General features: G+C 46.7%; 2 protein-coding genes and 1 long non-coding RNA gene across 3 annotated transcripts; 1 reads left to right on the top strand and 2 right to left on the bottom strand.

The window, feature by feature from the left end:
- The first annotated feature begins 9,630 nt into the window (after positions 1 to 9,630).
- On the top strand, positions 9,631 to 18,136 carry LOC119440014 (cuticle protein 16.8). Its single transcript, XM_037704964.1, has 5 exons — positions 9,631 to 9,642; positions 11,311 to 11,454; positions 13,030 to 13,294; positions 13,404 to 13,574; positions 18,069 to 18,136. Exons 1-5 carry the CDS (start codon positions 9,631 to 9,633, stop codon positions 18,134 to 18,136), a joined length of 660 nt encoding a protein of 219 aa, XP_037560892.1.
- Positions 18,137 to 47,648: 29,512 nt separating this feature from the next.
- LOC119440012 (adult-specific rigid cuticular protein 15.7) lies at positions 47,649 to 51,733 on the bottom strand. The gene is made up of 3 exons (XM_049662711.1): positions 51,722 to 51,733; positions 49,858 to 50,001; positions 47,649 to 48,230 (listed from the first exon to the last, which is right to left on the bottom strand). The coding sequence occupies exons 1-3, from the start codon at positions 51,731 to 51,733 to the stop codon at positions 47,649 to 47,651; spliced, it is 738 nt and encodes a 245-aa protein (XP_049518668.1).
- A 3,055-nt stretch (positions 51,734 to 54,788) lies between these two features.
- On the bottom strand, positions 54,789 to 68,521 carry LOC125942999 (uncharacterized). The gene is made up of 3 exons (XR_007465475.1): positions 68,411 to 68,521; positions 58,858 to 58,983; positions 54,789 to 54,813 (listed from the first exon to the last, which is right to left on the bottom strand). It is a non-coding gene; the product is annotated as an uncharacterized LOC125942999 (long non-coding RNA).
- Between the last annotated feature and the right edge of the window lie 3,568 nt (positions 68,522 to 72,089).

Raw genomic sequence — 72,089 nt, 5'->3', positions numbered from 1 at the left:
CGACATCGCTATGTCAAATTTTCTTCACTGAAGATTCGTTTTAGCTGCATTGTTACGTTTGCGTTGCACGCCGGCGTGATTTTCTAGCAGACACCGAAAGCTAAGTAAGAAGAAGCAGGGCAAACACAGACGCCGGCAACACCCTCCTCATCAGGTTATTTACTTTCACTGCGCTAGCCCGGCCCCACCTTACTGCCTACAGTTCTGCGGGCTCCTCGCCCTTGGTCAGCCAATCAGGTAAGAAGTATATGTCAAGTTAGGCAATGCTATTCCTTTTGAAAGCAAACGACAGTGACCTCCTATAAAATAGGAGAGCGTTTCAATAGCCTTCTCAAACAATGCTGTGAGTCACCGCCCGATGCTTGCGTTGGCGGTTACGTAAATTGGACATCAGGAGATTGGAAGGAAAACAGATTGGAATAGCTTTACGTTATAGGGTCCCAGCCATCGGCCTGTTTAGACTTTGTACACAGCGCAGATCGCTTTCTAGATCGGGGCCGCGCGGCCGCGCTCAGCCGCGTCATACGTAGCCGCCATGGGAGTAAAACGTCCCCCACTTTCCCTGCGGCCTTGTGCGCGATGGAAGACGGAGCGCTTTTCCCCCGCCTTCCTCCCTTGCGCACGCGAGACTGAGCAACCATTCTCTGCTCACCCTCTCAAGCTTTCACTTTACCCACAGCATACGGCGCGTGGCCACGATGTTATCGCACTTGGACATTATACGAAACATCACGTCGACGACGACGGCGGAAATGTGCCTGGAGTGTCCATATATTTGCAATCGCAATAAAATTATGTGGATCCGAGTCAGTGTGGGAAGCAGATTAAGTGAAGCTTTCTCTGCTGTTTGCTTTGACTGACGATAGTACGCGGTGATCTTAACAGTGAATGTTTAATTTCTTCAGCATTTATTGCAATCCGAGAGTGGTGAGTTGATGTTAAACGTTACCCTGCGTGCACCTGTTTGTCCGTGTAATACCCACAATACACAGCGGCGTTTTTCATAACCTTCGAGATTGAGCCTCCAGGCTTCTCAGATGAATCTGGCACGCTTCCACTCGCATCGGCAACATACGGCATCCGGCCGCGATGTTATCGCACTCGGACTTCACACGGAACATCGCGGCGACAGCGAAGGCGACGCGGATGACGTCGGCGTAAATGCGCCTGGAGTGTACATATAATTGCTTTCACAATTTAAAAAAAGTTGTGTACGGGAAATACCACTGCCATAAACTAGAAGCTTGTTTCCCCACAGTATGACTGACTTTGTGGAGAAACAAACGCATTGTATGTTTTCTTCGTATTTCCAAGCGATTTGGTGCGACAGCATTTAAAAGCCCGGAATCAGGTTAGTCATGTCCGCACGACTGTCATACGAGTGTTTTGTTGTGCTACGAGGACATTGTAAGAGTCATCTTACGAGAGGAAATATTCCCGACAAGGCTGGGCTCCGAGAAGCATTGTCAAGCGATTACCTATTTGCGCAGCTAAGCAATCGTGTGGCTCACAACAGGCCCTACAACAATTGACCTGGTGAAGTTCAGCGGTTGCGGTTCCACTTTCTCAAACCTTCACAACCTTACCTTCCCGTATAACGTGCGAGATTTGCGTAAACTTAACAGGCACGCATGATTTTAGTTATACTTCCGAACTGAAAAAAAGAAATCACGCAGAAACTCCTCTGGAAGTTGCCTAAGTATGCACAAGCATTGTGCCGCTTGTTAATCGCCACGCAGCCCGGTGTCATTATCAATGTTATGAAATTTGATTCGACCAGCATAAACCCTTATTAACCCTTATCGATCGTTGTCATCCCTTATTGTTAACCCTTATCGATCCGACCCTTATCAACTATTATCGGTCCTTATCAACCTGGATATCCAGCTAAGCTGTTGCAAACCTGCCATTACAATTGCTGAGGGGGGCATGCAATGTTTTATTCCTGGTTCGGATGCTTGTTTTCAACTTGTTCTTTATTGAAATATGTGCTGTTCGGTGTATTGTATGTGTGACCTCAATGAATGTATGCGCTGTTCGCTTCACTTCGCTGAGCGCTTGTAGCCTCTGCCTTGCGTGGTTATGAGCCATTGCATTCGTCTTACGTGACGGACGGCCAAATTTCTCATTTGGTAGGCATAGAAATGCTTATGCATTTAAAACTAAAATGGCATCGTTTATTAAACGACACAAAGCTGCTGATTTTCTCTGTAACACGGGGACTCTCTTTTCCTCTTTATTTCGTTCCGTCACGCGTTCTATAGATCATAAGTTTTCCCTTTCAATTTTTTTTACACTGATAATATTCAAGCCTTCGCATTGTTGGCACATTGAACTGTCAAGTAAACACAAGTAACAAGTGCTCTATTTGGCGATGCCCTTTTGTGTCAAAAATTTGCGTAATGGTAAATCTTTCTAAATACTTTATCTTTTTAAATACCAAATGAAACACTTTACCATGCACCGAAACTTGAGAAAAAGGGCCACGCGCAGCCGTTCTTAGTGCTTCGATGGCAATCCATAGAGCCATTTGGCCCGCTCCTTCTTGCAGAATCTGACACCATCATCTTTCCTTATACGCCAGGGCGCAAATATGCATCACAGCTGCACATTCGTGCTCATTTTTAGCATGGTCCACAAGCTCTTTGCCATCAATTCAACGGCGGACGAATCTTTTGCCCCTGTAAAGATGCTTTTCCGCATAGTAGCCAAACAAAAGCGCCCCAGGAAAAAAATCCAGCCAGCGGAATAAAACCAAACTGGACTTACATATACAGAGAGACCTACAGTATGTGCCACTAGAGTGCAATTAGCGGATTAGGTTTTACTGTGCTGCAAATGACGTTTTAAAAATCACCCGATGCATTTTAAATGGGTCTACAAAAGTGCCCCAGGAAAAAAATCCAGCCGGCGGAATTAAACTACACTCGACATATAGCTTGAGAACGTTGTCGGGATTGAGTGCCTAAAGTGCAAATTGCGAAAAACGAGCCATTGCTCAGCAATCAATTTTTAAAAAATGCTGCCCATAGAGTTACGCCGACCGCATCGCCCCAGGGTCGGCTTCACCGCAGTAGTCGATGTCCCAGATTGCTGGACTTGTGCCAGGCTATTGAACATTATCTTTGTATTCTGCTTATTAATCTTCAACACCACTGTTACACTTTCTCGGTTGAGATAAAGAGGGTTTATCTTTCATCGGTGAGCCCGTGAAAGATAAAAAAGTACACGTGTCAATATGATTGATTATGAGATGCGCGGACTTCCTAGTTTATCAACGTACGTTGCCGCCAGTCCCTCGCCGATTTTAACGTAGACATCTCAACAAGTGAAACAACTCAGTGGTTGACCCACTTCCTGGAAGAGTTTGGGCCCGTTTACTTACTTCAACGATCAGAGTCAACCAACTACCGTACACGGGTCATGCATCGATTTATCTTTGGCCAAAACATTTCTCAAATAAATACGGAAAACATCAGTTAGTATCATAGCAACCTCAAAGCAGTTTAGCAGTCATTTCAAAGTAATACATAAAATAAAGGTTTTGTAAACACCGTTCAAACGTGTTTTTCTGTCATATATCACTTTGAAGAGCAATGTGCGAAATCGGGGCACACCATGGATTTTTTTTTTCGGCTCTGACTTGAATTCTCAAAGTCTGACTTCCGCTGTTAAGTCCGCAAAGCTTTCTGAAGTTGACAGATTTTTCTATTAGGATACATAAACTAGATGCGCCCTTCAGGGCAATTGTATAAGCAAGGAGAACCTGTCAAAACGTTGCCTCGAGGTATCTCCAAAAAATGTCACAGTTTCGCCCTAAGGGCGAAGCAATGAATGCGATAGCAACACAGCAATGTCATACGAAGTAAGGTGAGCGGCTTTGGTAGCACTATGAATTGTAGTAAACATGAGCTGATTAAGTAAGCAGGTGTGCTGCGGCGTAAGTAGACCGACAGGAAGAGAGACTCGATGACCACGAGAAGGCGCGTGTGAAACGGTGGTGTTGATGAGAAGCGCTTCCCGTGGGCATCACGTGCAAAGGGACACACCTGTAGCTCTGCACTGCCGATCCGGGCAGCATTGCATGTGTAGTGTGCGTTGGAAAATGTGGCCCGACTATGACTAACTAAATGAACAAGCGTGGTGTGAGCGCGCACAAACAAACATGAATAGATCACACTTCATGACTGCAGAAAACGACTGTCAAAACGCTGGCAGCAAGCGCGTACGCCGCAGCGGCGAAGGTACGTGCGGTCTATCGCTTCAACGGAAACTGAGCGGCGAATGCACGGCGCATAAAGGTCAGAGCCGTGGGGAGATAAGAGACGGTGCGGGGCGAGCGACGAGCGCGGTTGTTGGCAGAGTAGAAACGCCCCCCCCCCCCCCCCCCACTCCCTCCGGCGCTGGCTTCCCGCTTCCTTGCTTGCGCGTGGGAGATTGAGTGCGTTCGCTCTCCGTGATAGCGCGCGTCCCCGAGCGCTTCCGCTCGGGCATACGGCGCACGTTGAAGATTTTATCTATAGGGAACCTCACGGCGACGGCGACACCGACGGCAGAAATCCGGTTGAAGTGTCCATATAATTGCTATCACAATAAAAACTTGGAGTGTCTAACTACCCTTGATCCCAATCGCGTCAGCAGTTCCGAAGCGGTGGTTAAGTTTAAAAAAAAAGTTGTCGCAGTTTCACCTGAAAGGCGAAGCATCAATTGCGATAGAAAATTTGTATAGAGCTATACGGAGAAATGACAGTAGCTTTATCAGCTGTATAAATTTCGACATGCAGCAGCACCGGCAACACGCAGAAGTGTTGTCGACGCCGTCGGCGTTTTGCCCGCGTACGCACAAAATGCGTGCGGCGTTGGTGACTGTTGCCGGAGCCTCTCATATAAATAGGCACTTGGTGCCGCAGCTAAACGTCGCCTTCCTTCCCTCCCCCTCCCCCCACAAGGCCTTTCGCTCGTCGGAAGAAGGCGCGTTTGCTCTACATATATGGTGATTGTAAAGGAGGAAAGAGACGCCTACTTCTACAGCCCTTAAGCGAGCACGGCGCAGAACGCGCGTTTGTTCTTCGCCGTGCGTTCACTCCCCGTGAAAGCGCGCGTCCCTCGCGCCCTTTCACTCGCACATACAGCGTTCGGCGCGTGGCGACGATTTCATCTCCATTGACGTCATACGGAACCCCACGGCGACGGCGACGGCGACACCGACGGCAGAAATCTGCTTTGGAGTGTGCATATAATTGCTATCGCAATAAAACAGATAATACTATAGGATGTAGCGCGCTTAGCGTCGGTATAGAAGATTCATACTATTCTATACCTCAGGGTGACATAATGGCTTGCGTGAAATTATGTATCACGGCCGATAATAACGTACTTTCTTTTATCCTGAATAGTGCATTGCAAGCTTTCTTGAGTTACTAAGTTTTTACTTAAAATCGACGTTTTTGTTCAGGCAGACATTTACGTGCAGCGTGGTGGAATTTGCTTAGGATCGCCAGGTGCTCAATTTAAAACGTTTTGTTTTCTTTATTTCTTTCCTTTCAATATAAAGGTTTCATTTGTGAGTACGCGCCTTGTCCTGTCTTCTCTTCGTTTGCGGCTTTCGTGCGCCAAAAGTAGTCAAGATACGCCTTCACGCAAAAGATTATTTTCTTAAAGCAAATAGCTGTCTTGATGCGCTCGGTCATTCGCTTATATTGACAACCAGTGTCGACGATTCTTGCACAATATTTCACCAAACTCCGCTGTAGATTTTCGGAACTTGTGACATTGTTTCTTCTTGTCTTGCAACGTTTTTAATGTTATCGTTACTGTTGACACATGTACAGCTCGGTCCATTCTTAGAGGGAACACGCGAGCGCGTGGCCGGCGGCCCGCGCGGCGCTAGCTGGCGGCGAGATTTGTAATCGCGGCGCATGCGCATAGAGTCGTAAGGACGGCGCGTGCCCCGCTTCGTCTGCTACTTCTCCGCCTCTGCGATCGACAAGCGCCGGAGAACGCATCCGTTTTTCCGCGGTGGGATTTATCTAGCCGTCACACTGCCTGCTGCTCATCGGGTAATCAGCAAGCAGAAAAAAAAAAGAAAGTTTTGTTTGTCGCTGCAGTCTCTCGACTCGGTTCTTAATTGTTCGTTGAAGCAACGTCCACAGAAGCTCCATAGTTAGGATATTTGTGATATTGATTGGACATGCAGTTTTATTAAAATTATTCTGTTGCACCCACACCTGCGTGCAATGACGTAAGGTGGGCCTATATAGAACGACACATGAATGTAAACGCGGAGAAAATTTATTGAGTATATTTTTGCGACAGAGGGTATATGGGAACAGAACTAGTCACACGACTTTAAAAGGATGCAAAGCTGGTATTGTGTTCGCAAAAGTCCATGCTCCCTAAACGCTAAAAAAAGTCCACGTGTGCAAGGGTAATAGGACCAAGCGCTGCTCACAGCTGAGAAAATTTGCCCGAATAATGGTTGTGGAGCAACCCGTAACTAAGGAATTATGCAAAAGTGATAACGAAGCCTGTCCCTTCCGCTGCCTTGTGTCAATGCTAACCCATAAGCTAGTCGTATGTTTCTCCCACTGCTCGCAGCAACTGGCCATTTTTCATAAGAGACAAAACAATTGAAGCCCGATGCAGCGAGCATACCAAGTTCGCCCATCCAACCATATCAAGTCCGCCTATTCAGCAAGCGGCAGGCAGAGTTGGTATCAGTGCTTCAGAGTGCCAAAAAAAAAGCCGGATGGGCGAGCGCTTGATAGCGCTGGGGCGGAGAAGTAGCAGACGACGCAGGGCACGCACCGCCCGAATGGATCTATGCGCGTGCTCCGTGTTTCGAAATCTCGCCAGCAGTTAGCGCTCTGCGGACCACTGGCCACACGCTCGCGTGTTCCCTCTAAGAATTGACCGAGCTGTACTTGTTCATCTTCCACCGGTGACTGCTTTTCACCGGCTAACAAATTTCAAACGTTATCGCTCGGCGCCGGACGCGCCTGCATGTATCGGAAGCTTCTCGAACGTTATCGATGCTTCTATCCGTCGTCTGTGGTCACCGACACTTATGTAATCTGTATCAGGAGGAAGAGGAGGAGGAGAAAAGAGAAGCCAGGGATGTTAGCCAGAAATGCGTCTGGTTGGCTACCCTACCCTGGGTGACGGGAAAGAGGGAATATAAAGAAGCAACGTGAATTGTCTAGTACCTTCTGGAAGACACGCGGGCACCAGGGATTATTCTGGAACCTTCGATGACTCATGTATAAAAGCCGACGCGTTTCACCGCTGATCAGATTTCGACGATCGCCGACTGTGCTCGCCACTATCGTTGTGCTTCAAGTGTAACTTGCTTTTGTGGGCACAGGTTCGCCCAACAAAGAATCAGTTTCGTCATTCACAGTTTTATGAGTTTGCTTCATCGTCACTGCTACGCGACACCACTATGTAAAAATGGGTAGCTGTCACCATTGCAGGTGACAACATTTGTTTCTTTCATTTCCATTTCAGTTAACATCATGCAGATTGAACGCGGGTATATGACATTTTACACCACCTGGGGTTCTTTAACATGCACCTAAATCTAATATGACATTCTAGTAGAGGCTAAATGGAAGAACTATCGTCAGGCAAATCGTGCACCGTGTGGAAGAGACAACCGGTGATCCATTCCAGCAAAAGATCGTCTGCCATTAAAATAGAAATGGGGTGTACGGAGGCACCGGGCTAATTGGAATAATTACCTTGGAAAGTTTGGAACCTTACATGCATTAGGTTCATGCACTGTGGAAGCTAAGTTTCTCTTTCGATGGGTCGTAGGAAGTGAAGAGGCCGCAGATGTTAATTAGGATATTTTGACAGTCGTCTCGGGAGGAAAAGGTACGAGTAGCATTGGTGGATAAGCTGAACTAGAGCACAGGCAGATAAGCTTTTATAGCTGAAAGATGGGCGAGATTGTTCTGCATTAGGAGCATTATACAGCGTCATTCTGTCCACTTGCTTCCTTTCCCAGTGTTTTTGTTGTCGCTGGAAATTCTTAAAATGCAGATAAGCTTAATTATTCACAACTGCGACAACCACTTGTGGTAGCAAGGATCACATTGTACGCCAAGAAAACATCAAGACTAGCGGATTAAACGTAATCACCGTCAACGACAGAAGTCGAGAGCGTCAAGCGAACATGTATGTAGCGTACTGGGGGAGCAATTGCGCTATTCGGCGCGAAGTTGAGTAAACGCACTCGAGTTGGGGTAGAAAGCAGCAGTCTCAGGTGCAAAACGGAGTTTCAGCTGAAGGACACTAGTGCCACATGTGTGGAAAGGAAGTAAATATCCAGGATCACTTCGTATGGGCACTGCTCAAGCTCAAGAAACAGAGCAGTTGGCGAATGGCCAGAGATAGTGACGCAGGCAGCGAACGTTCCAAATACGGTATAGGCGTGTTCCTGTCAGTGACTCGTACTGCAGGTTACATAGCAACGCCCTTATTCACAAAGTAATGTTTTCACGCTAAAACTCTTCATAAATGCAGGTACAACCCAATCCTGATGCTGGACATGTCATTATGAAAAGCAACCCACCATTGGCAAACAGCACTTCAGAAAAAGAAAAAAAATGCATTGTGATTTCGGCCCCAGACATCTAGATAAATTTTCACTCACTCATTTCGGTTGATAATGTTTTTCGCATTCAGCGTTACATTTATTCCCTAGGTGATACCTTGATCCCTAATGTTGTCGGAACTGAAACATGCTGTACGAGTGCACATCATGCTCTTCAGCAGTGTAGCTGGCATGCAAGACATAGAACATCAACGCTTTCGAGAAGACGTTTATAGCAAGGGCACAACGCCATACAGCAATGTATATTGCACAATCGCGTACCCCGCCCTCTTCCTTCCCCACTTTCTTTTTTCTTCTAATTGCATCGACGCGTAAAATTAATCTCCTACGACAAGAGGAATTATTTAGTAGGCGGCATGTGATTTAGACCCCATCCACGCTTCTTGCATCGGAGATCATTTGGCTCGAATTGCGAACCGATCGCTCTCTGGCAAATTTCTTAAACTCCTGAAGGTTTAGATGTAACCATCATGTGCCCTAAATGCGTCGCATGATGATCTCAGTAATTAAGAGTACAACCTTAATGGTCCCCAAATTGCAGACCTATTTTCTACCGTTGCAGCCACTACTAGCAAATGATGTGCTTTAACACGTTGATTTGCTATTCTCGAATGATTTTTTACAATGTATTCTACTTCGAAGAATTACAGACAATAAAAACGTTCGAACCATCAACACGTGTATTTTTTACGCCGTTCACGCATATACCGATGCACGTTTGGCCTAGACGCTGTGGTGTGTCAGAGCAGAACCTCCGAGGGAAATCGCACTTGAGCCACTGTGACGCACGACATTGCAGTTTTGCAAGATGGAAAGGCAAAGCGAACACTGCACAACAGCAAAGAGCTCTGCAACGGCGTGTCACAAAAGGTAGACAGGTGTCGCTGTGTCCAGTATAAAAGCCCACTCCGCGCCGCCAGAGACACACAGAAGACATTCTATTCCCCTCCTGCGTCACTTTGTGGATAGTAGCTGCATCGACTACTTGAGGGAGCTTCGCTGAAACAGCCGAAATGTTTCTAAAGGTGAGGCTAGTTATGATAGCCTTTTCGGAGAAACGCATGAATCAGTTGCCATATGTACCCGTTCCATTGTTCATATCAAGGTTTGGCCTAAAAGTCGCCAGATTTTGTGCAAATGTACTTGAGAACAAACTTGGGCTGTTCAGGAAATTTAATGTATTCGCCTCCATCATTCTTCGGCGACTACTGAGTATATCATAGCCTTGTCATTTATAAACACGCATCTTTGATAGAGAACCTAAATACAGGACGGAACACACCGCACTTTCTCGCTCCATGAGGCGTGTCTTATGCCCCATTTTAAAGTTGTTCTGCAAGACAGCGCGTTTATCTAAAATGCATAGCCAATCAATCCGATTGAGAAGTAGTCCCATTGCATCCCTACTTAGGCACAATGTGGTCCGCTGTTAAAGACGACTTTTAATGTGCGTCTCTCACTTTGCTGGCGCCCTAGCTACAGGTGGCGGCGGAAGCATTGTCAGTGCACTGCACTGACATTGTCAGTGCACTGCAGTAGTCGTCGGAGCTACCAACCACAATTATTCTGCTACTAACCTAGGCGATATTACGTATGAAATGCTTTTCACTTCCTTTGTCGGTGACTTTCGAGTGACCTTAAACCAAAATCCAGAGCCGTTGTCCGGGCCCTCAAAACAGCAACATACCGGCAAGTTGCGAGTAAAAACGAGATCATCCGGGCAACCAGTCAAAACTTAGTGAAATGCGCTCTCTGGCCCCCATCCTTTTGTAGAGGACCGAATTAAATGCGCTAGTTACTCTCCAAACAAGTTGCAAAAAATATTGCTTCCGAGTTCTTCGTAATGTTTCTTCACAATATCCCTCATGCACTGTAACTTCTAGTAGGCTGAAGTTTTATTTGTCATTTCCAATAGCGACGTTCAAAACGCAAATAAAGGGGACCTAAGGCCGCACACTTGCAGCCGACTACTTCGATGCAACAAGAAGAAAAAGTAGCGACAGACGCTGAGCGCGTTGGACTGTTGCGACAAGAAATGCGGTTGAAAGTGGCGGCACCACTGGCAGCAAAAGACGCCATATATATGATAGCCATTTAATGATTACATCTACTCTCGATTACGGGAGAGCCAGCCATATTTTTCTTTTGCGAGTGAGGAAAATTAGGACATGCTCTGCTCTCAAGTGTTCCCTTTCACATTGGACCTCTCTGTACATTAGACACGAACAATCACAAAGCAGCGTTGAGAGTTGTCCGTAGATGTACGCACCTAAACAAAATATGCGGATCCTTGTTCGGCAAGAACAGCTTCGAACTACTTCGACGTTTATTCATGCTGCCTGGAAATGAGAACTGCAGCTGGTTACGAGAACACTGCACTGCACTTGCTTTTTATGCTGCCCTTGCAGAAATAGTCTACGTTTTCGCAAAAAGCATCCTTGATGTACTTTTGTTTACCGGTGTACATTTGTAGATATCCATTGCAAGGCGCAAAATGCTGTAACCCATGCCTCTCTGGGTGCATTTGAAATTTCCAACTGACAACAGCAATCCCTCGCTAGGGGCGATAGCCATTCGCCTTCCGGAGCTTTCTGTAACGACCATAATACTAACGTGAGCAGTCTGTGTGAGTTATAAGCTGATGCATACGAAATGGCCCACAGAAAATCCACTGCGTTTTCTCATAATCCCAGCTGCAAGTCCTGCTCGTCTGCGTCGTCGTTGAAGCCTACGCCCTAGACCACCAGCAGCCAAACCAGGCTGGATACGCGCATCTAGGCTTCGCAGGTTATGCGGCTGCACCGGCGCCCTACCGAAGATACGACGCCTATGCCTTTGTAAGTGTCAAGAGTGCTTTTAATATCATCACGCTTCATTGAACTTCAAGCCACTGAGATAAGGAGCCAAAATTGCGCATGTCACAAGTACCTGCAGATAGAACTCTTTATTGATCAACGCACCCTTCAACATTGAGCGATGTGCCTCTAAGCGTTGGAAGATTGCATGCAAACACGAGTGCCGTGCGTCACGCACTGTCCAACGAGCGGAGGAAAATTCCATTTCGTGCTGCAACATCGTGTCACACATCAAGCTTCGGCTCAAACTTAGCATGAGCTTGAACGCTCATAAACACCTTAAAGCAAAGCTGCGCAGCTTCTGTGAAAGATGCATGTGAATGCGGCACATAGCGGGCACTGGCTTCCTCGCATGCGCTGAATGGAATTGAATTTCGGGGTTTTACTTGCCAAAACAACCATTTGATAAGGAGGCATGCGATCCCCAAGTTGATTGTCATCATGAACCGGGCACATCGCGTTAAAACGAGCACTAACCTGGGCGCAGTACAGGGGCGCGTGTGCAATGGGGATCATCCGACGGTCCCTTAAACGTTGCGAGTTTGAAAACCTGCCATAGCGCATAAAGTTCTTAAACAAATGGAAGGTAATGTTCAGGTGTTCGACGACCAGAAAAGCATTATGAGTTGCTTCTAAATGCGCAACTTTCTTTCGTCACCCTTTGGATAGGGAACTTATTGACACACTAAGGCTAGACTGATCTAACATGTCGTTTGAGGAGGCTTGGTGTTCAGTGTGCGCTTATATATGGTTGGTGTGAATATAAATACTGCACAATAAGGCTAAGATGTCTAATGTGCTAGGCAAACCATACAGTACGCGTGAACCGTCGAGTGACATGTGACACGTATGACGTCACGCACCACTACCTGTGAAGGAAATGTAGAAACTAGTAAGACCTATCTACTCACGTTTGGTCAGCATAAATCTACGCTATAGTAACGACCTTAGATGTTACGTCGATTTTACACGTTTATTTTTCGGCCGACAATATATTCCAAAACCTTTGTTTTGGAGGCTGGTGCAAATGGTGGCGGCCCATTTTAGCTGCACACGGGAACAATCACAATACCTCCTGTCCATCGCTAGATCACCACTGGCAGTGTGCGTACCCGTAGCGTTACCGAAAACAACCAGTGTATCAGCATCATAGCAACAACAATATCTCATTTATATAAGTGTTGTGTTGTGTTATAAGTCTTCTATAAGTGAATAAGTCTTGGTGGCACATTTCTTTCGTTTTCTGATGCCAGCGTCAACAAAGCCGCAAATTGTGTAAATTGGTTTTTGTGCTGAGTAAAGAGCAACTTAACTTGGTGATATCATTCCTCTCTGTTCTACTCTAGTTTCTATTTTTAGCCTTAACATAGTAATATGACTTTGTTTTGCACAGTGACACTCATACAAAACCGCAAAATGTATATTGGATGTTAATTGATGGCTTTGATGACACTGCCAAGGTTTTTTTTTTCACCCACAACCTTTCTAGAGTTATTTATTTACACTATACACCGTTGTGCAAAAACGAAACTATATTGTTCTCGCTATTTCATGCAGCCACCTCAGCCGTACAGCTTCGGCTACGACAATGTGGATGAGTACGGCAACCAGCAGTTCCGCAGCGAGCAAGGCGATTCCAATAACGCCAAGACCGGCTCCTACGGTTATCGAGACGCGAACGGTCTCTACCGCCGCGTTAACTACGTGGCCGACGGGAACGGCTTCCGGGCCACCGTGGACACCAACGAGCCGGGCACCGCACCTGGTACCAGCGCCGACGCGGTCTTCAACGCTGCACCAGTCGTTCCTCCGGTCCCCTCAGGTGCTGCGCAGATTGGTGCACTCCGCATCCTTTGCTGCTAGGGCGGTAGCACCTTACAATGCGGGTGGCTACAGTGGGTACGGCAGATACGGTGACAACCCCAACGCAGGCGTTGCTGGAGCCTACGCTTACACCCCGTACGGAGGTCAGGGTTATGTGGCCAGTGGTCCAGCACTTGGCGGCTACGCTTACGAAGGCAATGCTCCCTACGGCTACGGTGCTGTCGGCTACGCAGCGGGTTACGCGTCGGGTGTCTATGGTACCCCAGCTGCATACGAAGGTTGGCCTTCCGCTCACCATGGATACCGTCGTCGCTAATGGAATATGTTTCGGTGTGCATGGAAGTAAGTGTATAGAGCACTGCACGGGCCGATTTTCTTACGTTGGGCTGCCCGCCCGAGCCCGACCAAAAGTTTTATTGCGATAGCAATTATATGGACACTCAAAAGCAGATTTCTGCCGTCGGCGTCGCCGTCGCCGTGAGGTTCCGTATGACGTCAATGAAGATGAAATCGTCGCCGCGCGCCGAACGCTGTATGTGCGAGTGAAAGGGCGAGAGGGGCGCGCGCTTTCACGGGGAGTGAACGCACGGCGGAGAACAAACGCGCGTTCTGCGCCGTGCTCGCTTAAGGGCTGCACAAGTAGGCGTCTCTTTCCTCCTTTACAATCACCATATATGCAGAGCAAACGCGCCTTCTTCTAACGCGCGAGAGGCCGTGGGGGAGGGGGGGGGGGTGAGGCGACGTTTAGCTGCGGCACCAAGTGCCTATTTATATCAGAGGCTCCGGCAACAGTCACCAACGCCGCACGCATTTTAAAAGAACGCGGGCAAAACGCCGACGGCGTCGACAACAGTTCTGCGTGTTGCCGGTGCTGCTGCATGTCCAAGTTTATACAGCTGATAAAGCTAATATCATTACTCCGTATAGCTCTCTACAAATTTGCTATCGCAATTGATGCTTCGCCTTTCAGGTGAAACTGCGACAACTTTTTTTAGTGATACCCGGGCCCGGCCCGGGCCCGAAAATAATCTACGTTACCCGCCCGGCCCGGCCCGCCACCCCTTTACCTTAGGCCCGAGCCCGGCCCGAGACCGACAAAGATAACCGAGAGGCATTTAAAAAAAATGAAAGAAGGGAATGATAGGAATTTATTCTTACGGCATAAATACATGTCAGATGCAATTATGAACTCCATTTGAGTGATCTGAACGCAAATACCAGTGCGCGAAGTAGTACGAATGACCCTGCCGAGCAGTAGCGCCAGCAATTTCCAACGGCGCGACCTTGATGCGGCCCAATCCACTTCTATCGCAGTGCCACCTAAGTATTTTTCTACGTCGGGCGCCTCACTGCAAAGAATGCGCCGCCCCAACCACTCGTCCCACTTAACTGTATCCTAGTACACTCTATCTGAAGCGCAGCCACTACCGGTCGTGAGCGCAGCGCAGGATGGAGGAAGTGGAGAAAGAAAGCTTCTCGTTCCTCCATGGTGCATCGTAACGCGCTGCTGCTAGGCGGCCGGTTGAGAACATGCCTGCAATCATGGATGGACGCAGTGCCATATTTCAGCCGCGTGACGAATTATCTTACCCGTCATCGTTTTACCAATTCGCCTTTGAAGAATCAGCAAGTCGCGAACGCGCTTACATCGCGCTGAAAACAATAATTAAATTGATTTAGGTAAGGAATACAATCACATCTTTTGATTTGAGGCGACTTTGGTCTTTCTGGACTTCTACATTTAGTTCAACCAGCGCAAAATACGACGGCAGAAGAAAAGGGTATTACACAGGAGTAGCACTGCTATCTTCCAGCTGCGCCGGGGCGACAGGTTTTTAAGAGTCGAGACGCGCGATGATAACTCGCTGCACGTTACATGCACACCACCAGAAAGCCTGAGCCCGGCCCGGGGCCGCGTCAAAATACCCGAGCCCGGCTCGGGCCTGGGTCAAAAAGCACATGCCATGCCCGAGCCCGCCCCGAGCCCGTAAAAAAACTGCTCTACCCGGCCCGGCCCGGCCAGCGGGGCAGGCCGGGCCCGGGCTTTCGGGTAGGCCCCAGCCCATGCAGTGCTCTATAAATGTGTCTCAGAAGTTCGACTTGCAGCCATTGTTCGGTATGTATCATACTGACAGACGCCTGTTTGAGGAAAAGAATAAAAAATAATATTTTTATGTGATACGCAAAAGGAAGTCATTCTTCATATTTGTCAGTCTGATGGGTGTTATTGGCAGATATGCGATTTCAGACACGCCTGGCCATCGTTAAAACATTCTACGCTACCATACAACAAAAAAGTACTTGCACACTTCTTGCCGCGTTCTTAAATTCCACCATCAGGTGAACACTGCCGCCGTGACTGGGATCAAACCAGCGACCTGGTGTTCCATAGCGCCCCGTCATGGAAACTGAGCTACCGCGGTGATTGGGGCCAGATGTAATAACAATTATAGAACATGTGCCTTATAACACTCAGTAAGTAAAGAAACTAGCAATCTAAGCCGCATCGCTGCGGTAGAATCAACATCTGCCTCGCCCAAAAGCTGAATCACTGAAAAAAATGTGACCAACACTTTATACATCGATTCCGCTTGTTGTTCAAAAATAATGAAACACAAGGCTCTATAGACAAGACATAATGTTTCGACAGCAACCATCACGTCCTCAAATAATACAGGATATAAGAATCAATATAGTAATAATGGCTCAGCAGAATTTACGGCAATTAGAGACGCATGACATTATGAAATATACGGAATAACTTCCTTAACGTAATTCAAAAACATAACTTGATATCTTTAGCGCATACTGCATGCTGCAATTCAGCAACGATGGCAGTGCTCCAGCGATATGTTCTAATCATCAATCCCGAGTTATAGTAACCAGCTTCACTATATTGAGATACGCGTCGTCAAAATCAGCAGTGACTTGTGTACCACCCACTTTTGTCATGCACTGCTTAAGAACAGCTCATTTAGATGTGACTGTCACACACCCCGTCAACGAGGCGCAAACGGCGGGCCAAAATTCCAAATCCGACTGTTCAGCTTCCGAAAATAACCGCACGAAAGCACGGACAATTCATAAGAGGCCTTCTAGTGCGCCAGCGGACGCCGGTTGTGGTCCAAAGACCGAGTCAGAGCCCAGAGTTGTCATAAAACAACAAAATATATTTTTAAAATAAGGCAGTTACATACACACATGTACCCTTCGGCTAGGCACATCACAATGCATTTCAGACGGGTATTGACCAAACTCTCGAAAAGAATTAACGACACGCACTGAGAGTTCAACACGTGCAGTAGAGAATGAATAGGAACACAAAGTGTCCAGTCGTATTCACCCGTGCTCGTCTTCAGCCGGACGACCTTGGCGTAGCTTGAAGCAAATCTCAAAGAGGAACTTCTTCCGGAAATGCAGACGTTCGAGGAACTCGTCGACTGGCTTGTCTGGGAATCCCCTTCTTCTGCAGACGGTCAGTCTAACGTCACATCTCTTCACCGGATCGGTCAGATCACCCTACTGATTCCCGGACGACGCTATTATGGCCTCCACCGGCGTTTCTCGAACTTTATGACGGATTCGTGCTACCATAGCATGAACAAAGCCTGGGAACCTTCTGGTCATGTCTCGAGTTTTCGGCCGCGGCCGCCGAAGTGTCTTAGAGGAGGGTGGTGACTCATCCGTTAGTGCACGCTTGGGCTGGTGTACCCTGTCACTCTCTCTGCTCGCCGTTTGTCTGGGTCTGAGAGGGTGTTCGTAGTCTTCTGAGAGGGTGTTCGTAGCCTGTAGCCTTCGCGTATCTTGTCGATGCTCCTAGTCTCCGTTGATCGCTCGTGCTGTTTGTGGCGTATGCGCTCTCTCTCCCTCTGTCGAAGCTTGCTTCCTTGCAGCAAGGGCTGACTTGCTTCCTTGCTGGCGCTGCGCGCGCGTTGATTGTGCGCATTTTTGTGACACTGCCCCACACTCTATAGGAATATTATGCAATAATATTTCAAGAAAACACAAAAGTAGCGCACTCCAAAGTCTGCTACGCACGAGTCCTAGGCCCATAAATCAGTCCACCACAAATCACACGTCACTTCAGTCGCCATATATCATGTACAAACACTAGTCACAGAAGCACACCTGTACTACACAAAAACACATCTCTCGCGTAACAAGGCAAAAATATGAAATGCAGCATGTACAACAAGCATACCGAACAGCGGCAGGGTAGTTTACATAGCACAAACAAATCACAATCGGGCACGCTCCGCATGCTCCAGACGGGGTCCTACCCCTCTATAGGGGCTTTCTGAACAAGCTTCACCCCGACATTGATCTATTCTGCCCAGATTGTGGCACTGAATTTTGCTCATTAAATCACATGCTGTGGCAGTGCCCTGTGTTACAGGATTTTCACAATGAAGAAGACATGACGTAGGCCATCACAGATTCCAGACAAGACGCTGGCTGTCCAGACAGCCCGTGAACGAGCGGAGAGGCACGGCCTCTCTGTTCCGACATGGGAGTAGCCAACGGCTAGCAGGCCCCCCTGCTTAGCTTCTCAGGACCTCAATAAAGTTGTTTACTACTACTCTGTTCATAATGCATGAATAAACACTCGTTTCACTCATCAAAACACTTTGCACTACACATTATCGTCAGCGTTTTTTTGAAAATCCGGCTAAGGCAATAGGATCGTCTGGGGCTCGAACTCCCTCGATGTTTCCTAGAATTGGGTCGTAAGTGGGCTTTGCATACAAAAATCAGTGACACTCCTGCTGTAGTAGGGGGTCTCGACCTCAATCTTGGCTTCAGGAAGCTTCTGAGCCCTACCATCGACCAGGTGAACTAAACTGGTTTCGCCCGTGAGCTCATCGGCGCTGACCAGGTCCCTTCGCACGATTACTGTGCTGCTGCCGGTATCTCTTAACACCGTGGTTTGTCTTCCTGCCATTTTCCTGGCAAGTTCAGGCATTCCTTTAACGAGAAATTCTGGGCGTAGTGTCATCACAGCATTAGCGACGGGAATTCTTTTTCTGCTTCGGAGTTCTACAATGCCGGTATTTATGTCTTCTACTTGGTGTTTTGGACGAGCCATACACACCTGATGCCTGGGGAGCTTCTTTCCCTCCGTTGCGACATGTCTCGGCTTTGTGACCAGTTCGCCCACATTGAAAATATTTGGAATCATTGGTGCGCGTGAAATTGCTCGGACAATTGCTACCATAGTGGCCCAGTCCGTTGCAAAGGTAACACCTTGGAACAAGCTACTCAGGATTTCTCCTTTCATCGGATGTCGGTTTCTTTGCGTTCTCTGGCCCCTCTTTTTTTGATCTTGGAGAGATTGGTGCCTCCCTGTGCTTCCGAAAAATGGTCTGCCAATTCCAGTATATCTTGAAGCAACTTAGCTTTCCTTTCTTTCAGATAGTCTCATGCTCGGGTGGCAGCTGATCAGGAATTGCTCCTACATGAGAAGCTCTCTAAGCGCACCGTACTACTGTGCCGTTCCCGAAAGTTCCGTCCACCTATCAAAATAGTGGCTGAGCCGCGCTGCCAATTGCGTGGCAGTCTCGCCATCGGCTGGCTTTGTGGTCCTAAATTTATTTCAGAAGCCCTCTACGGTGAACCTAAATCGCTTTAATAGAGCGGCTTACACCCTTCGAAAATTAAAGGCATCCGTTCGCGTGATCCTACCGTACGCACTAAGTGCTTCGCCACTCAAACATGTGCTCAACGCTCTGGTGTATTGATCCTCTGGCCAATTCTGGCTTTTAGCAACTGTCTCAAACCTGTGCAAGTAACACAAGCAGCTTGCTTGGGTTCAGACGGAAGCTGGTTTCTTCCCTTTCAGTGCTATCGAATCTTGCTTGAGCGGGAGCGTCGGTGCGCTGCTGCAAACGAAGTCGTACGAGTCCTAACTCATGCTGTCTTTCTCTCGCAACTATTTCTGCTTCTCTTTGTTCTTATATCTACCGCTACTTCACCTCTCTTTCCTCTTTTATCTGTCACTCCCTTGGTTCTCTTTCTTCTTTGGCCCTTTCGACCCATAGCTTCTCTCTCTCTCTCTCTCTCTCTCTCTCATTCTACAGCTCCATTTTCCTTCTGGCTAACCCACTGCCGTAGTTGAGCTCCGCAAAGACCCATCTTCTCACCGAGGGCAGCCAATTTCTTGATATCCATGACGCGCTTCCAAAATCTAGCCGCATGCCAAAAAGAATGTCTGCCGAGATTTGAACTATCCGAACTGCTCTCTACACACAAGTTAACGATACGTGGTGCAACACCCAAAATTGTTTGCGATGGCAATTTTAACGATCCTATGCTCTTTCTCCATCTATGATCACTCACAATTTGTACCGCAAAGGTCCTATCGCGAACTCCAGAAGTATTGTCACACACCCCGTGAACAAGGCGCCGACGCCTGGCCAAATTCCAAAGTCGACTTATCAGCTTCCGTAAATAACCCCACGAAATAATGTACAATTATTAGGAGGCCTTCTGGTGTGCCAGCGAACGCCGGTTGTGGTCCCAAGACCGAGTCAGAACGCGGACTTGTCAAAACACAACAAAATATATTCTTCGAACAAGGCAGTTACCTACACACATGTACACTTCGGCTAGGCACATCATAATGCAGTTCAGATGGGCATTAACAAAACTCTCTAAACTTATTAGCGACATGCGTTAAGAGTTCAACCCGTACACTACAGAGTGAATAGGAACAAAAAAATATTGACCGCATATTTGCTTGCTTCGCTGTAAATGACGTCAAAAGACGTTAGTCTTCTGCCGCCCCTGATATGTAACACCCTCTTTTCCCCCCTTCCACCCCTCACGCTCTTCCCCTCCCCTCTTAGTCCTCCCATGATGGATGCAGTGGTGGTTTTGCTGAATTCAATTCAAATTTACCGTGTTCGCCCTGCTCTCGGGCCATCTGTTGGTACCTTTTATTACTGTTGGCATAAAGCCGGCTACAGAGCCGCGGCTTCAGTCAGCTTGTTTGTAACGCGTAGCGTCTCTTCCACACCATTTCTAACGCGTTGATTTTTCATTTATTAACGTAAAAACCAGTCCAATGTGTATTCCTAATTAAATGAACGCTGTGGATCGTGGTTATGCACAAATATTTTGCCTCAAATAGGCCTGAGGTTTCTTTTGCCCCGTATAATGTGGCGTGTATGACCCCGTGCCACATGTGCTAGCAGCTTGGTTGGTTTTGGCCGGGCGGTTTAATCGAGTGACAGAGAGACATGCAACGTTTTTCGCGTTTACATAGCCCAAGGAAGGCTATCGTCTTTTAAGGTGTCCACTCATATTCACCCGTGCTGGTCATGAGCCGGACGACCACGGCGTAGCTTGAGGCAAATTTCGAAGAAGGAACTGCCTGGAAATGCAGACGCTCGAGGAACTCGTCAGTTAGCTTGTCACGGAATCCCCTTCTTCAACAGACGGTTGGCCTTCACGTCACATCTCTTCACCGGCGCGATTAGATCCCCATAATTATTCCCGCATGGCACTTCAATCGCCTTCGCCAGCGTTTCTCGAGCTTTCTGACGGAGTCCTGCTCCCATAGCAGTAATAAAGCCTGGGAATCTTCACATTTCTCGCGTTTTCGGCCAGGCGTTTTCGCGTTTTCGGTTACTCATCCGCTGTCGCACTCCTTCTTGCTCTCTCGCCGCGTGTCCGTGTCTGAGAGGGTGTCTCGGCGCACGCCCTCTCTCTCCTCTATCTCTCTCGATGCCGTAGCCTTCGCGTCGAAGCTTCTAGTTGTTCGCGTCGGCTGTTTGTGGCGTATGTGCTCTCTCCCTCTGTCGAAGCTCCTGAGGGGCCGACTTACGGGCAAGATATAGTCCGGCGTAACGCGCGCGCGCGGCCACGCGCGGTGCGGTTAAGCAACGCCGGTGAAAAGTGCACAATCTACAGTCCGGCGTCACGGCGTAGCCGGCGTGCCCAGCTGCGTTTGGCGCGCTCAGCGCTGCCGGCGCGGAGATAGAACATGTTCTATTTCACGCGGCTGCCGCTAGACCAGAATGCACTGCGCGCGGTAGGGGCATTCGGCAGAAAGCAAAATGGCGGCTTGCGGCGCTCGTAGTGAAAGCGCGGCTGTGGCAACGTCCGTGGACAATGACAACGCAAGTGAGGATGTATGCACATGTTTCGCTTCCGCTTTTGACGTAGCCGACGCACTAGCACTAGGACTGCGATCTTCTCTGGCTGTCAGGACAAGTTAACGCCATGCCGTGAAGGCAGTCAAACAGCACACGGAGCGAGACCTATGTATAAGGTATCTTTTTTTTGTGTTTGCGTATGTAAAAAATCACGATGTGGTTTCTTGTCGAACTTATGTTTATATTTTATGCATGACTGGCCCCTAGGCAACTATGTATGTTGGTTGTCTGAAATAAAATGTCTTGTCAAAAAAAAAAAAAAAAAGCGCGCAGCTCGGACGGCGCAGGCACATTCTGTCAGAAAGTGAGAATGCGCATGCGCCATGGATCGCGCGGCCGTGAAGTTGCGCTAGAGTGACCTAGAATATGGGGGAGTGTCCAAAGCGCCGCGCGAATACATGGGAGGAGCGAGGACCTTTTTGTGTGAACTCCCGCGCCGCGGCGCTGCTGTACCGGACCCGTGGGCTTTCTCCGCTGTGGAAGCCGCGCCAAGGCGGCGGGCGTCTGCTACGAGCCTGATATTTTGGTTGCTATTAGCCAACATCGCGATAATTTGGGATATATTAAGTACCACGTCACCGCAAGGTAATACCCCAGTGACTCGCCGCACAGAGAACGCGTTTGCCGGCTGTGAATACGGGTATTTTGTCTATTTCCTTCTAGCTCGCTTGATCCGCGCTTACGCGGCTGTTTGAGTAACGCATTCCGCGCGCTTACTTCATTTAGTTATGCGTGGAATGAGCAACATGAACGTGCTGCAGAAGAAAATAAGCTGGAGACCGCGATAATAACCAAGAGAACGTAGCAGATATGGCTAGCTCATGCTAACGCTTTTACACCCTATCGTTTCCTTTCTTTTATTTCATGCATTCGATTTGATTTACAAGACTGCATCCCGCGCTTTGTTGTTTCTTTATTAAGGCGAAATCCTTAACTTGGCTCTTGGGAAGCGGAATGTGTCTGTTGGCCGATGCCGCGGTATCAAAAATAAATACAAGCCGCGTAACTCTCGCGGCTCGTTCACTTAATTGGTATATATGCCAAAGTATAGTGTGGAAAGGCACAAATGTGTGACTAAGATGACTGATGGGTCATGGCATTAGTAACTTGACACGCTTGCACTCACGTCACGATTAACGATAACAATATGACGTGTGCTCATATGACGACGGCCGGAAATCCCTCTGATGCTGTGGTTGTGACGAGAAAAACGTGTTGAATGCCAATCTTGATCTCAACGTGTCGAACTTACCCGTATATCATGAAGAACTGAGAGCACAGGTAAAGGGTAATAATAGTAATGATAATTTCTGGGGTTTTACACCCAAAAATCACAATATGGCTATGAGAGACGCCGCAGTGGAGGGCTCCGTTAATTTCGACCACCTGGGGTTCTTTAACGTGCACCTAAATCTATGTGCACGGGTGTTTTATGCATTTCGCCTCCATCGAAATGTAAGCCGCCGTGGCCGGGAATCGAACCCGCGTCCTCGAGCTTAGCAGTACAACCTACCAAAGCCACTAAGCTATAGTACGGCGTGTACGTATAGGTAAAGGGTACGCGAGAAATATACGCGGCAAAAAACAAGACAAGCCAAAATAAATGAAACGCTAACAGTGCAACATTGTATACGTATGCCTCATTTCATAATTACGAGCAAGCGTCGGAAAACGAACATAATGGATTACGTATGTGCAACTCGTCTTTCGCCTTCTTGTGTTGCAGGAGCGCAAACACTAAGCGAATTTTAACATGAAAGTAATTTTAGGAATATTTATTGCGTATGCTCGCTGGTTCGTACACAGCAAACATACTTACTGATCAATAACTGCGTACTTTTAGTTACGTAATGACAGAGGCAACAAATCACCAGAACATAAACTTTAAATTTTTTTGCTGTTATTGAAGATAACTATTTTAGGGATGTGTAGAATCAATAGCGATATTTGTAGTGCATCAAAGACAGTAATTTTCAAGACGATTTTCCACTCAGTATAATCCAAGCACAAACATCGTCACGCGCCGTGAATGCTTGTTAGTTTACGTAAAAAAATCACACGTTAAGCATTAACTCTGGTATCATGAGAAGTTAAATATATGTTGGTAATTTCAGAGAGGATTCACGGATTATTAAAACAAGGCTATTGCAGTAATAATGTTTACATACCAAATTAGTAAATTGCTAGGCCAGTACTAGCTATCTATTCATTTCAATGTAGAAAAAAACATATATTTGTTTAGCTATATTGGTTGGATCGAATGGCTTCTCTTTCGAATGTATGAATTTGAAGAAAGCTTCGCTCACGGTGAATCTTAAGGTACATCATGCGCGAAGTTTGTATTGAAGAGATAGCGTACAGCAAGAATTGTTCGTGTACGCAATCTCTGAAGCGAAATAAGCCAACAATATTGCGGCGTTAGGGCCGTCATTGCTCTTTCTCCATGCTTCCCTTACACCTTCTCACTCTGCTCTGTTGATAATAAAATATTGTCGTGGCTAAAAAATATTCGAATAAATACATATGCACATAGCTGTATATCACTACTAACGGTGAGCGAAAAGCGCGTAATGGTGAGCGAAGCGGTCACTGCACGCACGTATGTATTTCACTTGACTTCGCGAGTAATTTACCTTTTTCGTTACTCTTATTCTTGCAAGCATGGTGCTATTGCCCGCGTACCCATGCGAATAACGTTTCTTTTTTACGTTCTTTCCTTGCGCGGCCTTATTTAGCGCGTTTCTACGCACGCGCAGTTACCGTAATACCGTTCCCGAACTCTAGCACCGGAGCTAGGCCGCGCTGATGAGTTTGATACGGTAGTTTTTGCATTATCTTGCTGCCCAAGCACAAAGAAACGCTCAAAGATGGGTAAGCTCCATGCAGCACCACACTGTTGAAGGCAAATAGAGTTTAAGTGCTTTGCGTGGAAAATGAACGCAAAAAACTACAGCGCGTAGCAGACGACCCTCGCTTCCCGCGCGCTTCGCGAGCCCGAAAAGCCCACGGGTCCGGAGCAGCAGCGGCGCGGCGCGGCAGTTCACAGAAAAAGGCCCTCGCCGGAGCCGGCGCTTTGGACACTCTCCCATATTCTAGGTCACTCTAGTTGCGCTCCCACACACAGAGATGGCGCTAGCCTCGCGCGGCGTGCGCGCCGAACTGTAGAGGAGGCAAATTTTTTCCCCAGGCTGGCCTGGCTGGCGTAGCGTATCCGACTTCGCCTGTCGCGGCTAGCGCGCCGAAAACGCTGGGCTATATCTTGGCCTTTAGTCCTTTTATGGCGCGGCGCGCGCGTTGATTATGCGTACTTTTGTGACAGTGATACTGTCGTGTTGTAGTGACGGTGAAGAATACCGTAGCAAAACTGTGGGTCACGAAACAAACGCTTTATTGAAGGAACATGTGCAAAAAGAAAACAAGGCAAGTGACACTGAAAGTACAACGATAGCAGCTAGACAGTCAGCGATGATCAAAGTTTATTTATTGCAGACAGAAATCGCTAGAAAGCTGGCACAGATGCCGACCCGAGTGAACATTCCTCGCTATCCTGAAGCGACCCTGCAGGCGTCCATCTCAACATGCAAATATATATTTTCTGACAGCGTACTGTAATACAACAGCCGTTGAATGAGATCAAACACTAGGTCACATTGTTACAATGTCAATGTGTTGACAAAAATAAAGCAAGTGATGCAGCATGTTCTTCGAAGTCAAATTTTTGCTTCATAAGCAAAGGTGGTTCTTCCAGTCAACAAGATTACTTCTTGCCAATATTTCCTGTTAAGTTATAAGTCAAAACTGTAGCACTCATTCTTTGATCACTGAACGGCTAGCATGACGCTTAGCTCTAAAGATCGTTTTCGTGTATGATGATGATGATGAATAAACATTTATTGGGCCCAAAATATATTGGTGGTGCCCACAGGGACCAGACGGGGTGGTTCCCTACTTACGGGACCCATATGTTCCCAGTAGCTCCTGGCCCCTGTCCGTCAGTGCGATCTGAATCGGTAGGGCGGGGCTGGATAACAAGGTCTCCCATCGCTCAAGGGGTTGGGGATTGGGCGTGTCGGCGGGAAGGCGAAGAGGGGGGGTCTTGAGTTCTGTGCACTCGGCCAAGATGTGTGGCAGGGTGCCCTTTTCCCTTTTGCAAAAAGGACAGAGCGTATCATGTTCCGCGGGGTACATGCGCTTCATCAGTACGGGATGCGCAAGCGATCCCGCAAGCGACGCAGGATGGTCTGTTGTTGCCTGGTGAGTTTGGGGTGCGGTTCTGGCAGTTTGCACCTTTCCTCTCCGTACATCCGGGTAATGTCCCGAAAGCTGGTAACCGGGTGCGGTAGCTCTTCCGGCTCGTGCTCTGCCCGGATTGACATTTCTCGGGCATGGTAGTCGGCGATGGTGTTGCCTGCTACCTGCGAGTGAGCCGGGACCCACACGAGCTCTACGGCTCTTCCCGGAGGCTTGCACTTGGATAGAATGGCTCGGGCCGCGGAGGAGATTACCCGCCTGCGGAACCTTCCGTAGGCTGTCTTTGAGTCGGTGACTACGGTGTCCACGCTCGGCTGTGCGAGTGCGAGGGCCACGGCCGCTTCTTCGGCAACTGCGGGGTCTGTTGTCTTCAGGGACGCGCTGATGATCAGCCTGTCTTTTGACGTAACCACCACCGCTGCTCGGTCACTGTGTTTTCGGAGCGAGGCGTCCGCGTAGAGAACCCTGGGGTTCTCTTCCAGCTTCCGGGCCATGGCTTTAGCCCACGCGGTGCGCCTCTCGTCGTCCGTGCCTGGCGTCATGTTCCGAGAAAGACGTTTCGTGTGAATGGTCTGAATGGTTTGAATGTATGAAGCACAGCTAACCAAGGCATGCAGATTTCTCGAATCCTGCTTAGAAATTGTTCTTTTCCTATAATTTTATTGCTTGCAATTACTTCGAGCTAACATTAATTTTATAGATAAATCTCACGCTAATAATGCATAATAATTGCCACAAGCTAACGAAACCCTTACTGGTAACATAAAATTATATTGACGAGCCTCATTGTTGCGTTCCGATTGTTTATTTGCTTATTGCCATTATTGCGCTGGTAATTTTCGGAGTTACTGAAAACCAAGTTAACGCTACCCATTTGTAATGTTTTCAGTCCTTAAGTAGGAAATGAATGAAACGGAATTTCCGTCACCGGCGCTAGCAAAGATTATCATAAGCACTTATTAGCAAGAAGCACTCACACAGGACCACTGAGTAACATAAGAGGAGCGCTGACTCGCCTAAGAAGGCGTTCCAAATTGAGTCCCCACGAGCCAGCTGCTTGGTGGCGCCAATCATAGATGGCGCTGAAACTCGTTACTGGCACCCAGAGGTGCATCGCCTGCAGCGGCCAAAGCACGACGCGTAGGTGTAGCGAGACCATACGAGGCATAGTGAGCTTTTCGTTTGCTAATTCGTTTTTTGTAGAGCTATGCGCGCATTTCCGTTGTTCCTCGCGTGATGTTGTATGTGTGCGCGCACTAGTGAGTTCTGCTTGCCGCCTGACGAAGTTCGGGGCATATTTCGTTGCCTATAACTTTTCGTTACCGCTGGAAATGTGAAAAATTTTGATGGTTTGATGGTTTAACGTTTTATTTAAAGATGTAGTAGTCACAACGTATGACATATAAAATTAGAGCCATACCACTGATGTTTAGAATGTATGTAAAACAGTAATAATTGCTCAGAACATTTTTCAGAATTCTTATGTGATACTACAAAGAAGCACCTCAAGGAACAGGAAGGAAAGTAATAATTAGCTACTTCTTGTAAAATTACTGAGAGTAAAAAACATGGAATTTAGAAAATATGTACCATGCTGCTGGTTCCCAGCTTTTGTAAGTCATACCACTCAAAAAAGTACTGTGAGGAGTTGCTGGCGTCAATAGTAGCCATATCGATGCCCATGCCTGGCCGGAGAGCAGTACCTTCGCAAATGTGAAAACGGGAAAAGTCCTATTAATATTATTTATTTAAAGATACCTTACAGGCCCCTAGAGGCATTGTGTAAGGGGGGAGAGTACAATAAAAAAATATTACTGATACAATAGTTAGAATACATATGTGAATACATATACAAAAAATATAGGGTAAGAAATGTGCTAATATAGTAATATAGTGTTACAATATGACCTAGGAAACAAACCGAACGCTCTGGACGCGACAGCTCATTTAACAACAAAATGTCACACAGTATAACATAGTCAACAGAATTACAGTGCAAGGAAGACATAATTAGGCTATAACAACACAGTATTTAAGGCGTAGTTGCACATTAATAACGGGAAAGGCAATGACAAAGAATAATATTGTCGCGTAAACCCTGTGGTAGAATACACGCTGAAATGAGGATCCAGGCAAGCGTAAGCGTCGACGTGCGATGCCGAGACGAACCTTGTTCTCTTCTTCTCCAGTCCCCTTGCTGTGCCACACCATGTGGCATTACCCCCTCTTCAAAAAAAAGAAGGAAAACACACACAGGCTTGACGTGAGAGCGCTGAGATGGCCTAGGACGAACACATAGGCTGCAGTCACAATCACTTTGGTGTGCGATATAGTCAGAAGGCACTGAGGGACGACAAACAATCAAATCTAACCTAAGTGGCTGAAAACGTCGGACATTAGGGGCTATAGTACGGTTTCAACCGCACGACGTGCACAATCTCAGATTGTGGTTGTCGACGTCGGGGAGGCTGGCGTCCGTCAGGAAGGACTTCGTAATTCACGTCACTAATTCGCTGCAACACTCTGTAAGGTCCGAAGTAGCAACTCAAAAGCTTCTCAGATAGTCCTTTTTGGCGCACGGGAGTCCAGACCAAGACTTGATCACCAGGTTGGAACTCGACTTGTCGATGACGGAGATTGTAACGGTGCGCATCGATGCTCTGTTGTTTTTTTATGTGCACTCGGGCAAGTTGACGGGCTTCTTCAGCACGTTGCACGAAAAGTTCGGCATCTCAGGCAAGATTGAGATGATCGATGTTGTAGCACAGCAGCATTGCTTCTAACATAGTCTGCACTTCACGGCCGTAAACGAGGTAAAACGGCGTGAAGCTTGTTGTTTCTTGCGTAGCAGTGTTATAGGCAAACGTTACGTAAGGGAGTATCTCGTCCCACGTCTTGTGCTGTACGTCTGCGTACATAGACAGCATGTCAGTCATCGTTTTGTTCAGTCGTTCGGTCAAGCCGTTTGTCTGCGGATGATAGGCAGTTGTCCTTCGGTGGGTCGTGCAGCTGAGTTTAAAAACGTCTTCAATGAGCTGGGCTGTAAAGGCTTTGCATCGGTCTGTGATGACATGCGATGGGGCGCCATGGCGTAGGACGATTCTCTGTATGAAAAACTGGGCAACCTCGGAAGCTGTGCCTCGAGGCAGGGCCTTTGTCTCAGCATACCGCGTTAAATAATCTGTGGCGACAATTATCCACCTGTTGCCAGAAGATGACAGTGGAAACGGGCCCAGAAGATCCATGCCGACCTGGTCGAAAGGTTTGCCAGGTGGGTCAATCGGATTCAGCAATCCCGCAGGCTTCACCGTCTTGTAGCTCATCGGAGTTGACCGGAACCATAACACTCGAACGCGGCGGTATCGTGATGCTGTCGTCCGAAACACGAAATGCGGATCTACGTCCAATGGCGTCGGTCTGGGTTGTTGCCTTTGTGTCCAGAAAGGAGGTCAATAATGGCGCCATATGCCCGGAGAAAGTCCATCCCAAGAATTACACCGCGGGAACACTCGCGTAGAACCAGACAGCTCGCGAGAAAAGCAGCACCGCGAATTTCTACTCTGGCGGTGCACAAGCCAAGCGGTGTGACGACGTGGCCACCTGCCGTACGAACTGGTGCCCCATTCCAGGGCAAGGTAACTTTATTCAGAACGCTCGCCAGTTTTTCACTAATAATACAGTAATCGGCGCCGGTATCTACAAGTGCACTCATCTTTCTGCCGTCGATCAACACAGGTATGTCCAGTGAAATATTGTTCGCGGGAACTGGTTCTGGCGTCATCGTGTCTTCGTTGTTCTGCGTTCGTCGGGACGATACGAGGTCTTCAGCGAGTCGAGTATCAGCGGCCCCGCCTCGCAAGGTCGCTGACGTCAGTTTGCATGGCGTGGACTTGGTGATCTCTTTTGCGTCGTCCTCGAGGTGGTATCTCGAGCAGGGAAATATCGCCGAGGTGAGGGTGAGCGTAACTGCCACTGCGATGTGTCCGGCCTGCGCTGCTGGTCGAGGAATTCTGCGATGTCGGGAGGCGTTTTGCCGAACCTAGGTCGAGGCGAATCCATAGAAAAAACCCCCAGTCCGAGTCGTCGGTTGGGGCACTCCCGCTACAGATGACCCGCTTCGCCGCAGTGTTAGCACAGCGGTCGTCGATCGGGTGCTCGCCAAACCTCTGATTTCTTCGCGGGTATTCGGCGGTCGTCGAAGTACGGTAGCGGGGTTGTCGGAGCGGCTTGCGCTGCCTGCAACGCGACTGGCGACGCAACATAAGAAGGTGCGAAAGCTTGGGAGGGGCTCAGGAATGTTTCTGCGTAAGTCTTGCGCCGGGACTCGCTTGGCAGACGTGATACCTCACTGCTGGAAATAGATGCCTGCAGTGCCTGCTGCACTTCGTTGCGTACGACGCTGGCGAGGCAGCTGACTGGAGGTGGTGACCCACCGTGGTGCTTCTGCAGCTCGTCGCGAACCACGGAGTGAATCAGCCCGCAAAGCAAGGCGATGTCGCACCCGAAGCCTGCCGGCGTATCCGGAGTGCAGGCGACATTGACTTGCCGGTTGTACACGGCCGACCGTTGCTGAAGCGTCTTCTCCATCACGGTGGCTTCGGTGAGGAACTCCGCAACAGTCTTGGGCGTATTCCGGACAAGACCACCAAAGAGCTGCTCCCTTACGCCTCTCATCATATGACGCAGCTTCCTCTCTTCGGACATGCTCGGGTCGGCACGCTGAAAGAGACGCGTCATGTCCTCCACGTACATCGTGACGCTCTCGTTGGGCTTTTGAACGCGTGATTGAAGGGCTCGCTCCGCTTTTTCCCGGCGATCGGGGCTGGAGTAAGTCTCCAGTAGCCTGCGCTGGAACTCGGGCCAGGATGACAGGGCACTTTCGCGGCTCATAAACCATGTGCGAGCACCACCCTGGAGGCTGAAGTAGACGTGCCTGAGTTTGGCGTTGTTGTCCCACTCCTTACACGCAGCCACGCGCTCGAACTCCGCCAGTCAGTCTTCCACGTCCTCAAATGTGTCGCCATGAAAAGCCGTCGGAACTTGGGGGTTCAGCACCGTTGGGTAAGTCGGTGTCACCCTTTCCGTAGAACTCGCAGTGGTCGCAGTCATCACTTATTCCTGGAGGTTTCGAAATTCTGGGGCAAGGCCTCGGATTCGCCGGCTTGTGCGGTGAACTGGAGTCAGCTGCAATTGTGGGGCGAGGTTCTTGCTGCCCAGTGGGGTCTCTTGCATAAATTGAGCGTACCCAGCAAGCTCCACCAAATTGTCGTGTAAACCCTGTGGTAGAATACACGCGGAAATGAGGGTCCAGGCAAGCGTAAGCGTCGACGCCCGATGCCGAGACGAACCTCGTTCTCTTCTTCTCCAGTCCCCTTGCTGTGCCAAACCATGTGGCAATATGTCAGGTTATGTAGAGTTGTTTGAAAAATACGTTGTTAGAAAAAGCCGGAAATTTTCTTGGTCACTTTTATAAACTATGGTGTTAGGAAGTTCGTTCCAAAGACGAATGGCTCTTGGAAGAGCAAAGTAGTTAAATGAATTAGTATTTCCGTTAATGCCCATGAAATTTAACCGATTGTACAACCGCTGTGACCTGTAATGAGGAGTTTCAAGAGGCAGAACTGCGGTGCTGTGTTATGGACGTATTTATGAAATAAGGATAGCAGGGCTATGTCACGACGAGCATGCAAGGGCTGTAGTGAGAGGTCGAGCTTAATTTGTTAAATGCTTTTAGTATAGTCATAACAACGTGAGATAAAAGGCGCTGCCCTGTTCTGAATAGATTCGAGTTTTTCGATCAAATATTTTTGATGTGGAGACCAGACGGATGCAGCGTATTCAAGCTGAGGTCGGACAAATGTTAGGTAAGCTAGTTTACGAATATCTTTATTAGAATTATGTAACTTTCGGCATATGCACCCTAATGATCTCGAGGAATTAGCGCATATGCATGTAATGTGCGTTGACCAGTAAAGAGTCGAAGTTAGGTTAACACCAAGATATTTATATTGAGTATCCTGCAAAATAGTGATGTAATCTATGTGATAACAAAACGAACAGTTAGTATGCTTGCGGCTAAAAGAAATAATTTTACATTTAGAAACGTTAAGCTTCATTAGCCAAGTGTTACACCAAAGAGAAATAAGTTCAATATCTTTTCGGAGAATTGTATGATCATCGGCAGGATAACGAATGCAGTCGTCCGCGAAAATGCGCACGTGAGAGGAAATGTTATTCGGTAAGTCAATAATGTATATTAGAAATAGTAACGGACGAAGAACGCTGCCTTGTGGTACACCTGAAGTAACGTGTGAAAGAGAAAAAAAATTAACTGCTGTGAATTGGAGACGATTAGAAAGGAAATTGCGAATCCATGTTACTGTAAGATAATCTAGTTTAAGAGCGGATAATTTCAAAATCAAACGGCAATGTGCTGCAAGGTCAAACGCTTTCAAAAAGTTTAGAAATGCAGGATCAGTTTGTAGATCCTCTTCCATGTTAGTATGCAAATCAGTTGTTAATTCGGAGAATTGCGTCTCACATGAGAAACTTCTCCGAAATCCGTATTGATTAGTAAAGAAAAATTTGTTGGCTTCTAAGTGGCTGTAGACATTTGTTGCAATTACATGTTTTAGCATTTTGCAGCATGGAGATGTGAATAATATTGGACGGTAGTTTTCCGGTGCGTATTTATTACCTGACTTGCACATAAGCTTTGCTTTGCTATCTTCCAGCCCGAGGGCAGCAGACCAGTCTCTAATGATTGCATGAAGTTGTGAGAAAGAATTTTACTAGACACTATGGCGGTGTTTTTGAGAATTTTAGAATTAATATCATTAACGCCACAGGATGTGGTTAGCTTGAGGTTATTTTTCAGGCATGCGACTCCTTCTATTGTTATTTCTATTGGTGACATGTATTGGTAGTTTAGTTCAGATACATCCGGCAGATCAGACAGATAATCTGTGGCGAATATAGAAGAAAATTAAGTATTGAAAGTAGAAGCGCATCGAGTATCTGGAAGGGGAGTGTTATAATTGTTGTATAAAGAAATGTTATTGTGGTCCTGATCTGGGCTTATTATGCGCCAGAACTTCCTGAGATTAGTTTTTATAAGAGAAGGCAAGTCACGAGTTAAGTATTTATTCTTAGCAGTAGAAGACAGGGCAGAACAGTAAATTTTTAAGCTTGCCTTGTATTTGTCCCAAGCTGCTTGCGTGTAGAAGCGCTTAGCACTGTCGTAGTGGCGTTTCTTCTTGTTTTGCAGTAAGCGTAAGGATTTGGTGAACCATATCTTAGATTTATCATTGGTTGCCTTAATGAGAGGGACGTACTGGTTAACTAAGGCAGACATATTATTTCTGAAGAGCATCCAATTCTCAATGCAGCAGGCACCTGCACTTAATGCAGCGGGCACCTGCTCCGTAATTTACTGCATTATTAAGGCTCGCGAAACCATAGTTGTGAAGTCAGGGCAGCATGCAGAAGCCTCCTCATAATTGATTATTGCGTTTGATCAGCTTTTGTATGCAAGTAAAGTGATACTATGTGCGTTAAGCTGGCACTGGAACCTCCCCATGTTCAGTTCCTGCACAGTGCTTAGTAGTAATGTGCAATGTTGCACAATATTGTACAGAATGAACAAGGACGCATGTACAGGGGATGTTCAAAATATTGGAGATTAGACTGCTAGTGAAGCCTCGGTCGAAACTCGGACTGAAGTTAACTGCGTGCAATAGGGTGAGTGAAAACCCCATAATTGTCTTCCACTTATATCAAGTATGAGTTTTCTTTTCCCACCGTGCGTCGCTTTAACACATCAGGGTTTCGAAACCGTATGTACAAATTGCCACGAACAATCCTTGCCTTCGTGTGGGGTTTTCACTCACCCTAGTGCACGCAGTCAAGTTCAGAGAGAGAGGAAGTGCTCCGAAACACCCTCTCAGACACTGAAACATGGCGAGAAAGCAAGAAGGGGTGCGTCAGCGGATGAGTAACCGAAAACGCGAAAACGCATGGCCGAAAACATGAGAAATGTGTAGAAGGTTCCCAGGTTTCATTAATGCTATGGGAGCAGGACTCCATTAGGAAGTTTGAGAAACGCCCTCGAAGGTGATTAAAGTGCCGTGCGGGAATCAGTAGGGGGAGGTGAGGTGCGCCGGTGAGGTGTGACAAGGTCGGATGTGACGTGTAGACCGACTGTCTGCAGACGAAGAGGATTCCGCGACAAGCTAACCGACGAGTTGCTCGAGCGTCTGCCTTTCTGGAAGTTGCTTCTTCGAAATTTGCCTCAAGCTACGCCGAGGGGGTCTGGCTCAATACAAGCACGGCTGAATACGAGTGGATACCTTAAAAGACGATAGCCTTTCTTGGGCTGCGTAAACGCGAAAAACTTTGTCTGTCTGTAGCTCGATTCAACCGCCCGGCCAAAACCAACCAAGCTAGTAGCACTGGTGGCACGGGGTCACACACGCAACATTATATAGGGCAAAGGAAACCTCAGGCCTATTTGAGGCAAAAGCTGACTAGCCCGGACCCTCGTCACCAGCAACAACTGGTGCGGCGGGCCCGGGAGACAGCAAGAGCCGCGGGAGCCCTGGACTGAGGGCACCTCCCAACACAAGCAGGAAGACGCCTGCTTGTTTTTTTTTTCTCTTAATAAATGTTTTTCCTCCTCCTCCTTATGTGCATAACCACGATCCACAGCGTTCATTTAATTAGGAATACACATTGGACTGGTTTTTACGTTAATAAATGAAAAATCAACGCGTTAGAAATGGTGTGGAAGAGACGCTACGCGTTACAAACAAGCTGACTGAAGCCGCGGCTCTGTAGCCGGCTTTATGCCAACAGTAATAAAAGGTACCAACAGATGGCCCGAGAGCAGGGCGAACACGGTAAATTTGAATTGAATTCAGCAAAACCACACTGCATCCATCATGGGAGGACTAAGAGGGGAGGGGAAGAGCGTGAGGGGTGGAAGGGGGGAAAAGAGGGTGTTACATATCAGGGGTGGCAGAAGACTATCGTCTTTCGACGCCATTTGCAGCGAAGCAAGCAGATATGTGGCCAATATTTTTTGTTCCTATTTATTCTGTAGTGTACGTGTTGAACTGTTAATGCATGTCGTTAATTAGTATCTATAGTTTTGTTAATACCTATCTGAACTGCATTGTGATGTGTCTAGCCGAATTGTACATGTGTGTATATAGCTGCCTTGTTTGAAGAATATATTTTGGTGTGTTTTGACAACTGCGCAGTCCGACTCGGTCTTTGGACTACAACCGGCGTTCTCTGGCACACCAGAAGGCCTCTTAATAATTGTCCATGCTTTCGTGGGGTTATTTTCGTAAGCCGATAAGTCGACTTTGGAACTTGGCCAGGCGTCGGCGCCTTGTTTAAGGGGTGTGTGACAATACTTCTGGCGTTTGCGACATGACCTTTGTGGTGCAAATTGTGTGTGATCATAGATGGAGAAAGAGCATAGGATCGTTAACATTGCCATCGCAAACAATTTTGGGTGTTGCATCACGTATCGCTAACTTGTGTGTAGAGAGCAGTTCAGATAGTTCAAATCTCGGCAGCAATTTTTTTTGCATTCGACTAGATTTTGGAAGGGCGTCATGGATATCAAGAAATTGGCTGCCCTCAGTGAGAAGATGGGTCTTTGCGGAGCTCAACTACGATAGTGGGTTAGCCAGAAGGAAAATGGAGCTGTAGAATGAGAGAGAGAGAGAGACAAGCTAGGGGCCGAAAGGCCCAAAGAAAGATAACCAAGGGAGTGACAGATAAAAGAAGGAACAGAGGTGAAGGAGCGGCAGAAAAAATAACAAAGAGAAACTGAAATAGTTGAGAGAGAAAGACAGCATGAGTTAGGACTCGTACGACTTCGTTTGCAGCAGCGCACCGACACTCCCGCTGAAGCAAGATTCTATAGCACTGAAAGGGAAGAAACTAGCTTCCGTCTGAACCCAAGCAAGGAAGGAAGGAAGAAAAATAAGAGGCGAAAGGCAGAGAGGTTAACCCAGTTAAGTGTCCGGTTGGCTACTCTGCCCAGGGGGATGGGGTAAGGGCAGAAAACATTAGAAAACAAGGGAAGATTAAAAACAAGAAAACAAAAACAAAAAACACATCAGTCCGCACAATTCTATAGTTTTTCACGAAGCCCTGTTTCTCTTAAAAAGCGTACTAGCGCTTTTAAAGCAGTTCTTTCTGACGTCGGCTGGGACCAGGAACCAAGAATTCTGACTCCCGTATGGGGACGGCTGTCTATCTTGTCGAGCGTTGTTCTATGTAATTTCCTTTGTGCACTAAAACGACGACAATCACACATGAGATGTGCTATCGTCTCTTTGCACCTGCAAGTTTCACAAACTGGACTTGTGGCCATTTCGAAAAGGTCGCGTCGTTGTACGCGTCGGTAAAAGCTACTCCAAGTCTTAGGCGACAAATGAGAGTTACCTCCCGTCGTGGGAAGCCATGTGGAAGGCGTAGCTTCAGATTTGGATCCTGGAAACACAGGCGCTGGTTTTTAAAGTCTGTTGAATTCCAGTGGGCTAAGGTAAGCTCCCGAGCAAGCGCACGGAGCTTTCGTGCTGCGTCTGTTCTGAACATAGGGATAGCGACGCAATCGGTACTGGCATAGGTCGGCAGTGTGGGAGAATACTCACTCACACTCAGTCACCATAATTTATTCCAGGCCCCGCACTCATGTTCACACTCACAGCACTCTCTCGCACTCTCACTCACTCCCACTCTCACTCACTGGCACTCACTCGCACTCGCACTCACCTGCACTCACACTCACTGGTACTCACTCGCACTCGCACTCACTTCCACTCACACTCACTGACACTCACTCGCACTCGCACTCACTTCCACTCACACTCACTGGTACTCACTCGCACTCCCACTCACCTCCACTCACAATCACAGACACTCACTCGCACTCGCACTCATCTCCACTCACACTCACTGGCACTCACTCGCACTCGCACTAACCTGCACTCACACTCACTGGTACTCACTCGTACTCGCACTCACTTCCACTCACACTCACTGGTACTCACTCGCACTCGCACTCACTTCCACTCACACTCACTGACACTCACTCGCACTCGCACTCACTTCCACTCACACTCACTGGTACTCACTCGCACTCCCACTCACCTCCACTCACAATCACAGACACTCACTCGCACTCGCACTCATCTCCACTCACACTCACTGGCACTCACTCGCACTCGCACTAACCTGCACTCACACTCACCTGCACTCACACTCACTGGTACTCACTCGCACTCGCACTCACTTCCACTCACACTCACTGACACTCACTCGCACTCGCACTCACTTCCACTCACACTCACTGGTACTCACTCGCACTCCCACTCACCTCCACTCACAATCACAGACACTCACTCGCACTCGCACTCATCTCCACTCACACTCACTGGCACTCACTCGCACTCGCACTAACCTGCACTCACACTCACTGGTACTCACTCGTACTCGCACTCATCTCCACTCACACTCACTGGCACTCACTCGCACTCGCACTAACCTGCACTCACACTCACTGGTACTCACTCGTACTCGCACTCACCTCCACTCACACTCACTGGCACTCACCCGCACTCGCACTCACTTCCACTCACACTCACTGGTACTCACTCGCACTCCCACTCACCTCCACTCACAATCACAGACACTCACTCGCACTCGCACTCATCTCCACTCACACTCACTGGCACTCACTCGCACTCGCACTAACCTGCACTCACACTCACTGGTACTCACTCGTACTCGCACTCATCTCCACTCACACTCACTGGCACTCACTCGCACTCGCACTAACCTGCACTCACACTCACTGGTACTCACTCGCACTCGCACTCACCTGCGCTCACACTCACTGGTACTCACTCGCACTCGCACTCACTTCCACTCACACTCACTGGTACTCACTCGCACTCCCACTCACCTCCACTCACAATCACAGACACTCACTCGCACTCGCACTCATCTCCACTCACACTCACTGGCACTCACTCGCACTCGCACTAACCTGCACTCACACTCACTGGTACTCACTCGTACTCGCACTCATCTCCACTCACACTCACTGGCACTCACTCGCACTCGCACTAACCTGCACTCACACTCACTGGTACTCACTCGCACTCGCACTCACCTGCGCTCACACTCACTGGTACTCACTCGCACTCGCACTCACTTCCACTCACACTCACTGACACTCACTCGCACTCGCACTCACTTCCACTCACACTCACTGGTACTCACTCGCACTCCCACTCACCTCCACTCACAATCACAGACACTCACTCGTACTCGCACTCACCTCCACTCACACTCACTGGCACTCACCCGCACTCACCTCCACTCACACTCACTCACTCTCACTCGCACTCACCTGCACTTACACTCACTGGCACTCACTCGCACTCCCCTGCACTCACACTCACTGGCACTCACCCGCACTCACCTCCACTCACACTCACTCACTCTCACTCGCACTCACCTGCACTCACACTCATTGGCACTCAGTCGCACTCCCACTCACATTCACTGGCACTCACCTCCACTCACACTCACTGGCACTCACCCCTTTGAAATGAGTGCGAGTGTAAGTGCACTCATGAGTCAATGTGCCCAACTATACCGCTCACAATTCGTGTATATTCATAACGAAGCTTACAATTTAGCACTTGTTGCCTCGGGAGTCTGCCGAGGCAGTGTTTTGGACCCAGTTTTATTTTTAATATACATAAAAGATTTGCCTTCCCGATTACATGGTAACATCTATCTATTCGCTGACTATTGTATTTCGTAGCGCGAAATTAATCACAGTGATAATCCCCATATACAAAATTCTGTCTTTTCTTGGTGTCAGGAGTGGCAGGTGACTCTAAATATCCAAAAATCTGTAAGGCGCCGCAAATGACGGCGCCGCAAATGAGGGGCGCGGCGGAAGCTGCAGGCGGATTGTCGGTAGGCTCGAGCATGGTAGCGGCTGAAGCAGTCGGCGACGTTCGGCTGCGAAGTTCCAGGGTGAGGTCGGGGATTGCAGTGCCTGCACCAAATGTGATATGACGATTTATTAGACAATGACGTCTCACGCAATCGAGGCACTCCACGAACGCTGATGGTGCACTCACCGACAGACGCAAGAGCACTTCTTCTTCACTACAACGCTAACATTAAGAAAGAGACAGATATCTGAGTTGGCTTACGTTATTAATGACCCACCTCTCACTTGTGCATTTCAGCGTAAACATTTAGGTGTCACTTTAACATACGCTCTCCGATGGGAAAGCCATGTTAACAAAATAACCTCAAGTGGAAATCAATGTACATGCTGAGCCCTAAAGCGACTCTTCTCTCTGAGAAGACACCTTCGTCTTGCGCCCCCAAATAAAATTTGCTGGCCTACAAAATGATTTTTCTAACAGTGCTGGAGCAAGTCAATATTGTTTTGTTTCCGTACACAAACAAACTCATTGCGAGAATCGAAGGAGTGCAGAGGAAGGCAATAAGGTTCTGGTTTAATAAGTGCAAGCTAACGAATTCATTGACTGAATTATTAAAGAGAGCTGGTTTATTAACACTGCAAAGTAGAGCAAAACTAGCACGACTAAAGTTTTTATTTCAATTTATTCATGGTGACATAAACATTGATGTCAGCCCCAACCTCTCTCTGTCCATCTCTCTGTCATTGACATTAGACGTGTGCATGCTTGCCGCCCGTGCTCGCTAAGCTCCCCTTCGGTCGGATTGAGCCAAGAGAGCGGGAAATAGTGCGAGATATTGACTGTCCCTATACTTAGTCAACCACTTAACACCGAAACAAACACAAAAGGGAGAACAAAGCGGTATCTATCATTGCATCTTCGCTTTTTCTACATGTATGCCAGCGTGCGTGTCTGTTACTCTAAGCTAATTTGGCTAGCCCCTCTTCCGCTCTGCCTGTTTATATAAGGAGCCTGTACCTATACGTTTAAGAGGGAAGCAGGAAGAAAATGAGGAGCCATTCCACCCTCTGAAGGCGCATGACCAGCGAAGGTGCAGCAAATCACACGGCATTCTGCGTCTTCACTCAGTGGAAGTGATGGCAAAATTTACCGGTCATGATTTGCATATGTCTACCATCAGCGCTCCACCCCATACATATTCCCTGGCGTATTAAAGAAAATGTCGCAGTTTCGCCCGACAGGCGAAGCGTCGATTGCGATAGCAAATTAGTAGAGAGCTATAGGAAGCAAGGATATTAGTTTAATGGGCCGTATATACTTGTAAACATTCACCTACTAACTAAATAGACAAGCACGGTGTCACGCGCGCACAGCTAATCATGAACGCATCTCGCTCGATGACCGCGGAAACTCGCTGTCAGAACGCTGGAGTAAGGAGGCGCAGCTATAGCCGCGAGCGAATTGACCGTCGTGCCGCCTCTCGCTTTAAAGCGAACTAAACGTCGAAAACACAGCGCATACGAAGTTACCGGCTCTAGTTGAACGTAGTTCACGTCACAAATTGCTTTGAAGAGGAGGCCCGCGCGGGCGCGCACTTTTTCCACGTCGCAGATCGCTTTCGAGATACGACACCCACGCGCCCGCCGCTGGAGCAAGACGACCCTACACCCCCTCCCCTTCACCCCCCCCCCCCTTGCCTGACGCGCGACAGAAGCAGCGCGCTTCCACGCCGCATTTTCCCTCGCACGCTCGAGATTGAGCAGGAGATGTCGGCTGACCCTCGAAAGCTTGCACTCGCATACGCAGCGTACCGCCGGCACGCGGAGACGTTTTTACTGTGTTTGGACTTTAGACGGAACCTCACAACGACGTCCACGACCACGGCAGAAGTTCGCTTGGAATATCCATATAATTGCTATCGCAATATAATATATCCGCTCATCTCATTATACATTGTCTCAATCATGCCTGATCGTTGGATTATTACGACCTTAGTGAGTGGTTTCTATCTTGGCGTGCACAATCTGCTACTGGGATAAGTCATCACCGCGAGTGAGCTTGTGCACACAACTCATGTTCACACTCACCTACACTCACGTTCACACTCACCTCTACATACCCAGAAGCACTCACCCCGTTCACACTCACCGCACTCAGTTACGTTCACACTCAGCTCCACTCACACAGCACTCAGTCACGTTCACACATGAATCCACTCACACTCACAGGCACTCACCACGTTTACATTTACTTCCACTCACACTCATTGGCTCTCACCTCCACTCACACTCACTGGCACTCACTCACACTCCTCTCCAGTCACACTCACCGGCACTCACTCGCACTCACACTCACTGGCACTCACTCTCACTCCCACTCACACTCACTGGCACTCACTCTCACTCGCACTCACACTCACTGGCACTCACTCTCACTCGCACTCACTTCCACTCACACTCACTGGCACTCAAGCGCACTCGCACTCACTGGCACTCACGCGCACTCGCACTCACTTCCACTCAGTCACTGGCACTCACTCGCACTCACCTGCACTCACACTCACTGGCACTCACTCGCACTCACCTCCACTCAGACTTACAGGCACTCACTCGCACTCGCACTCACCTGCACTCACGCTCACTGGCACTCACTCGCACTCGCACTCACCTGCACACTCCCTGGCGCTCACTCGCACTCACTTCCACTCACACTCACTGGCTCTCACTCGCACTCGCACTCACGCCTTTGAAATGAGTGCGAGTGAGTGTGAGTGAGTGCACCGACTTATGGGTACTGGTATGTGAAGATCGAGCGGCTGCGTCCGCTTGCTCGTTTCCAAAGATACCACAGTGACTTGGCAGCCATTGAAAGACGATGTCATGTCCTTTGTCAACTGCCTGGTGGTAAATTTCGCATGTGTCCGCGCCAAGTCGTTCGTGGGGTCCACGGCGTAGTGCAGAGAGAAAACTCTGGAGGGTGGCCTTGGAATCGCAGAAGATGGACCATTTCTGGGGTGGTTCCTGGTCGATAAATTTCATTGCTGCACACAGACCTGTAAGTTCGACAGCCGTCATCAATGTCAAGTGCGATGTCCGGAATTTTATTACTGTAGATTTTGCTGGGACAAATACTGCAGTTGCTGAACTGGAGTGCATGACCGACCCATCTGTGTAAACATGTAAGCGGTCACTGTGGACCTCATGTAGTAGCAATAATGCTGCCTGCTTCAATGCTGCTGACGGCATTTGTGCCCTCTTCTTTATGCCTGGAATGGTGAGGCTTATTCGAGGTGAATGCAGAGACCACAGTGGCAACAAAGGCCATGCTGCAGGGACGTAATTCGATGGTAGCGATTGTGTATAGTCAGGAGACGGCTAAAACTCGTATGCGGCCTAGTTGCTGGCAGGCAAGCAAGATAGTGAAAGGGTGTCCTTGCGACATGTCGAATGTGCACTGTTAGAGCGTCGACTGCAAAGTCGACGCTCTAAGAGACGACAGGTTGGTCACGGTGCAAAGACAACAAGGTGGTCACGTGCTATGGCGATTGTGGCCGCTGTGGTTGCACACGTAGGGAGGCCGAGGCACGTCCATAGAACTTGGGCTTGCATACTCTGGAGTGTTCGAAGGTTGGTTTTACTGGTGCTTCCCAGCACGGGCAGGCAGTATTTTATGAAGCCCATAAATAATGCATGGTGCAGATTGCACAGATGTACTCCAAGACTTTCCGCCGACAAATTTGAATACATGTGCTATTGCAGTCAACCTCTTTTTCATATATGAAATATGTGGCGTCCAAGACAAATCGCGATCGATGATGACGCCCAGGAAGCGGTGTTTTGTTTCGTAAGCAATTACTTGTCTATTTATGCATATAACATATGGAGTCATTGTTTTGCGCGTAAATTCGACTAATCGGCAGTTTTCGGAGGATAGTTCTAGGCCTTTCACACGCAGATAAGACGACGTTTGTGTGACCACCTTCTCCAGTGATGCTTTCTGCATGACCGCCTTCTGCACAGTGATGTGCAGAACAACCACTTCGTCGTCTTCCGTCTGAACCCAAGCAAGCTGCTTGTGACATTAGATGTAAGATGACCTGGATGGTTACTTGCAAAGCCAGAATTGGCCAGAGGATCAATAGACCAGTGCGTTGAGCACATGTTTGAGTGGCGAAGCACTTAGTGCGTACGGTAGGATAACGCGAACGGATGCCTCTAATTTTGGAAGGATGAAAGCCGCTCTATTAAAGCGATTTAGGTTCACCGTAAAATGCTTCCGAGATAAGTTTAGAACCGCAAATTAAGCCGGTGGCGAGACTGCCACGCAATTTGCCGCGCGGCTCAGCCTCTATTTTGATAGGTGGACCCAACTTTCAGAGACGGCACAGTAGTACGGTGCGCCTAGAGAGCTTCTGATCTAGGATCAATTCCTCATCAGCTGCCAGGCGAGCCTGTCACTCTATCTGAAAGAAAGGAAAGCTAAGTCGCTTCAAGATATGCTGGAATTGGGCAGACAATTTTTGGAAGTGCAGGGAGGCACCAATCTCTCCACGGTCAAAAATCAGGGGCCAGAGGACGCAAAGAAACCAGCATCCGACGAAAGGAGAAATCGTCAGTAGATTGTTCCAAGGTGTTACCTTTGCAATGAACTGGGCCACTATGGTAGCAATTCTCGAAGCAATTTTACGCGCACCAATGATTCCAAATGTTTTCAATGTGGGCGAACTGGGCACAAAGCCGAGACTTCTCGCAACGGAGGGAAAGAGGCTCCCCAGGCATCAGGTGTGTATGCTCCACCAAAACACCAAGTAGAAGACATAAACACCGGTTTGTAGAACTCCGTACCAGAAAAAGAATTCCCGTGGTTAATGCTGTGATAACACCAGCCCCAGAATTTCTCGTTAAAGGAATACCTGTACTTCCCAGCAAAATGGCAGGAACACCAACCACGGTGTTAAGAGATACCGGCAGCATCACAGTGATCGTGCGAATGGACTTGGTCAACGCCGATGAGCTCACAGGTGAAACCAGTTTAGTTCCCCCGGAAGATGGTACGGCTAAGAAGCTTTCCGAAGCTAAGATTGAGGTCGAGACGCCCTATTACAGCAGGAGTGTCACTGATTTTTGTATGTACTGACAGACGGACAGAAAAACTTCATTTGTAGCAAGTGAGTTTGGACTCCTCTAAGTCCCTGGACCGCCGCACGGTCCCACACTACGTCGAGGCGGTCATGTCCCTTTTGTTGATGACGTCGGCGGCCCGCGCCACCGCAGCAAGCGGCGATGTCGGGTCCGTAGACGATAGCAGGACCTCCCAGTCCTCCCAGCTTGAGATGGCGGGCTGTCCCTGCGGGGGAGGATCAGCAGGGCAGTCAAAAAGGATGAGGGAGAGTGTAGCCCACTGTACGACCTAATTCTAGGAAACATTGAGTGAGTTCGAGCCCCAGACAATCCGATTACCTTGGCCGGATTTTAAAAAAAAACGCTGACGATAGTGTGTAGTAGTGCACTGCACGGGCTCGGTCTTACCCGAAAGCCCGGGACCGGCCTGGCCCGTGGCCCTGGCCGGGCCGGGTAGAGCAGTTTTTTTACGGGCTCGGGCCGGGCTCGGGCACGGCATGTGCTTTTTGACCCGGGCCCGGGCCGGGCTCCGGTATTTTGACGCGGGCCCGGGCCGGGCTCGGACTTTCTGGCGGTGTGCATGTCACGTGCAGCGAGTTATGCTCGCGCGTCTCGACTCTGAAAAACCTGTTGCCCCGGCAGCTGCAAGATAGCAGTGCTACTCCTGTGTAATACCCTTTTCTTCTTGCCTCGTATCTTGCGCTGTTTCAGCAGAATGTAAAGGGCAGAAGGACCGAAGTCGCCTCAAACCAAATGATGTCCTTACCTAAATCAATGTAATTAATGCTTTCAGCGCGGTGGAAGCACGTTCGCGACTTGCTGATTCTACAAAGGCGAATTGGTAAAACAATGACTGGTAAGTTAAGATCATTTGTCACGCGGTTGAAATAAGGCACTGTGTCCATCCATGATTGCACGTATGTTCTCAACCGGATTTCTAGCAGCAGCGCATTACACTTCACCATGGAGGAACGACAAGCTTTATTTCTCGATTTACTCCATCCATGCGCTGAGCTAACGACCGGTCGTGGCTGCGCTTCGGCTATAGTGTACTAGAATACGGTTGAATGGGACGAGCGGCTGGGTCGGCGCATGCTTTGCAGTGAGGCGCCCGACGTGGAAAACTACTGTGGCGGCGCTGCGATAGAAGTGGATTGGGCCGCATCCACTTCATCGGGCCGGTGGAAACTGCTGGCGATACTGCGCGGCAGGGTCATTCGTGGTACTACGCGCGCTGGTATTTGCGTTCAGACCGCTCAAATGGTGCTCATAATTTCATATGACATGTATTTATGCCTTAAGAATAAATTCCTTTTATTTTCTTCTTTATTTTATTGCCGCTCGGTTACCTTTTTCGGTCTCGGGCCGGGTTCGGGCCGGGCTCGGGCCTAAGGCAAAGGGGTGGTGGGCCGGGCCGGGCGGGTAACGTAGATTATTTTCGGGCCCGGCCGGGCCCGCGTCTCGCCATAAAACTTTTGGTCGGGTTCTGGCGGGCAACCCAACGTAAAAACGGGCCCGGGCCAGGTCCGGAATGAAAAATCGGCCCGTGCAGTGCTCTAATGTGTAGTCCAAAGCGTTTTGATGAGTGAAACGAGTGTTTATTCATGCATCATGAACAGAGTGTTGTTTTGTTTGTGCTAGGTAAACTACCCTGCCACAGTTTGGTATCCTTGTTGTACATGCTCTGCTTCATATTTTTGCCTTGTTACGCGAGAGATGTGCTTTTCTGTAGTACAGGTTTACTTGTGTTACTTGTGTTTTACACGATGTATGGCGACGGAAGTGACGTGTAATTTGTGGTGGACTGATTTATGGACCTACGGACCCGTGCCTAGCTGACATTTGGAGTGCGCTACTTTTGTGTTTTCTTGAAATATTATTGCATAATATTTCTAGAGTGGAGGGCAGTGTCACAAAAATGCGCATAATCAACGCGCGCGCAGCGCCAGCTAGGAAGCAAGTCGGCCCCGCGGCAGCTTTGACAGAGGGTGAGAGCGCATACACCACAGACAGCCGAAGCAATCAACGGAGACTAGGAGCTTCGACAAGATACGCGAAGGCTACAGGCTACGAACACCCTCTCGGAATGCTACGAACACACTCTCATACCCAGACAAACGGAGAGCAGAGAGAGAGACAGGGTACTACAGCCCGAGCAGGCACTAACGGATGAGTCACAACCCTCCTCGAAGACACTTCGGCGGCCGCGGCCGAAAACGGGAGACATGACCAGAAGTTGCTTTGTTCATGCTATGGGCTTTGTTCATGCTATGGGAGCACGACTCCGTCAGAATGTTCGAAAAACGCCGGCGCCATAAAAGCGTCGTTCGGGAATCAGTAGGGCGATCTGGCCCCGCCCGTGAAGAGATGTGACGTTAGACTGACCGTCTGCAGAAGACGGGGATTCCCAGACGAGCCTGTCGACGAGTTCCTGGAGCATCTGCATTTCCGGAAGAAGTTCCTTCTTCGAGATTTGCTTCAAGCTACGCCGAGGTCGTGCGGCTGAAGACGAGCACGGGTGAATACGAGTGGACACTTTGTGTTCCTATTCATTCTGTACTGTACGTGTTGAACTCTCAGTGCGTGTCGTTAATTCTTTTCGAGAGTTTGGTCAATACCCGTCTGAATTGCATTGTGATGTGCCTAGCCGAAGGGTACACGTGTGTATGTAACTGCCTTATTTTAAAAATATATTTTGTTGTTTTTTGACAACTCTGGGCTCTGACTCGGTCTTTGGACCACAACCGGCGTCCGCTGGCGCACCAGAAGGCCTCATGAATTGTCTGTGCTTTAGTGGGGTTAATTTCGGAAGCTGAACAGTCGGCTTTGGAATTTGGCCCGGCGTTGGCGCCTCGTTGACGGGGTGTGTGACAATCATATTTAAACGAGCTGTTCTTAGGCAGTGCATGACAAAATTGGGTGGTACATAAGTCACTGCTGGTTTTGACGACGCATATCTCAAAATAGTGAAACTGGTTACTATAACTCGGCATTGATGATGTGAACATATAGCTGGAGCACTGCCATCGTTGCTGAATTACAACATGCAGTATGCACTAAAGTTATGAAGTTATGTTTTGGAATTACGTTAAAGAATTTCTTCCGTATATTTTATTTCTTACGTTTCTCATTGCTCTAAATTCGGCTGAGCCATTATTACTATATTGATTCTTATATCCTATATTATTCGAGGACTTGATGGTTGCTGTCCAAACATTATGTCTTGTCTATACTAGCGAGTAATTCATTGAAAGAACCTCATCACAGTGTTTCATCATTTTTTAACAACAAGCGGAATCGATGCTAAAGTGTTGGTCACATTTTTTTCTGTGATTCAGCTTTTGTGCAAGGCAGATGTTGATTCTACCGCAGCGATGCGGCTTAGATTGCTAGTTCCTTTACACACTGAGTGTTATAAGGCACATTTTCTAAAATTGTTAATACATCTGGCCCCAACCACCGCGGTAGCTCAGTTGCCATGACGGGGCGCCACGGAACACCAGGTCGCTGGTTCGATCCCAGTCACGGCGGCAGTGTTCCGCTGATGGTGGAATGCAATAACACGGCAAGAAATGTGCAACTACTTTTTTGCTGCATGGCAGCGTAGAATGTTTTAACGATGGCCAGGCGTTTCTGAAATGACATATCTGCAAATAACACCCATCAGACTGACAAATATGTGTAGAATGACTTCCCTTTGCGTGTCACATAAAATAATAATTGTTTATTCTTTTCGTGAAATGGGCGCCCGTGAGTATGATACACACTGAACAATGGCTGCGCGTCAAACTTCTGAGACACACTTACTTCCATGCGCACGGAAATATATTCCATTAACGACGACGGTAGGCATGGTGAGCGGAAGGCCAACCTCCGTAAGCAGCTGCGGTTCCATAGACACCCGGCGCATAACCCGCTGCGTAGCCGGCAGCACCGTAGCCGTAGGGAGCATTGCCTTCGTACGCGTAGCCGCCAAGTGCTGGACCACTGGCCACATAACCCTGACCTCTGTAGGGGGTGTAAGCGTACGCTCCAGCAGCGCCTGCGTTGGGGTTGTCGCCGTATCTGCCGTACCCACTGTAGCCACCCGCATTGTAAGGTGCTACCGCCCTAGCAGCAAAGGCTGCGGGTGCAGCAATCTGCGCAGCGCCTGAGGGGACCGGAGGAACGACTGGTGCAGCGTTGAAGACCGCGTCCGCGCTGGCACCAGGTGCCGTGCCCGGCTCGTTGGTGTCCACGGTGGCCCGGAAGCCGTTCGCGTCGGCCACGTAGTTCACGCGGCGGTAGAGACCGTTCGCGTCTCGATAACCGTAGGAGCCAGTCTTGGCGTTGTTGGAATCGCCTTGCTCGCTGCGGAACTGCTGGTTGCCGTACTCATCCACATTGTCGTAGCCGAAGCTGTACGGCTGAGGTGGCTGCACGATATAGCGAGAACAAGATGTGTTCGACCTTGCAATAAAGTTGTATAGTGTAAATCAATAACTCTAGAAAGGTTGTGGGTGAAAAAAAAAACCTTTGCATTGTCATCAAAGCCATCAATTAACATCCAATATACATTTTCCGGTTTTGAATGAGTGTCACTGTGCAAAAAAAGTCGTAATACTATGGTAAGGCTAAAAATAGAAACTGGAGTAGAATAGAGAGGAATGATATCACCAAGTTAAGTTGCTCTTTACTTAGCACAAAAAGCAAGAGATTTACACAATTTGTGGCTTTGTTGACGCTGGCATCAGAAAACGAAACAAATGTACAACCAACACTTCTTCACTTATAGATGACTTACAACACAACACTTATATAAATGAGATATTGTTATTGCTATGATGCTGATACACTGGTTCTCTTTGGTAACGCTAGGGGTACGCACACTGCCAGTGGTAATCTCGCGATGAACAGGAGCTCGTATGATTGTTCCCGTGTGCAGCTAAAACGTGCCGCCGCCATCTGTAACAGCCTCCAAAACAAAGGTTCTTGGAGTAATTGTCGGCAGAAAATGAACGTGTAAAACGGGGCGTAACATATAAGGTCGTTACTATAGCGTAGATTTATGCTGACCAAACGTTAATAGATAAGTCTTACTAGTTTCTAAATTTTCTTCACGGGTAGTGGTGCGTGACGCCATACGTGTTACATAACACTCGACGGTTCACGCGTACTGTATGGTTTGCCTATCACATTAGACATCTTAGCATTATTGTGCAGTATTTATATTCACAGCAACCATATATAAGCGCACACTGAACACCAAGCGTTCTCAAACGACATATTAGATCAGTCTAGGCGTTAGTGTGTCAATAAGCTTCCTATCCAAAGAGTAAGGAAAGAAAGTTGCGCCTTTGAAAGCAACTAATCAAACTTTTCTCGTCGTCTAACACCTCAACATTAAGTTCCATTTCCTTAAGAACTTTAAACGCTATGGCAGGTTATCAAACTCGCAACGCTTCAGGGACCGTCGGATGATCCCCATTGCACACGCGCTCCTGTATGCGCCCAGGTAAGTGCTCGATTTAACGCGATGTGCCCTGTCCATGATGACAATAAATTTGTCGAGCGCAAGCATCCTTATCCAATGATGGTTTTGGCACGTAAAACCCCAAAATTCAATTTCATTCAGCTCATGCACTCCCATGTTCGAGGAAGCCGGTGCCCCCTATGTGCCGCATTCACATGGATCTTTCACAGAAGCTGCGCAGGCGTGCTTTAAGGTGTTTAAGATGTTTAAGGTGTTTAAGATGTTTAAGATGTTTAAGATGCTTTAAAGTGTTTAAGGTGTTTAAGGTGTTCAAGCTCATGTTAAGCTTGAGCTGCATCTTGACACGATCAATGAGACGATCGTTGGACTGTGTTTGACGCACGGCACTCGTGTTTGCATGCAATGTTCCAACGCTTAGAGGCACATTGCTCAACGTTGAAGGGTGCGTTGATGAATAAAGGGTACTTGTGACTCCAGGTACTTGTGACATGCGCGATTTTTGTCTCCTTATCTCGGTGGCTTGAAGTTCAATGAAGCATGATGACATTGAAAACACTCTTGACACTTACAGAGGCATAGGCGTCGTATCTTCGGTTCGGCGCCGGTGCAGCAGCATAACCTGCGAAGCCTAAATCCACGTATCCAGCCTGGTTCAGCTGATGGTGCTCAAGGGCGTAGGCTTCAACGAAGACGCAGACGAACAGCACGTGCAGCTGGGATTATGAGAAAACGCAGTGGATTTTCTGTGGGCCATTTCGAATGGATCAGCTTGCAACTCGCACAGACTGCTCACGTTAGTGCTGTGATCGTTACAGAAAGCTCCCCAAGGCGAATGGATATCGCCCCTAGCGAGGAATGGCTGTTGTCAGTTGCATATTTTAAACGCACCAAGAGAGGCAAGGGTAACATCATTTTTTGCCTTGCAATGGATATCTACAGATGTAATGTACACTAATCAACAAAAGTACAGTGAGGATGCTTTTCGTGAAAACCTAGACTATTATTGCAAGGGCAGCATGAAAAGCAAGAGCACTGCGGTGTTTTCGTAACCAACTTCAAGCGGCGGTTCTCACTTCCAGGCTGCATGACTAGATGTCGAAGTAATTCATCTTCTTTAGCTGATCTTGCCGAACGACGGATCCGCATATTTTTTTCAAGTGCGTACATCTACAGACAACTCAACGCTGCTTTGTGATGTTCGAGGAAAATGTACAGAGAGGTCCAATGTGAAAGGGAACACTTGACAGCAGAGCATGTCCCAATTTTCCTCACTCGCAAAAGAAAAAAAATGGTTGGCTCTCCCGTAATCGAGAATAGATGTAATCATGAAATGGCTACTATATACTAGTCTAGCTGCCATAAAGTAGTCTTTTGCTGCCTGTGGTGCCGCCACCTTCAACCGCACTTCTTCTCGCAACAGTCCAACGCGTTCAGCGTCTGTCACTACCATTCTTCTTGTTGCATCGAAGTGGTGGGCTGCAAATGTACGGCCTTAGGTCCCCTTTATCTGCCTTTTGAACGTCGCTATGAAAATGACAAATAAAGCTTCAGCGCACTAGAAGTTACAGTGCATCAGGGATATTGTGAAGAAACATTACGAAGAACTCGGAAGCAATATTTTTTGCAACTTGTTTGGAGAGTAACTAGCGCATTTAATTCGGTCCTCTACAAAAGGACGGGGGCCAGAGAGCGCATTTCACTAAGTTTTGACTGGTTGCCCGAATTATCTCGTTTTGTTCTCGCAACTTGCCGGTATGTTGCTGTTTTGGGGGCCCGGACAACGGCTCTGAGTTTTGGCTCAAGGTCACTCGAAGGTCGCCAGCAAAGGAAGCGGGAAGCATTTCATACTTAATATCGCCTAGGTTCGTAGCAGAATAATTGTGGTTGGTAGCTCCGATGACCAGTGCAGTGCACTGGCAATAACAGTGCAGTGAACTGACAATAACAGTGCAGAGCACTGACAATGCTTCCGCCGCCACCTGTAGCTAGGGCGCCAGCAAAGTGAGAGACGCACATTAAATGTCGTCTTTAACAGCGGACCGCATTGTGCTTAAGTAGGACTGTAATAGGACGTGTTGTCAAACGGATTGATTGGCTATGCAATGTTTTAGATAAACGCGCTGTCTTGCGGAACGACTTTAAAACCGGGCACAAGACACGCCTCATGGAGCGAGAAAGTCAGGTGTGTTCCGTCCTGTATTTAGGTTCTCTATCAAAGAAGCGCGTTTATAATTGACAAAGCTATGATGCACTCAGTAGTCGCTGCATGACGGAGGCGAATAGATTAAATTTGCTAAACAGCCTAAGTTTGTAATAAACTACATTTCCACAAAATATGTCGACTTTCAGGCCATACCTTGATATGAACAATTGAACGGGTACATATAACTGATTCATGCGATGCTCAGAAAAGGCTATCATAACTAGGCTCACCTTTAGAAACATTTCGGCTGTTTCAGCGAAGCTCCCTCAAGTAGTCGACACAGCTGCTATCCACAAAGTGACGCAGAAGGGCAAGCGAATGTCTTCTGTGTGTCTCTGGTGGCGCGAAGTGGGCTTTTATACTCGACACAGCGACACCTGTCTACCTTTTGTGACACGCTGTTGCAGAGAGAGAGCTCTTTGCTGTTGTGCAGTGTTCGCTTTGCCTTTCCATCTTGCAAAACTGCAATGTCGAGCGTCACAGTGACTCAAGTGCGATTTCCCTCGGAGGTTCTGCTCTGCGACACACCACAGTGTCTAGGCCAAACGTGCACCGGTATATGCGTGAACGGCGTATAAAAACAGTTGTTTGATGGTTTGAACATTTTTATTGTCTGAAGTTCTTCGAAGTAGAATACATTGTAAAAAATATTCCAGAATAGCAAATCAACGCTTCAAAGCACAGAATTCAACGACAGAAAATATTTCTGCAATTTGGGGCCCATTAAGGTTATACTCTTAAATACTGAGATCCTCATGCGACGTATTTAGGGCACATCATGGTTACATCTAAAACTTAAGGAATATGTGAAATTTGCCAGAGACCGGTCGGCTCGCATCTGTGAGCCAAAATGCTCTCCCATGCAAGAAGCATGGGTGGGATCTAAATCGCATGCCGCCTACTAAATAATTGCTCTTGTCGTATGAGATTAATTTTACGCGTCGATGCAATTAGAACAAAAAGGAAAGTGGGGAAGGAGGAGGGCGGGGTACGCGATTGTGCTGTATACATTGCTGTATGACGTTGAGCCCTTGCTATAAACGTCTTCTCGGAAGCGTTGATATCCTGTGTCGTGCATGCTAACTACACTGTAGAAGAGCATGACCTGCACTCGTACAGCATGCTTCAGTTCCGACATTAGGGATCAAGGTATCACCTAGGGAATAAATGTCACGCTGGATACGAAAAAAAAATATCAACCGAAAAGAGTCGGTGCAAATTTATATAGTTGCCTGGGGCAAAAATCACAATACATTTTGCTTCTTTTTTGAAGTGCTGTTTTCCATTGGTGGGTTGCTTTTCATAATGACATGTCCATCATCAGGATTGGGTTGTACCTGCATTTATGAAGAGTTTTAGCGTGAAAACATTAGTTTGTGAATAAGGGCGTTGCTATGTAACTTGCAGTACGAGTGACGGACAGGAACGCGCCTATACCGTATTTGGAACGTTCACTGACTGCGTCACTATCTCTGGCCGATCGCCAACTGCTCTGTTTCTTGAGATTGAGCAGTGCCTGTACGAAGTGATCCTGGATATTTACTTCCTTTCCACGCATGTGGCACTAGTGTCCTTCAGCTGAAACTCCGTTTTGCACCTGAGACTGCTGCTCCTACCCCAACTCGAGTGCGTTTACTCAACTTCGCGCCGAATCGTGCGATTGCTCTCCCAGTCCGCTACATACCTGTTCTCTTGACGCTCTCGCCTTCTGTCGTTGACGGTGATTACGTTTCATCACCTATTCTTGACGTTTTCTTGGCGCACAATGTGATCCTAGCTACCACACGTGGTTGTCGCTGTTGTGAAGAATGAAGCTTATCTGCATTTTAAGAATTTCCAGCGACAACAAAAACACTAGGAAAGAAAGCAAGTGGATAGAATGACGCTGTATAATGTACCTAATGCACAACAATCTAGCCCATCTTTCAGCTATAAAAGCTTATCTGCCTGTGTTCCATTTCAGCTTATCCACCCATGCTACTCGTACCTTTTTCTCCCAAGACGACTCTCAAAATATCCAAATTAACATCTGCAGCCTCGTCACTTCCTACGGCCCATGGAAAGAGAAACTTAGCTTCCACAGTGCATGAACCTAATGCCTGTAGGGTTCCAAACTTTTCAATGTAATTATTCCAAGTAGCCCTGTGCCTCTGTATACTCCATTTCTATTTTAATGGCAGACGATCTTTGCTGGAATGGATCACCGGTTATCTCTTCCACACGGTGCACGATTTGCCCGACGATAGTTCTTCCATTTAGCCTCTACTAGAATGTCATATTAGATTTAGGTGCATGTTAAAGAACCCCAGGTGGTGTATATTTCCGGAGCGCTTGCGCTTGCAACCACTACGGCGTGCCTCATAAATCAGATCGTGGTTTTGGCACGTAAAACCCCAATATTTAATTAATTTCAGAATGTCATATACCCGCATTCAACCTGCATACGTATACTGAAATGGAATTGAAACAAACAAATGTTGTCACCTGCAATGGTGAAAGCTACCCATTTTCACACAATAGTGCCAAGTAGTAGTGACGATGAAGCAAACAGTCGTAAAACTGGGAATGACGAAACTGATTCTTTATTGGGAAAACCTGGGCTCACAAAAGTAAGTTACACTTAAAAAACAACGATACCCTATTGAAAAAAATGTGAACGAGTATGTACGAGAAATAGTTGTACGCGATTATTGCTCCGTAGACTGTGCGAGAAACTCGTTCAGTCTGCGAGAACTCGTTGAGTCTACGAGAACCTCGTACAGTCAACGCAGATAATCGCGTACATTTCTCGCACACACGTGTACGAGTTCGCGTTCTTGTCACTGAACGAGATTCTCGTACAGTATGAACGAGTTTGTTTCTACGAGCTGAGTGCGTACAAGATGACGAGCTTGTACGACCTGCGAGAGTATGCACCCTGAAAAAGATAGGCACCTCATATTCATGTTTAGTATAATGCAAATACAAGTCTTGTAAATACAAGTGTTCACGCACGAACACTTGTGCTGACCTTACTGCAGTGTTGTGTTGCCGTAATGGTTTGTTTAGAAATCTACAGTAAAGAGTTAAGTTGAGGTGTAAAAAATGTCACGTGAGGTAATGGTTTGTACTTGTTAATAAACAAGTACACTTTACACAGGTTTTTCAGCACACCTATTCAAGCTTACATTATTAGTGAAGTCCTCCGATTTTAAGCAAGAGCACGTCATACATCTCGAAAGCGTTGTCTATTGGACCTTGTAATAGTACTTCAATACACCCAGTCTGTTGACAGAAGACCATTGGAATGTGTACACTGCTTGAGTGAGAGCTTGCCGTGCACCTGAAAAAGTAAACAAAAGACAACAGTTTCTTTTTCACATATGCAATAAGATAACACACAGGCAAAAACAGTTTGGCTAACATTCACACAGGTAAGAATGCTTCAGCATTCAGAACATGCGATACTGAACAAAATTTATTAAAAATAAGTCGTTTCCTGCAATGCTTATGACGCCTAAGCAAACGTGCATTATAGTGTGGTAGAATAACCTGTCACATTAGCAGATCACTGAAACGAGTGTTATTACAGTAAAAAAAGACATTGTTTGAGTAATAATAATTACTAGTACTGAAGCAACATAAGTAACATGCATAAAATCTACTTTTAGAGAGCAGCATCAACAGGTCGAGCTAATTAAATTACTTGGAAACTGCTATTCTGCCAGCAAAAGTAAAAATCGTGGGGGCGTAGTGGGTTTGGCATTGCACTGCTAAGCCGAATGGTGCAGGATAAAATCCCATGCACAACGGCCACATTTTGATGGCAGCAAAGTGCAACACCCCCATAAGGTGCATTGGGCACATACCCCCAGTGTTCAAAGTTAATCCAGAGTTCCCCACTACAGTGTCTCTCATAATCATATTGTGCAGAAGGACTTGGTGTTAGGCAAGTTGCTGTGCGCTGAACGACATATTATAGCGCAAAGGCACAGATACACAGAAGATACACAGACACACGTAACAGGCGCTACTAGCAACTTTATTTGAAGCACAGCGAGATACAGTATATGTACTCCTCACAACGCGCAGGCGCACCAGCCACTTCGGGCAGAGCACAGAGGGCGATTATTAGGGCTAACAGAATCATTTTGAAGATCTAAAGAAAGCAAGTTCCACATCATGAAAACAACATAGGTCAACTTTCACAAGCACTACTTTTTTTCTTTTATGTAAAATACTTCCGACCACTCACGTGCGGTTTTATCTTTAGTTCTGCCCAGGATCTTCCCATTGTGAAATCTCGCACGACAAGGACAGGCTTTACAGTGTGCTGGAAGATGCGCATTCAAATCTTTCGCCGTGTTGTTAGCATGCTCCATCAGTCGATCATTGATGCAGCGGCCAGTTTGTCCTACATAGGACTTTCCACCGTATGTGCTTAAGTTGAGCCACAATTTAAAGAAAGTGGCGAACAGGCATAGAGTGCCTGTAGTGTTCTATGTTCCCAATAAGCTGGCAAGAACGTGTCCCCGCATAATGGGCAGATCTAAGGTAAGCTGCAAAGTACAACATGTAACACCTTACGGGCAATGTGGTCCCGGTGTGGTTTATGAAATCCCACTGCCTTGTGGAAAGTTCTGTGTAGGACAAACTGGCCGCTGCATCAATGATTGAATGAGGGAACATGCTAAAAACATGACGACAGACTTGAATGCGCATCTGTCAGCAAAAAAAAAAACCTGCCCTTGGCGTTCGAGATTTTATGATGTGAAGATCCCGGGCAGGAGTAAAGATAAAATCACATGTGAGCTACTCAAAGCGTTTTACATAAAAAAGTAGTGCTTGTGTAAGTCAGACCTCTGTTGTTTTGAACGACGCGGAACTTGCCTTCTTTAGATCTTCAAAGTGATTGTGTTAGCACGAATAATCGCCCTCTGTTGTCTGCCCGAAGTGGCTGGTGCGCCTGCGCGTTGGGAAGAGTATATATACAGTATCCTGTTGTGTTTCAAATAAAGTTATTAGCAGAACCTGTGACATGTTTTCGTGTATCATTTGTGTATTTGTGCCTTTGCCCTACAATATGTCGTTCAGCAATCATATTGTAGTTTTGACAACTAAAACCCAAAAATTTTATTTAAAGCAAATAGTATTGCATAAGGCCAAATGCTTATATAGAATCATCTGACAGCAGCTACGTCTAACAAAATGTAATACTTTCTAAAACAAGAAACTTTCAGATGGTTTGAGCAAAAATCTACTTATGCCAAAATTATTGCCATTAATTTTATATGGTCCATTCCGCCTTACTTTCTTTCTAACCAAAATTATATATGCAGTGCAGGTGCTCTCCACACCTAAAGAAATTGTCACAGTTCCTTAAAGTGCATGGTTTTGTTTCAAATGACAGCACAAGTATGCTTTGCAATTGTTAGCCAATGAAATGATTGTCAAACTTCTTGACATCACGGACTCCTGGACAGGATAACTGGTCACATTGGGCACCCTTTCATCAGTTTTTGTCCACAAAATCAAGCAGGCAAAGACATTACCCTGAGTCTGCAAGTGTTAATGCATTCTGTTTGGTAATGATAATTTTATGGTCATTGACCCAAGCCAAGCCAAAAAAGCTCCCTTTCTGGAGCCGAGACAGGTTCCTGGATTACACTATGGAAGGTAAGCTCGTGGGCCCTTCTCCTGCTTCAGAAAGAGCTTACTGCTGGCACGTTACACGATGCACCTTACTTTCGTCAGTGTTGGGTGAAGTGCCAGTGTTGAAGTTGTCTTTTGCGCAGAATGGCAGTTTCAGGTTTAGTGGGCTTGTAGGAAGACAAGCTAACTTCCTGGTTTGAACAGGCTATTTTGGTTATAATACATCACGCTTTCTTGTGACTGCCCACACAGGTAGCCGTTAGTCTCGCTGTGAGGTTGACATTCAGCTGTATTTCCCAGAAGACCCGAATAATGGTCTCCTCTAGTTCACACGCTCTTCATTTTCTGTCAGCACTCTTGAACTCTTGCTGCCAGTAATTTCTTCCCAGCTGGCCGAATAATCTCGAGGCCCCACGCTGACACTACCGATGCTTTCAAGTGTAGACTTTTCAGGATAAGGTTCTTTGCAGGAAAGGTGGCACTTACAGATATCTATTCTTAACGCGAGTGAGACGAACCAGTAAGTCTTGGTAACAATGTTTTGTACATAAGTCCTGTAGAAGGTATTGTCAAGGGTTCGACGAAAATTCATTTAGTCAGGTAACATGACTATGAAGTTGTGGTGAATGACCAAGTGCTTATCATCGTGTTAGTAACGATACAATTTTTCCTAAAACGTTTAACTCCAACACGACTACACACTAGATGTAACCAAGACTTGCCGGTTCATTTCACTCACGTCTTGAATAGCCACCTGTAAGTGCCACCTTTTCTTAAACCACACTTGCAAAGCCAGCAGTCTTATCCTGAAAACTCTTCAATTGAAGACATCAGTAGTGTCAGTGTGGGGCCTCAAGATAACTCAGCAAGCCGAGAAGAAATTGCTAACCGTACAAGTAAAAGTATGCCAACAGAAAATGAAGGCCTAGCTAGCCGATGTATTCTTCGCAAAGTGTCAACTACAGGGTCATTGTTCACGAGTTCCCGGATGCGTAACTCCATGCCAACTTCATGCCGACGCTAAGGAAACACCAGGGCAGGCAGTTACAAGAAAAGAAATTTAGTGCTCTAAGAAAAATGCGGCCACTCAAACCATGGAAGTTATGTTTAACTTGTCTTCTAACAACTACACTGAACCTTAACATGCTGTTTTGGGCAAGGGAACAAACATCGACACTGGTGCCTTGCCTGACTCTATGAGAGTCATCTGCGTCGTGAATGGTGCCATCAGTGCACTTCCTTCCGAAGATGAGACCCGCACCTGCACTGTCAGTGTGCTGTACAAATTGCAGAAGCACATCCCACAAGCTTGTCTGCCTAGCAAAGAAGCTGTGTGGGGCTCCAAAACCCATAGAACCAATGAACGCAAACCCAAACTTCGTCCTTTCAACTCTCGCTTTATATTGCTGTGCAAGCAGCAAAAATGGATGGTGTTAGTAGAGTTCTTTCCTGTCACCTCCTTGCCTTTCCTATGAATTTTGTGCTAAATAAGGCTTTTTCTTGGTGAAAGAGTGCTAGTTTAAGGCATAAACCAGCTCCATGGCAGCTTGAAATTAAGGAGTGTAAACATTTGCTGAAAATAGGTCCACGAAGAATATTTGAAAAAGAGCACTTTAAAAAAACACACACGTGTATCTATCATCAAGGCCAATCCTTGTGTCTTCTATCTTAACATATTTCTCAAAACTCAAGCTCAAAACTGATATCCAGGTGCAAGCTCTCCATGTCATATTACCTTGTCAATGATGAAGCAAAGCACGCTGGTGCCTGGATGTTGTGGGACCAACTCAGGTTTGGAGATCAGCACTGATCAGCAACACAGCACAGTCTGCTTACACTTTCTCTGCAGGCCCAGCCATACCTGCATTAATACAAGTGGGCTTAGTGTCACGTGAGTATAATATAAAAAGTGACACCGTGAACACAGCAATCCTTGTTCGGTATACATATGAAAAAATGTAGATATTTTCCATATAGCAAGCTTCACTTTGAGTAACAAATCCTGCACTATAAGAAAAATATGATGCATGAGCCATCTATACAAGAAAATTAATTGAAGATCCCTTCCTTTGCCTCCCTCCTCCTCCTTGTGTATAGGTGGCAGTCAGGTTAAGTAAACTAGGCCAGACAGCCACATAGTGAAGCAAAGGTGGTCACTTGGTGGGCCAATTATGATACCATAGCACGACATGCATTCTGCAGGCTCTGCAATGTTAAAGCACCCATAAGCCTAGCAGCATTACCCAATAGGGCTAACCAATAAGTGTCCCCAGCAGCATAACTCGGCATGTCTACCAGGAGGCTTTCATTACACTTTGACAACTATCCTTCTACGGCTTGAGCCCAATTTTAGTCAACAGAAGACAAGCTTTAAGCCTCTGCACAAGGGCACTTTAAACAGTACCACAATAGCTTACTACCTAATCCCACCTTTAATATAACATTGGTAAGTTCACTACCATGTGTAGAACCAATCAAATTGTTCTTTTGTTTGTTTGTTTGTTTGTTTATTAATGCTGTTAACCCCGGAAGGGTCATTACAGGAATGGAAATACAACTAGTACTTGCAATGCAATAAATAATTACACGCGCAACAATAAAGACAACAACAATAATAACAATAACAATAAAGACACACATATTTACGGCACTAATATGCCGAACACAATCTGGAACTTATTCACCCGAATAAACAAGAACATGCAGCTCGTTTAAAAATGCATCTATGGAAGAGGAAGAAACCGGTGAATCGGGCAGCATGTTCCACTCCTTAATTGCTCTAGGAAAAAAACTGTATTTAAAGGTGTCATTTCGTGCTAAAGGGGGTTCAATATACATGCTGTGTCTATGTCGGAAGCGTGTGTTGGGCGATAATTTGAAAAAGTCGGAGCCGTTAATTTTAAGTTTATTGTGAATGATGAGGAACAGGAATTTTAATCTGTCCACTGTTGTTCTAATTTCTAGGGCAGGAAGATTTGCGTTCCGGCACAATTCACTAGGAGAGTGACAATAACGATATTTGTTAAATATAAATCTAGCTGCTAGGCGCTGGACTCGATCTAGTTTGTGACGATTTATAGCCGTATAGGGGTCCCACACTATTTTTGCATATTCTATAATGGGTCTGATTAAGGTCTGATATGCCAAGTTTTTTTATTTCAGGTGTACCACTACGTAGGTTACGTCTGAGACTCCATAGAGCTCTGCTGGCTTTTTTGCTTACCATGTCTATATGTGCGTTCCACCTGAGGTCTTCAGTAATTAGTACACCTAAGTATTTATGTTGAGTTACCTTTTTTAGTTCAATGTCACGGATTTTATAGCTGTTAGCATGGGTGACTCTTTTTCTTGTTATGGACATGGAAACAGATTTTTCTGGGTTTAGTATCATCTGCCATTGGTCACACCATTCCGCAATTTTTTGTAAGCTAGCTTGCAGTTCCAGTTGATCGTCTAGTGATGTTATCCTATTGTATAATACACAATCATCCGCAAATAATCGTAGTGGGACAGTTGCACAATTTGCAAGATCGTTAATAAATAATATGAATAGGAGGGGCCCTAGCACACTGCCCTGAGGTACCCCTGATACTACTGGTACGAGACCAGATTTACAGCCGCCTAGTTCGACGAATTGTTCTCGGGACTGAAGATAAGATTTGAACCAGTTAGTTATATTAGAGTTTTTAAAGAAAGCCTGAATTTTCAACAACAGTTTTGGGTGGGAGACTTTATCAAACGCTTTGGAAAAATCCAAAAAAATGAGATCTATCTGTTCGCGGTTATTGATTGTTTCAGAGAGGTTATGAACTAGTTCGACAAGTTGCGTTATGGTAGACAGACCCTTGCGGAATCCATGCTGAGACGGTGACAAGACATTATATGTTTCGAGATAACTTGAAAGGTGTTTACTGATAATATGCTCCAGTAGCTTAGAGCACGTGCTGGTAAGGAAAATGGGCCTGTAGTTTTCTACATTTGTCGTGTTACCACCTTTGTGAATAGGCACTATTTTGGCCTGTTTCCAAGCTTTAGGAAAGGTACTTTGGCTAATGGATGATTGAAATATGATCGTAAGGTATTTAGCTATCCACTCAGCGTACCGGTATAAAAATTCATTAGGAATGCCGTCTGTACCTACACTTTTCTTAACATTAATACTCAAAAGAAGGTTTAGGACACCTGCTTCATTAATTACGACATCATCAGCAGAAGGACGATCAGGAGAAATAGGCAATGTAGGTACCGTTCCGTCGTCACTAGTGAATACTGAAGAGAAAAAAAGTGTTAAAAGCTTCTGTGCGCTCCTCCGTAACTTTTTGATTATGTGAAGAATAAGATTCAGCTGATGGATTAACATAACGCCAGAACTTAGCAGGTGCATCCGAGAGAAAATTTTTCAATGTTATGTTATAGAACTTATGCCTAGATTCCCGAACAAGACAATTAAGTTCTTTCCTCATTTGACTTAGGGCATTATACATTTCTGGTGTCGGGTTTTTAGAGCATGCCTTCCTTTTCCTCTGGATTCTTCGTTTTGAATGAAGTATTTCTCTGTTAATCCATGGATTTTTCTTTTTTCTTTTTTTGTTCGATTTAGGAATAAAATGTTCAATGCAATGAGCCACAACAGATGAAAAGTGTTCCCATAAGCTGTTCGTACTACCCTTCGATTCGTGTATTTTAGTGAACTCATCAAAGGAATGTTCAAGATAGTCCAGTATGCTAACATCATCCGCAGCATGGAAATTCAATATCTGTTTCGGTAATACCTTATCAAGATAAAGAGGAGACAAGTTAAAAGAAAGCACAACCATCTTGTGATCAGCTAAACCATCATCAACTTCGCATTCATTTATGTAGCTAGTTAAAGAATTAGACACAAAGATAAGATCAAGAATGGAAGATCTTGATGCACATATCCGCGTATAATCACTTACAACTTGTACAAGGTTGTAACAGAATATTAATTCTAATAAATTTTCACTAAGTGCCACATCTGTTGCACCAGGTAAACAAGAATTCCAATCAATATCCGGAAGATTGAAATCGCCCAAGAGCACAATATTGTCGCCCTGTTTAAAATTAGAATCCATGAATTTTCGAAGATGAAAAATTTGCTCTGTCGTCGTATTTGGTGCTCTGTATACGCCTCCGATAAAGACGCTGCGATTACTTAACGTTGTCTTGATCCAAACGCTTTCGATATCACTTGGGACTGCTGTTATAGAGAAGGTTATATTTTGTTTAATCAGGATAGCGACGCCTCCACCTCTCCCTGACCGGTCTTTCCTAACTATGGTATACCCTGGGGGAGTGACTTCTACATCCGATATGCTATTGTTTAGCCATGTCTCCGTGATCACGATAAGGTCAGGTTCATGCTCTAAGATTAGTATATCTAGTGCCTCTCCTTTATTCAACACACTTCTTGCGTTTACATTGATTATTTTGAAACATCGGCGTTCTTTCTGTTCGTGTCAGTCAGTGAATATTCTTGATTCGCTGCCACACTTATATCGTTTGTTAGTTTCCTCGTTCCAGGCGTAAAGAACGTTATTCACTTTTAGTTTATCAAAGACGAGCTTAACCTTACTGCCTTTTTTCTTTTCATCTGCAGCTGAGTTCCACAACTTTTTTTCTTATTTCCGCAACTCTTTTTGAGAAGTCCTCAGAAACACTGTAATTTGTACCCTTAAGTCTTGAGCATTTACTCATAATTCTTGATTTGTCCCTGTAGTCTGCCAATCTAAAAATTATTGGGCGCGTCTTACCAGTCAACCTCCTACCAAGCCTATGTATTCTTTCGATTGAATTAACTTGCACCCCCAATATGGCACTAACCACGTCATCGTTAACTTTCCTCAGCAGTATCTCTTCAGTCTCGTGGTCATCCTCTACCACGCCTCTAATTATCAGGTTATTGCACCTCGATCGGTTGTCCAGATCATCTACTCGATTAACCAGACTTCGTGTTTCGTCACAGGATTTTGACACAATGGTTTCGAGGTTTCTAAGCCTGCTCTGAGCTTCGTCGATGCTTTCTACTTTGCTTTCGATGGAGCAAAGTCGCTTTTGCATGTTCGACATCTGTGCTACAAACGAGTCATGCTTAAGTTGAATCGCTGATAGTTTGGAAAGTATCTCTTTCTGATTCTGTAACAATTCTTTGCACATTTGTTCTGTCATGGGCCCTCGATTCTCTTCAATGTCGCCCCACAGGCTCAGTAACAGGCTTGCCACCGAAAAACAATCAGATATGCAGTGAAGCAACGTTTGTGGACACGGCAGCACTACGAGACAAGGATCATCGCTGTGAAAACCGTATTTTTTGTCACTAACCTGCACGAAGAGCGGCACGTTAGGTGACATCGTTGTAGCGGTGCTGCCGTGTCCACTGAAGCCGATAAGCCATGGTTCCGTATTTATAACCAGCAGCCGGTCCGTCTTAGGCATGTGTCCTGTCGTCATCGTGCCCGAGGAAGGTGCGCAGAAGACGACATCCACGTGTCGCCCCTCCGGAGTACAGTCGGTACAGCCGCCCCCGGGTGATCCGCCGTAAAGATTGTGCACGTGAAAAGGTGCACATGAAACGGCGTTGATGCGATGCAGGAAAAGCGGGTCGACCATGAATACCACCACTTCGTCTGAGGCAAAGCTCAGGAAGGCACAGAAAACCTGCACGAAGAGCGGCACGTTAGGTGACATCGTTGTAGCGGTGCTGCCGTGTCCACTGAAGCCGATAAGCCATGGTTCCATATTTATAACCAGCAGCGGGTCCGTCTTAGGCATGTGTCCTGTCGTCATCGTGCCCGAGGAAGGTGCGCAGAAGACGACATCCACGTGTCGCCCCTCCGGAGTACAGTCGGTACAGCCGCCCCCGGGTGATCCGCCGTAAAGATTGTGCACGTGAAAAGGTGCACATGAAACGGCATTGATGCGATGTAGGAAAAGCGGGTCGACCATGAATGCCACCACTTCGTCTTAGGCAAAGCTCAGGAAGGCACAGAAAACCTGCACGAAGAGCGGCACGTTAGGTGACATCGTTGTAGCGGTGCTGCCGTGTCCACTGAAGCCGATAAGCCATGGTTCCGTATTTATAACCAGCAGCCGGTCCGTCTTAGGCATGTGTCCTGTCGTCATCGTGCCCGAGGAAGGTGCGCAGAAGACGACATCCACGTGTCGCCCCTCCGGAGTACAGTCGGTACAGCCGCCCCCGGGTGATCCGCCGTAAAGATTGTGCACGTGAAAAGGTGCACATGAAACGGCGTTGATGCGATGCAGGAAAAGCGGGTCGACCATGAATGCCACCACTTCGTCTGAGGCAAAGCTCAGGAAGGCACAGAAAACCTGCACGAAGAGCGGCACGTTAGGTGACATCGTTGTAGCGGTGCTGCCGTGTCCACTCATCAAGTAAGCATCCCCTTTTCATACACGCAAATATCAGCAACACTACTACTGCCATATGGGCATTTTGTAGACAAACACACCAAGCGCAAGAGCTGAAGCTTGGGCAAGTTGGTAACAGTTCATTTTGATGGTGTTCATGGCACACACATGCCAAAAGAATAAGCGACAGGCAGACAGTGAAAAAGAACTGTCCTCTTTCACACTCTGGGTGTCCCTTAGTGCCTTGGAATGTGTGAGCTGTGAATGCCACCATCTGCCTGTCCCTTATCTCCTTAGAAAGTGTGCACTGTTAATAGCATGGAAAGGAACATAAGAGACCAGATAATGCTACAATAGATAAAGAAAAGGAAACATACTCTCTGATGCAACAAGTCTTTAAGCAACTTAATTTTCAACCAACATCCTAAGCCTGCCACGCTTAAAAAACTCACTGAAGTTGCTGTGTAAGACAACAGCTTGCTTTTACAAAAAATAGAGTTAAACTTACTCTATTATTTTTGCAAACTGGTGCTTCAGTACTGTGAAAATGTGGTATTATTGAAAAGCAGCTTAATTTTTGTGTAATAAAAAAGCCTAGTCAGCTACAGAGATCAGGCTTGATATAAATCTGCCAGTCAAGACGGTAAATCAATATTTCCATGACTCTCGAGGTGAAAAGAATCGCTGACAAATTCCTGACACACTATACATGTTTTGGAGAAGACAGTGCTTTTCTACTGCAAGCATTTAACAGAGCCCCAGTGAATACAGTATGATATAACTTATTGCATGACATTTCAAACAGATCTTCTTTATGGCTTCTTAGAGAGTTGGGAAATGAGAAGTGGAGTGACATCTCTGAGCACCTCAAAGACAATACTGGTGATTACATGGCAACACAACTGCTGACATGCAAGATAACTTTCGGGCAGTGTTGTCTCATGCCACATCAATCAGACAATACTTTGAGGGGACACTTAAGGGAAAAATAATTATTTGAGCTGCATTACTGAATTACTCTTGCGCAAACCCAGAACTCAGTTACCCAAAACTAGAGGCTTGATAAGGTAGAAAATACACACGAGCGATATACAGGTGGTGAAACCACAATAAAGTTCCCACACCTGCTGGCTGTCTGCTAAGGCCTAGTTAATTTGTTTTTTTGCAAAAATGGACTATATTGCATTCTAAAAGAGGCAAGAACTGAAGTTAGCAATTTTGGAGCAAGTGTACTGAACCGCAGCAGCCAAAACATATGAAAATACTCTCGAATGCATGATATCCCCCAACGTACGATGGTTCGCCGCAAAATTTGGCAGGAAATGCCACGTTAACCTTCATTTTCTTTTTGCAATAAATAAACTCTCATCACAAAACTAACACAAAAAGAAAGAATACATGATGCGTCTAAACTGTCTCCAAACAAAAAAAAATGTGTCCGCAGTCATTTTGTACACATTCAAACCACTTATTTTTGGCCTTGCCCAAAGTGCCTTTGTATGTCATGCAACATGAAACTGAAAAACAGGATTCACTGTAAAGGTAGAAATGAATGGGACTCGCCTAGCGTGACGTATCTGCATAGGCTTAAGAGAAAAGTGACTTAATGGTCTAAATGAAAAAATTAAAATGAAATCACACTTTGGGCGGGTCTCACGTTATATTACTACTCAAAATCTTGACAAGTACTTATTCAGTCTGTACTTATCCCAAAAGCTTGGTAATGACATACGACCCTTTTGCACTAATGGTGTCTGCGCCAAAGGGACTAAGGCTAAATGTTAGGTAGCCACACACATTTTAACAGTGAAATTCAAGTGCATTATGACTTTTGTGTGCCAGTTTCAATAACATGTAACGGTCGATATAGCACATTATGATCTAATTATTGTAGGTCAGCATGGCCTGAGCACGGCGTGCCTAAACACTTTTGTTAGGTGAGAAAGTATTGTTTCTGGTACTCTTTCGGGAAGCAGCCTATGCCTTATTCAGAACAAAAACCTTGTTTCCCTGAGAATGTCAGACAATCGCATATTTCAAATTGACCATTTGAGATGCACACAAATTACAGCATGGTTTCGAGGGTCCCACTAACTATTGAAGCGCACATCATCCAAGTTCAGCCGTCAACATCATAACTAAGCTTGTAGAAGTGCATATTAGCAAGTTGACAGACTAATAAGGAGAAGGTGAGAGAGATGGTCCCAACTATAAGAGAAGCAATAGCAGAGTTCAAGCTCTCTCCCATGTCATATGCGGAAGGGCAAAGCCCCCCCCCCCCCATACCCAGCTTTCGGTTACACTCTCACCTGCAACCACTGTACTAGGCTGACTGACATGCGTAACCAGCAGTTTGTGATACCACATTATCAAACCTGCAATTTATGGGACATCAGAGATCAGCTTCAAGTCTGATGCTATGCTGCTCTAGGGATGTATTATGAACTGACTACATTTAAATGTTATGCTTCATGGTTTGTTGCAAGCTTCGGGAATTTACTTACCCATTTCTAAACATACCTTATAGGCTCCAGCTGGAGTACTGCATAAGGTAGTAGGAAGAACATTGTGAGCCAAATAAAGAACATACAATAAAACAAGTAAAAAAAGAAATAAATACTTTTTCACACTGTGGTTTCTTATTTGGCAGCTAGCTTATAAAAGTGAGCAGAAACGTGTCCATGCTGGTATTGCTTTAGAAGAATAAATAATAAGAGATTAAAAGAAAATTCAAACACTTTCATGCCACCTTTCGTGGTTTTTTTAGTTCAACGTCCCTTTAGGAATGGAAATCAATGAACAGCCCCCCCCCCTCAAAAAAAGAGAAAAAAAGTGTAATACATTATTTTTGACTAGGAGAAATAAATCTAGGAACACAGAATCTGTGCAGGCATGTATGTAAGGAATTAAGTGCAGTAATATTTGCAATAACTTGCAATGCCCTGCTTTCGTCGGGCAACTCATAACAAGACATAAAAGGATATGTGTGCCTCAAAACACAGTTCCTAAAAAATACGTCACTATACAGTCAGTAAGTAGCATATTATGCATATCTACTCAAGCCCCTAATTATACTTAACTCACAGGAGGCTACTTAGGTATATTGATTAAACTGAAGGTAGGCGATATTTTAAAATATACAGTTCAAGTTGTATTAGAATATTATGTCGGAACTGGAAGTTATGAATATGGCATCGAAAGCAAAAGTGTTGCCAAACCTGCCAGCCTGTGAACTTTATATTTTGCAAAAATCCTAGACACAATGCAGTGTTGGAAAGTCAGCATGTATTTTCTTAAAGTTTTCTCTCAGTGCCTGCATTGTTCAATAGACACATTATTAACCATTAACTTGGAACAGCAGAAACTGACAACATTGTTTTTAGACCAGTGTGTTTTTTTCTGTGCTTTTGCTGTTGCCGATTTAGCCGGCTTTACGAACTTATCTCAATAAGCTCGTCTAATACGGGTGTCATACAGTGCACTTTTCATTGCGATCAAGCCCAATCCGGATCAAATTTCGCACTTGTGATTGGCTCTTTTGCGCAAGATGCGCGAGGAAGCCAATTGCGGTTGCTAATTTTGATCTGAATCGGGCTTGGTAGGATGTGCCCCTCTGGTATACTCGTTAGGGATTTTTCATTGCTAATAAAGCAGCACAAGCGCCATCACAATTTATTGTTTTACATGCAATTTTGCAATCTCATACCACCCCATTTTTCAAGATTCTTACAACATATTCCCAATAGAATTTGATTCTCATAACTCAATGCAACAATAGTAAAATTGTAGAACGAGTCCAAATTCGTAAATCTCACCAAAAGATTCAGGACCGATGGCACGTACGAATTATACCAACAGAACCTAGAACTCTTAAGTGGCAGTGACTGTTTTGTACACACCTTGTCAAAGCAAGCAGATCAGATTCCTTGTCGGGCTGCTCAGACTGCATTTTGCCACAGGCTCCCATGTGGTGCAGAGATGCCTCCGTCTCACGAAATCGTGACATTCCTAAACAATAAGAAATGTTCAGTTTATTGCAATCACTGCTGAAACTGCAAACTTGTGATTTGACAACACCGCGTTAAATTGTGAAAAGACATCAGCCAGCTACATGGTTACGCAAATATCTCATTCTGACATCACGGGAAGTTATTTAACCTGTCAAATGCACGAAGACATACAGAACACTCAACACAAGAAACACAGGTTGTCTTGACAATCTATAAGCAGAAAAATTTGCATACAAGCTAAAATGTGCTCATTAGTCAGACAGAGCAATCCGGTGCCGTCTCGCGCAGATGTTAGCTGTGAAGACAACACGTCAACGTACTTCTAGAAATATATATACCATTTCTTGCTGAGAATTACGTACAGAATTGATTCGCGGCATCAATTTTTGTGCCCGTTCAGACTAAACGATACTCGGCGCTAGTGTATTTCATAACAGAAAGCAAAGAAACAATAGATGAATCTCTTGGCAACATCCTATACTTGTTTTAGGGTAATTTTCATAAAACGTTTCGCTAAATGTGTACTACGGCATTAATAACAAACATTAGGAAATCACTTTTATAATTTTTGTCGCTGTACTAATCATCTTGTGCTCCGCCTAACAAGGCACACTACACGAACTATAAAAATGCGCCAAGTGCCGGACTTACCTTTCGAGACAAACTCGGCAAACGCTCCTTCGTGTCAGGTCCGGCGGCATCGACTGCATGAACTGTCCTTCCGGCATAAACACTGTTAAATTGCGGATGAACGTAATAGTACAATTTCCAACACATTCTTCCGTGCACTGTGAACCGCTGCGAGATCGGCGAGAGTACCAGAGGCTGCTAATGAGCCGGGAACAAAGAGCGCGAATGAACAGAACTACTGATGACCAACAACACCTCATCGCACGAAAGATACAGCTAGCTAGCAGCGTTACACAGGCCCAGGGGCTTAGCGGTCGCTGATGCGTACAAAAAAAGAGCACATTTTCTCTCGGCAAAGCGTAAATATGATTAAACTACCACATCGACCGCCCGCAAGGAAAATATTCATGCAGCGCTCACATACTGACAGCCTAACGTTTCTATACTGGCAACATTTTGACAGCCGAACACGGGAAAATGATGTCATTTCGTCATGATAGAGGCACCGAAAGCTTTGCAAGAGCCGGATAAACGTCATGGCGGCCATATTGTTTACATCGTCATCTACTGTTTTGTCGTCTCAGGCAACGTTGGCCTCTGGCTCCTCGCCACGGTGCTCCACGGTAATCGTGATCGCATGGATGGTGGCGGCTGGTATTCACCTGTTATGCGAGTGATGCGGCGTGCAAGGTAGATATACCTGGTAGCGAAAGCTTCCATAGAAGCCCATACGTTCAAAACATGGCGGTTCATCGGCGGATCATGGGGCTTAGCACCATCTGTGCGAGGAGGGAACACTTCCGGTGGAAAAAAATAATTTGACGTCATATCCGTTAAAAACAGAAGTGACGTCATTTCGTTCTTAAAGGCGCGAAATTTGTTTTCGGAGGCCGGCCATTACAGCTGTATATTCAAATGCCCCGCCATACGACTTGGTGGGCGTTCCGAGTTTTCAGCACGGAAAGTAAGGCAGGAAGAGGTCTGCCGTACGGCGGTCGAAATCGCATCCCTGCACAAAACATACTTTCTTTGGAGGCCTACGAACGCTTTGGGCGTAGATTGCGTAGAGTGCTCGTCCTTTCTTCGGACGCGAAGCGCATCGGCCAGCGCTGTCGCACGAAAACAACTAAAGGGAAGAATTATCTGGCGGTGGCAACTTCCAGCTTTTGTCTGAACAGGTTAAGAAACAATGAAACTACCCGCGTCACCAAATTTAGTTAAACGTCGATAAGCAAAACAACACAACATGCGAGGGGGGCGGGGCGTATTGCAACATGTGAGCGTTACGAGCGCGCCTTTCTGCACACTTCAAGAGCTGCATTGCATTGCAAGTGATAGCGGCGTGAACGCCCGCCGCTATCGATGGGCGCTCTTGCGGTAGGCGCTGAAAAAAAGTATTTATTGATAATGATCAAGTGAAACAGAATTGTCACTTCTTTTCTCGCCATGCCTATATAAAATTGATTAGGAACATTATTTTCGTTGAATGAATCTCTGGGTCTCTCTTTAATTATAAAACGCTTTTTTTCTTTCCCAATGTTTGTTTCCTCCAAACATAGTCGCGCTTCAATCACTGCTCCCATAACCACCCTTGCTGATGTCGCTGACAATTTGTTCTGAACCGCTTTTCGCCCGAAGCTTCGCGACCTATGTGAATCGACCTTGCGGCGTGTTTCAACAACGTTTCTTTCAACATCGAGGACAGCAACCTGCGGAGCAGCCGTATAAACCGGTCAGGGCCGTTAAATCGCTGCATATCGTAGTTTGGTTTGTTAATGTTTGTGAATTCAACAAGGTGTTCGTGTTTTAATGCGGCGTTATCAACGACGCATTTGGTGTCGAGTGGCGTCGTCGACGCACTTTGTTCTGGCTTGTGTGCCGTTTTGCGGATGTGTATAGTTCGTGAAGAGTGCCGTCTGTGCATCGGACGCTGCTGCCACGCCGGATCGAATTTGCGTTCTAGCCAACGCGCGAGAACGTCCGCACTGTCTGTCGCGAGTGCTTTCGGACACTGCTTGTGTTCTGTGTGTGTGTGTGTGTGTGCGTGTGCGTGTGCGCGTGCGCGCGCGCGTGTGTGTGTGTGTGTGTGCGTGTGCGCGTGCGCGCGTGTGTGTGTGTGTGTGTGTGTGCATGTGCGTGTGTGTGCGTGTGTGCGTGTGTGCGCGTGTGTGTGCGTGTGTGTGTGTGCGCGCGCGCGCGCGTCTGATATGCGTCGTTATTGTGTCAGCGATTTGCAAAAGTGTTTTTTCATTTGTTTCCGGCGTGCGCGAACGCCAGGATATGCTGCATGTTCGTCATTTAACAACCCAGCTTGAATGTAGGGACATTGACATTTTGGTCGTTTCGAGGTCAGCTTTTAACGCATCGCAAAGCGTTGCCTTGCTCTGAACCATCACTGCACGAACTACTTAGTTATTTCTCGGTTAATTTTAAATCCAGTTTTGTGTAGTATATACACAGATAATGCTCCGTTGCCACGCTGAACTCATATTTTCCGCTCAACAGCGGCAAATACGAGGTTTTTTTACTACGTCAAGCTCTCTCAGCATACAGTGCAGAAGTTGTGAAAGTCTTAGCACAAATAATTTTTCAAGCAGCAATTGGGCAAAATGTGCTGATCGTATGACAGCATTAGTGATTGATGGTTATGTAATTTTGTTATTTTTTTGCTGTCAAAGTGCGATAGATTTTGGCTGCTATTTTGGCTATTTATTCACCAATTTATTTACACTGAGTTTGTGGTTCTTTTTATTTTTTACTTGTGGGCATGCATGGCCAGTTTATGCCTGCCTGCTACAGTTTGGCATAAACAGGCACTAACAACCTCTTAAAATAGGGGCAATAAAAAGTGACTAGCAGATTTCATAGTCTTGTGGAGGCTGTGACATAATTACTAACGCGAACAAGACTAACGGAAAAAGGTGGGATAGGACAGAGT

The sequence above is a fragment of the Dermacentor silvarum genome, chromosome 2 (assembly GCF_013339745.2).
Source record: "Dermacentor silvarum isolate Dsil-2018 chromosome 2, BIME_Dsil_1.4, whole genome shotgun sequence".
Classification (NCBI taxonomy): Eukaryota; Metazoa; Arthropoda; class Arachnida; order Ixodida; family Ixodidae; genus Dermacentor; species Dermacentor silvarum.
Note: the sequence above shows the minus strand (reverse complement) of the source record. Positions and strands in the feature narration are given on the sequence as shown.

Coding starts and splice junctions, on each gene's coding strand:
- LOC119440014 (XM_037704964.1), top strand. Junction 11,455..13,029: donor GATACGACGCCTATGCCTTT/GTAAGTGTCAAG, acceptor TATTTCATGCAG/CCACCTCAGCCGTACAGCTT. Junction 13,575..18,068: donor TACCCCAGCTGCATACGAAG/GTTGGCCTTCCG, acceptor CTCCTGCTGTAG/TAGGGGGTCTCGACCTCAAT.
- LOC119440012 (XM_049662711.1), bottom strand. Junction 48,231..49,857: donor GATACGACGCCTATGCCTCT/GTAAGTGTCAAG, acceptor TATATCGTGCAG/CCACCTCAGCCGTACAGCTT.